The following is a 72,089-nucleotide window of genomic DNA, read 5'->3' on the forward strand; positions in this document are numbered from 1 at the left end:
CATTAGAAGTTATTAAAGGGGATCCTGAGGGAGCGGTTCGGGTCAGAACACATGGCTAAGCTAGCTGGGAATAATAACCCAGCAGCTTTAATAGAGAGCCGTCATCTTCACAGCGGCAGGGAGGAACTTAAGACGAAGCAGCTGGACAGAAGAATGATTTATGACGCGTTAAGACCGGCTAAATGTAGGATTATTACAGAGCTGCAGCCGCATGCGGCTCTCAGCTAAAATTAAAAAATATAGACATAACAAATGCATTTTTTAGTGTCCTTTGTTTCTTTCATGGAATAATTGTATTGAAGTTCTACAGCAGAATGTGACTAAAATTACCAGCAAAATGTGTTTAAATCTATTTTTCCTGTAGCTGCGTTTTCATTCATTATATAATTGAGTAAATTAACATTTCAAAAATTAATTTGCTTAATGGAAAGAAGCCAGTTTCGGAAATGTTCATGTTTTTCGGAAATGTTCATGTTTTTCGGAAATGTTCATGTGGGGTGCAAAACATGTGATCATGTTTTGCACCCCACAGCAAAAAGGTTTTGCTGTGGCGTGAAGTGGGTTTTTGGCCAATAGAAACTGGTTTATTTCACAAAACTGCGATGGAAATGCCTATTTTGCATAACATGGTTAACAACAGGATGTCACTACTGGCAGAAACCATGAAGAAGAAGACAGGAAGTACTTGGAGGCTCATGGTGGGGATTTCTTTTTAATGACTTATCACATGAACAAACTTATGTGATTTTATTTACACTTATTTAAAGGAAACATTGCAATTATGAAAATATGTTTTGTGACATTCGTGGAAAACTGACAAAGTTCTGCGGAGATTTGTAAAAGATACGCAGGTACTGTGTTTACAGATGGACTGTTGTGCTTCCTGGAACAGGTTAGGGTCTGTCTTTGTGCCACGCAAAACACGTTCATTACATTAAAAAAAAAGAACTCATAAAATCTTACATAAAATTAGATTTTAGTCTGTTTGGGGCGTCCAAAGAGAAGCTGCTGTAGGCCACGCCCCCGCAACTCAGTGTTTACATCCACATGTGAAAATGGCGGCAAACAGATGCTCCATTATGCATACAACCATACATCTTTGAAAAGCAGTGGCGCCTCCTGTGCAACCAACAATACAGCAAGTGGTTTCTGGATGGCAAGTCAACAAAAAAACTTTTGTGTTTTCCAGCAGCCATTGTACAGCGCACACAGCGGTAAAACCAGCTGACCAAACATGCTGGAGCTCAGCTTGGGTTGCTAGGTAAAGGGCTGGGCTTCTCTGGAGTTGCTAGGTAACGGAGCAGTGTATGCTGATTTGTGATGTTACATTTTAAAACGGCTCATTTTCCAAAGACCAAAAAAAAATTAAGTTATTGTCAAAAAACGACTGACTGTTTCTTTTAAAGCACTCGGGCGCAAATGGAAGAACAAAAACATGCAAGTGTTTGCAAAACACGTCTCCTAAATTGGTAAAAAAGTAAATAAATGAACCAGCTAAAATTTTCAAACAAATGCAGGTTTTAACAATTGCATTGAATTTCCACAAATTCCACAAACAAAATGTCACAAAATGTCACTTTTTTTTTTTTTTTAGATTGATTTTTCTTAATATTTCCCATAAAAACCAACACCTCACTGAAGAGAATATAATCATCCTGTTGCACTGCAAAAAAAAAAAATCTTACAAAGTATTGACGGTCTAGAAGACAAAACTAACTTTTCAGGAAGATATAACAGCTTGTTGTAAGTCAATAAATCCTTAATACTGATGAAAAAGTTCCACTTGAAGATTGTTTCAAGACTTGAGATTTATCATTTGATGTTTGAATGTGTGAGAAACAGGTAGAAAAAAGAGGAGATATCTATTAACTGAGTCAGTTTGCAGCATGAAGTAAGTTAATGTGTTTAAATCTTGTTTTCTACGTTAGAAGCTGACGGCACACAGACACGCCTGTGATTGGCTTGTTGGGAACAGTCAAAGCATCGGTGCATGCCATGTGACTGAGTGAGTGTGACGGTTTGGCTGTGAGTGCCGACGTGTTGCGGTACGGAGATAGTTCATTACTCATTCTGCTCCAGATGACTTTGTTCTGGTGCAAATTCTGACATTTTGATGTGCCAACTGAGAATCCAGCTCACCGGGATGCTGCGTGTTTGTTTGTTGTTTACTTAGTTCAAAACGTGAGGAGAGATGAAAACATTTCAGCCTCAGGTACATGAAGACCCAGGTGGCAAATAAGTTTAATTTAATTGTTGTTTGAGGATTTAATGCAGATTTTTACTTCACTTCTTTACATTTACAGCCAAGCACTGCAAAAACAGAATCTAACCAAGTATGTTTGGTCTGGTTTCCACTCAAATATCTTAATACATTTTAAATAAAACTAACTTACAAGTAACTTTTCAATGAGATGTAGGAGTTTGTTTTAAGTCAATAATTGCTTAATATTGATTAAAGACAAAATCTTATTGGTCTAGTTTCTACTTAAATATCTTAATACACTTGAAATAAGAGAAACAAGTAACTTTTCAACAAAATACTGGAGTTTGTTTTAGGTCAGTAAATCCTTAATATTCATAACTGGAAGATTATTTAACTCAAGACATTTTTCCTTTAAGTCAAATAATCTGCTAATTAACTTTTCATCAATATTAAGCATTCATTGACTAAACAAGCTACTATGTCTTGCTGAAAAGTTACATATAAGTTAGTTTTGTCTCATTTAAAGTGTCAAGATATTTGCAGGAGAAACCAGACTAAAAATACTTGGTTAGATTTAATGTTTTTGCAGTGTACAGACTGTAGCTTCACTTCCTCTGTCAGCTGATTGTGTTGCTAACTGACTGACTGCAGCGAACTGATTAAAATATAATGTTGTATTGACTAATCTGTGATCTCAGGCTTCCATTTTTCCCAGTAAAACATCGTACTATCAGACAGTCGGCTTCTTTGGGTCAGAAAATCCAAAAAGCTTTTTTGTTTTTGGAATCTTTTACAGTGATTGTCGTTGGATGAACGAAAATGATGGAAAAGCTCACATGAAAAAAAGTTACATTCGTCTTCCGAGCAGAAATTCTGACATGTTTCTATTCCAGCACTCAAAATACACGACATTTACACAGAAACCTACAGACACAATGATGTACATCAGAATAATAACGTCCGTTCGAGCCTGGACGCCCCAGAATTATTAAACAGCGTTGAAAACTATTTCAACAGCCAGCAGCAGGAGAAGCGAGACAGTTTGGATCAGAGAAATGAAACACAATATTAAAGTCTGTAAAATGAGATGTAGTGATAAAATGTCATAATTTGGGGATTTGACTTTGCCAGTTTTCTGTTTACCTTTAAACAGAAAGGTAAACAGGGTTTGTTGCACATTTTTGCAGCAAACCTGGAAAATGTGCCCATCTGAATTCAGACTTTTAAAAGTTACTTCCTTTTCCTCTTGGTTTTACAACATTCAGGTAAACGGAGAGGCACGACTCCCTGGTTATGTCACAATATCATCTTCTCAGTAAAATAACACAAAACTTCAGTCTGAACTGAATCTGGAAAGAAAATGTTTCAGTTTTCTGCTCCATCCTCTTCAGACCTAAAGGAGCTGCTCACACTAAATGTTTTTCAGAAGGAGTAATCTGTAAATGTTTTAATTAAGGAATATTAATTTATGACCGTATTAACTTTTTCTGTTTTGCTGTGAAAGCTTTGTAAACAAGAGATTTTTAATCTCGAAGGGATTTTCCTGCTGAAACAGATTAATTTGAGTGTCTGAAAAACGAAAACGCTCTTCTATGGTCTGAAAGGAAGTTGAACTGCCGTCATTCTGGCAGATCAAACTGCAGCAGGATGAAGCAGCTGATCTGCTGCAGAGCAGAGAAATCAACCAGGACTCACCGACTGCAGAACACTTCAGGTTTCACTCCAACCGCTGGAAATCAGGATCTGATCTGCAGGCCACACAAAGACTTCACATTCACTCCACCTGCTTAGGACCCGGCAGGTTTCACTGACAGACGACGGGCATCGTTACGTCTGATGTGCCTTAAAGATGAAGGTTACTGACCTTTAACCAGAGTCGTCTCTCCCGCTGTGAGCAAATCCACGTCCGTCGCCCTGCAGCCGGTCCGATCCAATCCTCCGTAGTTTGTAATCCTGCAGCACAATGAATCCGTGTGAACGCTGCCTCTTCCTCCTCCTCTTCCTCCTCAGCCTCATGCTCCAGAGCCGAGGGGTTTCCGTCTGCAGCGGGACAACAGGTGAGAGGGAATCAGGAGATGTTCTGCTCCTCTCCTCTCCTCAGCTTGTCTGCTAAGACTACGCTTGTTTTGCTGCTCTTCACAAAAACACACAAACTCACACACATACTGAGGAACACTTTTTTCTTCCTTTTGGTTTTGTTTTGTGTTTTTTTTCTTTTATCTAGTGGTGGAGCTAACCCTGAGCCGGGCCCGGTCTGCCTTTGAGATGCTCTCTAGCCCACAAACACAAGGCGGCTTTCATTATCTTGCCCGTCGCAGCGCAAGGCCTAGCTTCTAAAAGCTACTGATTTCTTTCTTCCTTTAGCCCCCTGCACAAAGGGAGGGCATTTTGTAAATTACTTGCTCGTTTCAGACCAACAAAAGGTACTTTCATTGAACCCTCCTCCCCCCCACTGCTCTCCTTCTTTCCTCCCGCCATTTGATTTTGCTCAAATTTGATTACAAGGCTTGAAAAAGGAGGAGAAGAAAAGAGAAGAGGAAATAAGAAAGCTCCACAGATGGCGTGCTCATTCACTGCTGTGAATGGCTTTATATGGGCTGCCTTTATACGTGTGGCAATCCAAAGACGCTTCAGCCGCTCGGCTAAAAAAAGAACTTGACAAAATTATTGGTTTGGCGGCTTTCTTACACGGCTGACATGGAGAACTCTGAAAGAAGCGCCGGCTTCCTTTCTCTCCTCCGTTCTTGTCTCGATGCCTCACAGCGCTGATCACCTTGATTGAAACAAACCGAAAATGTTCCTGATTCTAAGAGAAACCGTGTTAATGTTCACCTGATCCGCTCCTACAGGGGTCAAATATTTAGCAGCAATAAACACACACACACGCGCACACACGTCTGCGTGGCTATCTTGTGGGGACTTTCCATTGACTTCCATTCATTTCTACAGCCTAAACCTTACCGTTACCCTTTTCCTAACCCTAACCAACCAAAACTCAATTCATACCTTAGCCCTAACTCTGACCCCTGACCCAAAAACAGGGTTTCCCCTCGTGGGGACCAGGCTCAGGTCCCCACGAGGAGCGATTGGTCCCCACAACGTAGTATATGTCAGGAAAATCGTCCCCAAAAGGTATTACAAATAAACGCACACACACATACACACACTCCTCAAATCAGACTGACTGCTACAAGACAGAGTTTACAGGCTGGTACTCTCCATGCAGCACTTATTTTCCTCTGGAGGATTACAGGCTGCTAGAGGAAAATGTACACACACACACACACACACACATACACACACACGCACTCGTGAGCACCCAGAGCAAAGCGAACTATGACTTGTTATCCCATTATCACATCATCCCACCTGACAGAGCGCAGAATTGGAGAAATAGTCTGGGTCCCTGCATGGTCACAGCGGCTAAAAGTCTAATGGGAAAGGGTCAGTTAAATTCTGCTGCTACATCATGTCGAGGTCAGAGGTCGGGCCAATGCATCAGCGAGGTAAAAAGGCCAGCCATAACTCAGGCTGGGCGGAAAGAAAACTATTTTCTTCTCCAAGTGTCACTAATAAACTGCAGTATGAATTTTCTTTTTAAATGTGTTTTTTACATATTTGTTGAAACTGTCACCATGTGTGACAGTTTGTTATGAAACAGATAATCTGTGAATAGACTGACCTCCTCCACTTCTTCTCTGAAGAAATGCATCAAAAACAACCAATCAGAGCCAGGAGGTGGGGCTTAGCGCTGCCAATCATTCACATGTATGTTGCCAACTGTGCTAATGGAGAAGAAATAACATGTAGGAAACAGGATTAATATAAGAATTTAGATTAAAGGGAGGTACTCTGGTCCACCCTCCAGCACAGGAGATGGCGATAATACATCTTACATGTCACCCGCCAGTAAAAATCAGAAAGAAGAAGAAATAACACACAGTTACAGGAAAGCCATTTATCAGCTGTCATTGGAGGCTATGCTAATTAGCTTAGCAATCACAACACAACTGTTGACAGGGAGATGCTTGTGACTGAAGACCCGACTTCTGGCTCCTATTGGTTGTGTCTAGTTAGTACTGGGAGAAAATATGGAAACTCTTTTCTTCAGTCAACACCAAGCTGCAGTACTGATGTCACCTGAGGAAAGAATATATTCATATATAATTAGGCTAATACAATTATTTACAACTCAGTTTGCCACTTGCCCTGATGGCTACATGATCATTTTCCGCTAATTGTGACCAAAATATGTAGAAATGGTCGCATTTCATTTTTCTTTCTTCTGCTAAATGATTTTTGTTTTTTTAATTTAAAAAAAATATACAGTTTATGGGGAAACTGTGTTCTGACGCCGTCGCTCAGCATGGATACGTTTGGATTACAGGGACTCAACGCACCCAGAGCTGATCTTACCGAGCATAAAACTGCTTTATATTTCTAGTAAGAAATGTCCAACATTTGAAGTTTGGCACATTTCTTCAATATGGCCGCTACAACAGTAGTAAGATGTGGTGGAAACATGTTTATTTTACAACACAAACAAGTAAGAGTGAGTCTAAAACTCAACGTCTACTGAACAAATAAAAAGTGGTGTTTTAATATGAAAAGTAAAGCTTAAAATTATGCTTATTAACGGTATTGCAAACATTGTTTATGGGTGCCGCCATTTTGAAATTCTGACTTCTTAACTGTAGCGCTGTTACCTCGGTAATGACGTCAAATCCAGCTCCGACTTTCCACCTCCCAGGTAAATGAAACGCAACATTCAGACGAGTCTTACTGACAAGATGGCGGCTGTTGATTACAAACACAGTGCACCTGGGAGAGACAGGTAGACTGTGTCTTCTTCTTTTCCGTTATGGAGGATCGCAAACAACTTTAAGATGCACACCGCCACCTACTGTCCATAAGAGTGTAGCAACACTAGCTCACATCAATTAAATTATATTTATTTTAATCTGGAATAATCCAAGAGAAAATAAAACACAAATATATTGAAAAATAACACAAACTGAGAAACTATAAACATAAAATAGTGAACATGCAACACCTAATATGGCAAGTTCTTTTGAAAATAAATGCAAAGCCAAAAATACAAAAGAAAACCAAAACGTACAAGGATTATTCATAACAGGACAACGTATATCCACAGATTTTTACTCAAAGAGACTTTGAGGCAATCTGCTTTTAAATAATTTTAAAAGCAGATTTTAGCTCAATATAGCAACAATTTTAAAACAAAGAATTGCCCAAATCATGTTCTTATTGCTAAGAAATGTTCTATTTATTAAAAAATAAAATAACAGTTTTTGTTTAGTTTTGAAAACAGATTTGAACCTCAAGAACCCTCCATTAGCCTAACTTACAAACTTATGATTTTAAAGAAGTCTGTCCTGGAAACTATTAGAAATGTATTTTACATCTTTACAAACCTTGGATAAATTGATTCTAACTGTCCGTTTTTAAAATTAACCAAAGTGGTAAATAAAATAAAACCCCAAGAAGTTCACAAAGCAACCTAACAGCCATTTTATTTTTACTCACATTTCCTCTCACACCTGTTAGACCTAAACTCACCGTCTTTCTACAGATGTTGTATTTTTATGTATGTATGTCTTCTTTAATGAGAATAAAATGATTTGGTTATTACTGATGAGAGCAGAGATTCCCCTCTGTGTGCAGAGAACATTCATAATAAGCAGCCGGTTCCCTCATCCCCAAACCTAAAGTAATTATTGTCTCAAGATAAAAAATGGAAAGCATGGGTTATTTTTGAAGGATAAAATAAACCAGAGATAGAAATGACCTTAATATTATTTCTCTCTCCAGGCATTTCCAGTGCGCCATCGGAGGGTTTGATAAAAGGATTAGGTGGTCAGCTTTACGTGGCTGCAGTCGAATCTGGATGTGGAGGGAGAGCTGATTGAATAATTCTTGTTTCCTTTCTGCCAGCATAGCACTCTTCTTTGGGAAAAGTAAAAATCAGCATTATGCCAGATTTGTAAATGTGCTCTGTATGTCTGTAGATTCACTGCTGCCTGGAAATCTCAGCATGTGGAAAACCCAGCACTTGTGTTTCTTTGTTGTTCTGAAACTTAACATCTTCATTTTCCAGAACTTTAAAATATTAATGGATGTTGCTTTGCAAAGGATTCACCGTCTCATTCCTTCAATTTTGTCATGTTGAAGCTAACATTTTTAAGAGGATTTTAAGTCAATAACAACACAAAGCAAGACAAAATCACAAAAAAGAAACATTTAACATTTTCTACAAATTGAAATTTGACCTTTTGCTTAAGATGCCCCAAAATAAAATGTTTTTGTCAAAGAATCAGAGCTTAGCTGATAAGAGCGACTCAATGTTGACCCCGATGCTTGGAGAGACCATTTCTTCTGGGATTGGTTGAAACAAAGTAATACATTTGTAATACAATTATTCGCTATTGTTTTAAAAATATTAATATTTCCAGAAGTCATGAAAGGTCAACCAGCTGCTCTATTTGATATTAATGTTGATGCTCAGACGTCAGTAATTCGCTGTGATCGTCTGCTTGTATAAAGTCATTTATTTGGAGAAACAACCAACATAAAATGGGAAAGTAAATAAAATGAAACCACCTTTACACCATATTCTCTGCCTAAGACACTATTAGGTAAGTGATGCCCAAAGTGTGGCCCAACGGCCATTTGTGGCCCTTGAAATGTGTTTGTTCGGACCCTGAACACAAGTTAAGAATGGTAAAAGATTTGGCCAACGAAACAGAAAACAATTGATGTCCCCAAAAATTGGAAATAATCTGTTTTCTTTCAATAAAGCAACACTCCAAACCCCTTATTATGTTTTGGATCTTTAATGATATACAGATTTGATTTTAAAAAATGTTAACTGCTGGTAAAACTAAAAACAATTTAAAAAAACAAAGTTGTATTTTTAATTTATTGAATTCTGAGGCTCGTCACTAGACTGAGTTTGCCAGCTTTGGCTCCTGATAGTTGACAGGCTCAGTCCAATTGGGACCAACATTGCAGCATTTGTTACATTTTCAGCTGCTGCTGTTCTCTTTCACACTGCACAGAGTTAAACTAATTGAAAACCAGTTTCCCTACTCGCCTGTGGGGGGCGCTGCACCAAGAACTACAGAAGGAATCAGCACAAAACCTCTGAAGACACTGAATACAAAATGTAAACAAAAACAGAGTAGCATGAGGTTTTAGTGGTTAAAGGATTTCTTAAGTCCGGTTCATTTGTGGAAGAGTGAATCGAACTGATTCTGACCAAAAAAAGCCAAATTCTGGCTCACCTTCAAATTTAAGTCTCGGTTCGGTTGAAGTGAAGTCTTTAGTGTTCTGAATGCATATTTGAACGCTCTAAAAACAGGAAGTGGACTACAGCACAGGGCATTCTGGGTAAATACAACCAAAACAAATGTCCTAGTCTAGTGCTAGCAGGAGAAATGTCTCGTAATTTTTACCAAAGACACCCGCTAAAATAATTTTTTGTTTACATTTTGTGAAGAAGGAAGTTGTGCTCGGTGTCTTCAGAGGTTTTCTTTGTCGGTTCCTTCAGCAGTTCTCGGTGCAGCGCCCCCACAGGCGAGGAGGGGAACAGGTTTTTAGAGGGTTCAGTTGGTTTGACACAGTGAAGCGAGAAAGAGAACCACAGCAGCTGAAAATGTAAGAAATGTTGCAATTTCGGTCTCATATCAAACCGATTCTAACAGACCATCACAACATGGTGACAGTTTGAACAAATATGTAAAAAAACATATTTTACAAAAGCTACATACTGCCGCTTTAAGCTTAAATTAACAGTAAAATAAGATGTGGGAATTCTGAAGATTTATTATAATTACTAAATTAACTAAACAAACAAATCTCTTTAACTGTTATTTCCTTAAAGTCGCCTGACTTTAAGGGTCATCTAGAGTTCAACATCAGGCATAGGCTCCAGAAACCATATTCCATTTTTGAATATTTTTTTCATTCAAGCTGTTAAACTAACAAAACATTATTCATCCTCTCTTATCAGGTATCATCAGCCGTCAGAGCCGCCTGCCGTTTAAGGTCGTGACCTCAGAGTTTACTTATCATAACAGAGCTGTGACCTCCTGACCTGCAGTCATTACCGCCGTCGCCTCCAATCAGGCCGGCGCACAGCGGCGATAAAGCCTCTGGGAGGAAACGCGCTGCTGGGACGGAGCGACAGCAGGTTTATGTATATGTGCAGGAGAGGTGGCAGAACATGCCCCGCCCCGGGGTAATTCTCATGTTCTATCACCCCTCAGGGCCGAGGCATGCTGACGGCTATAAGAGGAAAACTGAAAGCTGTTTGTTCGATGTGGGAATACCTGCCATGCAGTCTCTGTGAATTTCTGTACACATACGTTTTTAAATAATGCCAATAAGAAGATATTAAGAACTAGAGTTGTTCGATTTGTCACTAGTTTGTTTCTTAATTACATGTAGAAAATTATAATGTCAAAGTTTATAACAACAGTGTTTCTTCCTCACCACAACCACTGAAGAAAATGAATTCTGATGTTTTCTTTTCAGAAAAATGTCATAATGCTCAGACTAAAGTCAGAATTCTGAGATTAAAGTAAAAATTTTGAGATTATAGTCAGAATTTGAGAAAAAAAGTCAGAATTCTGAGATTAAAGTAAATATTTTTAGATTATAATCAGAATTTGAGGGGGAAAAAAAGTCAGAATTCTGAGAAATTCAATCAGAATTCTGGGATTAAAGTCAAAATCCAGAGATTATGGTCAAAATTCTGAGGAAAAAAAGTCAAAATTCTGAGAAATTCAATCAGAATTCTGGGGAAAAAATGTAGATCTTACAGTGAGAACTCTGTGCTCCTTTTGTGGCCCATTGGCTGCAGTCTGCCTGGATGTGGTGGGATTGTGACTTCCTTCATACGTTCATAATTACAGTTTTCAGAAATTGTTTACATTCTGATTTACAGCATCAGTTTTTTTTCTGGTGCAGAATTATGATGCATGTCTCACACCAATGACGTAAAAGCCGGATAAAACGCGACTTTACCGTTCTGACTGCAGACGCTTTGAAAACAATCGGACATGTATCTGGTTTTGTACCACATGTGGCACAGATCGGGTTTTTGGGAGGTAAAAAGATCGGGCTGATCAGACTACCATTAAAAAGTTTATATGAGCAACTTTTGAAAAATGCTTTTTAATCTGTACTTCTTTAGAGAGAGCAAATGAGATGGTAAAAAGTTGCTGTCATTCCAGTGATTTTATTTCAAGAGTTAAAAGCAAAGAAAAGCAAAATCTGAAAGAACAAAACGAGAAAAATTAACTGAATTTAACTTACAACTGTTTATGAGGAGTCTTATAAATCATTTTGGACACAGGAAGGAAAACTCAAGCAAATCAGAAACGCTGCTGCCTGTTAAACCTCCATGAAGTTTATTCTAATGCAGTTTGGCTTGCAGTGACTTTATCTGGTAACTGATTTAATTATCGTAAATATCAACGAGCGGCTGCCAACAATCCAGCAGGATCTCATCGCTCTAACTTTTCTCTTTCTGACCTGATTGTTTTTCCAAACTGCTTCAGAAACGTATCAGATGAAAGTGATTATAGATAAATGACATCATCACAGTTTAAAATGATCAGACGTTTTCTCATCTGGATATTTAAAATGATCTGCTGCGAGTCCAAACTTTGAGCATTTATCTGACATGACACAATGTTTGGACTCATTCTAATTACCAAAACTGATTTTGACCAATTTTTGGAAAAATATAAAAAGGAGCAAAGAATTTTATGGATTATCTTTTTGAATGCAGCAGGAAATTAAGGAATTCAAAGATTATGTCTTTCTATTTCTGTCTGCATTTACTTCATCTGATTTTATGCACTGAAAAGTAAATCTATGTTCATGCTCTTAACTAAATACTGTGGGAGTTTTTGGTTTTAATGCATTTAATAAATAGATAATTACAACTTTTTGTTTATGACCTGTAAACACAGACATTATGAAAACAGAAATGACTGAATAAAATCTCTGGATGATTGAAAATCATGTCTTACTTTTAAATGTATTCAAATATAATCTGTTCACAGAAATTCACATCTGTTGTCCTGAGTTTGTAAAACATGAAGAGAAATTTGAAACACAAATAAGATGGTGTGTTAATGAAGTAAATGTATTTCCTTTCTTTGTGTTTTGAGATTTTGGTCAATTTGAAAACCACATAATACAAGTTTACAAGGCCAATTCTGAATTTTTACTTAAACTTAGCACTTTGTCTGCATTTCATGTGATTTCAGAATTAAAATGAGAATTAAAACTCACTTTAGACTTAATGTATGACATTTAGCCCTGAAAGTTTCTCGATGGATGTTGGCTGATAAAAAAACACCTTTTTTAAAACAAATTGTGAAATTTTGACTTAAACTTTACATATTATTAGCATTTTATGCGATTTATGAATTAAAATGCAAATTTAAAACACCTTTCATCCGTTTCTGCTTAACTGGCAACATTTACTGCTGATGGAAGTCCCTTATGGTGGCTAACTCCGACTTTAAACAGAAAAAACAAAGTCCTGATAAAAATCAGAGACACATGAACCATATTCATGCAGTGGGAATGAACACGTCATGTCACAGAGCCAGAGGAGCACCACGCCTCCATAATGGGTCACTCTGGGAAATGATTGGTCAGGAAATGATCCCTGACAGGAGGTCAAAACATGACTTAGCACATTTCACATCACATCTGCAGTCTAATTTTCATTAGTTGGACTTTTGCAGGTAAATGCAAAAGTCCAACTTTGACTCCAAAACACAAAAACTAAAACTTCATTCCTCCCTCTTTATCTCCCACAGTCTGCCTCTTGAGTTCATAATAATAATAATAATAATAATAATAATAATAATAAAAATAAGGAAAAAGAATCCCAGTCTGTCCCTAAAGTATCCCATTGTCATTCCTAATCAGTGCTGAGGATCACAAACTTTTCCTCCTCCATTCAGCTCTGGCTGCTTATGCAGTTCCCAGAAGGCATTGCCTTTCAAACTCTTCCTCTGTCGCGCCCGGCGAAGATACCGGCAAAAAAACAAAACAAAACAAAACAAAAAAACTCAAGCAACCGGCGGGGAAGACAAAAGAAAAAGTGTCCAGAAATACCTGGTGTGTGCCCAGAGGAAGCCTCCAGCCGCCCGCCGGTCGGTGGGTCGGCCGGCTGGCCGGCCAGATGAACAGATATTCCCCTGTCCTCCTCTCTGCCTGCTCCTCTCGCCGTGCGGCGCGGAGTGACTGCTGCAGCCCGCCTGGCATATCTAATTAGAGCCGGGCTGCTGCTGCCACTATCGGCCACAGGATCTACCTCTCCAATCTCTCCTGACTCAATCTTCCCCATCTCTGATTTTCTTTTATATTTATGCTGGAATATTTAATTGTAGACAAAAGGTTACTCTGGGCTCCATTCATCGCGCACAGGCAGAATAATCTCCTTTAAAAGGCTTGACATTTCAGGCTTTTCAAAAGGGGCTGAAAAAAATTATATCCCCGCTTTTGTTAATCAATGAAGTAGAACTCCTCCGAACAAAAGAATTAAATTGCTTGGTTGGGTTAATAAAACACGCAGAAATAGCTGCTTCCTGCGGGCTTTTGTGCTTGCCACTGGCTCCCCCCGCCATCATATGCAACCAGCACTGTAATTCCATATGATTTGAGGGGCAAAACTCTTATTTCTCCTCACAGTTGGCTTTTTAAATCCCACTGGCTGATTGGCTGGCAACGCATTTAGGTCTGACTTCCACCGAGGAGAGCAGAGCGGCGAGTCCACTGCAATTTACAATTTCTATACTGCCTCTGCCTGGAAAAATACATTGTAATTATGCAAATGATAGGGGCAATAATTAGGCCCTTCACTGTCCCATTGTGTCAGCTGCAGCCGCGTGTTCCGGGTTAGACAGTCTGCGCAGGGGATTCTGGGTAAAACAATGCAACAGCAGAGAGTTGAGGTGCAGCTCCTGACAATGATAGAGGCGGCATGGGCAACCGCCCAGGGCGGCATGTTGTGGGGGGCGGCAGAGCCTGACTTTAATCCCAGACTTCTACATTTAATCTCAGAATTGTGACTTCTTTCTGAGAATTTTATAAGATTAAAGTCAGATTTCAAACTTCAATCTCAAAATTCTGACTTTAATCTAAGAATTGTTACTTTTATCTGAGAATTCTGACTTTTTTTCTGGGAATTTTGTGTCCATCTATGTCAAAATTAAAATAAATTACCAAGCATTTTTAGGTAGGTCAATTCAAAATAATTAAAACAGTTTCTTCCTTGTGATAGGATCTGTATTTGGTAGATTTGAGTTTTAAGACTAGATTTTCCTGATGGCAAATAAACAATTTAAACAATTCTGATTCTGAGGAAAAATCAGAATTCTGAACTTCAAGTCTAAGTTCCCAGGAACTTAGACTTGAATTTGACCCTTTAGTGGTCACTGAAAAAAGGTCATTTTGATTTTAATCTCAGAATTTTGACTTTTAATCTCAGAAGACTAAAGTCAAAATCCTGAGAATTAGTGAGCCTATTTGTCTTACTGGAAATCCTTAACCCTGATCTAGCATACAGTATATGTCCATTGTCTACTGTAAGTATATTTTCATGTATTGTTTTGCTTGGAAAAAAAGGAACATAGTTTCTCCTGCCTGGATTTGTTAGTCATGTTATAAAATGAAATGAAAGAAAACCTTTTTTCATTTTAGTCTTAAGAATACCATAATTTGTACATAATTCTACATTTCTGTCTATCTGATTACATAATTGTTAAATATTAAATGAAATGATCTGATCATTTACGAACTTGAGAAGCTTTTGTATGAAATACTTTTTTACTCTGACTAGATTCATTTCTTGTGCGGTTGCTTCTTACCCTTACTTGTGTACAATTTTTGCGTACTCTACCCACCTCTGTTAATGTCTCATTTGATTTAAATGTACGTTGTGAGGTGAGCGGAAACCATAGAAACAAGCAGATGTCTTCAGATGCTTCAGCTGTCGAAGGGGAATGTAAGTTCACGACACTTCTCAACCCTTTGCGGCATAAACACATGGACGCCTGCGGTTAGCTACGAGAACATGAGAGGTCAAAAGTTATGATCCTAATCTGCGATATAAACGGGACATAACACTGAGACATGGTAGGTCCGACCCGATATTTATCACTGAGTGTGACATTAATGTATAAAATGTGTTCCGGGTTCTGAAAATGACCGGAAAACGTTGAATTCAATAGCTAAGCTAACATTAGCTTCCATCTCTGTGACCTAACAGCATATTATCAAACGCAGCTAATAAGTTATTTACTGCTTTAATCAGGTAGTGTTGCGATTTTACTGAGGCAAATGGGTTGCAAATATCTGAATAAAACATAAAGAGACCGCGCTGGCTTCGCTGGTCTTTGTTAATGTGTGGAGCAGCTGATGAGAGGAAGACTCACGGTTTTCCTCTTGATGTCTTCTTCTTGTGTCCCTGCAGGCCAGCTCCATGGTGGCAGTGGGACTGGCTCTGGCAGCTGCTGGGTTTGCAGGTAAAGCATGGAGCCCTGCAACTCTAAACAGTTTTATGTCTCACATTTCATCTGTTTGGACTGCTTCAGCTAAAAGTTAACTTACTACAAAAGAAACTGTTCAATCAATCACCATAAATCACAAGTTAAAGTCTCTAAAGAACCGGAGAAGAGACTAACTATAACATGTAGAAAAATGCTCACTATTTTCCTTAATAAAGTGCATAATGCGGAGTATCAGGATCATTGTAGATAAAATGAAAACTTCCGCTAAAAAACTCATAAAGTTCAAGACTAATTTCACACATTCACAAGAAAAATGCGGATTTTTCCGCTGATCTCAAAACGTCAAAAATATTTCATGATTAAAGGCATAAAACTTATATTAAAACAAAAATATTATCAAAAAGTCATAAATGTGCATGAAAAACTCAATTTTCTGATACAGTAAAGTTTTCAACACATAAAGCCAGAAATCTTAAGGATGAAACAGCAAATTTGTATTTATACATTTTTTGTGATATTTTGAGTATGACTTATTTTTTTCCCGGAGGCAGATTCGCCATGAACGGCAAAAAACATGGCAGCTTAGAGTGTGCACCTGGGAAATGTAGTTCTGATGCAGTAAAGGAACCTGAGGAATGATAATGTTAGGAGTGAACATTGCTTTGCAAATTCACTGATGTAACTTTAAACTTGGTGGTACCAGGTTATATTATAGATCCAACATTTCTTTCAGGTTCTGGACATTAAATTTTCATGATAAATGAAACCTAAATGTATCTGTGTCTACCAGTTTAAGACTGAACTCTTCTGACCCAGTGTTCACTGTTAAATCATTGTAATCTACAACGTTAGCAGCAGAGTTTGGTAGTAACTAGTTACATTTACTTGAGTAACGTTTTTTGGGGGAAAATAACTTTTTAGGAGTATTGTTTTTTTACTATGCTGTACTTTTTACATTTACTTGAGTCATTTTATTTTAAAGTATTTCTACTCTTTCTTGAGTAAAATTAAAAAAAAAAATTTACCCACTGAATAAAAAAACAAACATGTTTTAACTAAAAATCCACCAGACAGACACACACCTGCAGTTTTGGTTAAAGTTTCATAAGGTTTTTATTGACAAAAATTGATTTAGGAAAATTTTCTTTTGCCTGATTTTATGTATTTTTTGTTATTTATCTGAATCATTGTCATTTTGGTCCTTAAAATACCAACATTTCTACTTAACTTTATATTTTAGTCCGCTTGATGATGTAATTTTTAAATATTAAATGATTGATAATTTGATCAGTTATTCAATACCTTTTGCCAAATACTTTTTTACTCTTGAGTAATTTCTTGGATGGTTACTTTTTACTTTTAGTTGAGTAAAAACGTTGCAGTATTTCTACTGTGATTTTTGGGAACTCTGCCCCCTCTGGTCAGCAGTAAGAACTGCATGTTTTCCCGGCAGGTCGCTACGCCATGCAGGCCATGAAACAAATGGAGCCACAGGTGAAACAGGCTCTCCAGAGTTTTCCCAAGACGGTAATAAAAAAATAAAACTAAAAGTTTCTATTTATCATTTTGTGGCAGCCTTTTATCAGTCAGCGTTTTGCTTTCTGCTGCTTCAGGCCTTTGGAGGAGGATACTACAGAGGCGGGTTTGAACCAAAGATGACAAAGAGAGAAGCTGCTCTTATTTTAGGTGTCAGGTATGTGAAATTTGCATAATGCATCTCCTTTATGTCAGTTATTTGCACTGTGTTCTCATCCAGCTGTTATCTTTTTAAACTCCTATTTCTGTCTGTGATCATTTCTTGTGCAACATTTCTCTTTTTCAGTCCCACAGCCAACAAGAATAAGATCCGAGAAGCCCATAGAAAGCTGATGGTCCTGAACCATCCAGACAGAGGTATGTTCTGCCCCCCGCTCTCCACCAAAACCTGAACTTTTACTGCCAGTAAAACTGAATGTGTGTTTTTGTCACAGGTGGTTCTCCGTACATCGCTGCAAAAATAAATGAAGCCAAGGACTTGATGGATGGCCAAGCCAGGAAACAGAGCTGAAGATCAGGACGAAACAAAATAAAATTAATTTCTCGCTGCTTTTATATGGACTGGGTTAAGGAAGCACTTGATTTTTTTTTTCTAATTCTTCCCAAATAAAATAAAACCACAAAACAATAACTGTGTTTAGGAAAGTGTCACATTTTTTTACACTTGACAAACGTCTAAAATATTTCTGGATATCCACAAATATTAGTATCCTGATATTTCTGAATATATATTGAAATAGTTTTTGTCTTTTACGCAAGTAAAAGTTTATACATGTTTTCACAAACTGATGTCACAAAACTTAATGCTTTGTTTGGTTGATGAATGAATTTGAGAACTGTATTTTGTTTTCACTTTTTAATCTAAAATTTGAATTATTTGGGATTAATAAGGCATTTTTTAGCTCAAAAAATTAAAAATATTTAGATGCAACATCAAAACAAAAACAAAACTTCTAAGGGAGGAAATACTTTTTCACAACCTTGTATTTAGGTCAACCTACAACATAACTCCAGTCCAAAAATGAACAATTTCTGCAAAATTGCACTAAAAAAAAGAAAGATATTCACAGATTGATGCATTTCTGCAGTGATATGAGCACAAGGTGAATTACATAAAAGAACCAGACATTTGGGTTCAGATCTACATAGAAGATCAAGTTTATTTAGGAACTACCTGCGTACAAAACATATTGCACATCAACCAACCAGACAATTCTTAAAAAAGAAACAGTTTACTGTAGTTGACCCAACAAAAACTCTTGGGATGTTACAACTGTCAGTAGTCCAAATCGTAGATGGATGTATGAAAACCTCTGGATCACGTTTTAGTGTCAAGAAAAAGAAGAGTGTCTTTATTTTTTTATGTTTTTTAAATACTGTACACTTTTTAAAAAATAAATAATCCAAATAAATCTTCCTCAGAGGAACAGTCGTGACCAGTTTCCAGCCAGCCAGTGTAGAAAAACCATGAAAAGACCGTCGTCGCTCTGCTTCGGTTTTCTGCAACATCTCAACACCGGATTAATCCAGTTGTTATTCCTGACCGTCTTCTGAAGTTCTGTGTCGAACTTGATCAAACAGAAGGTTGGGCAGCGAGATGTTCCCAGAAAACCAGCAACGCTACGGCTTTCAGACTCGACTACAATCAGCTTTAAGAGTAAAAGGTTACGCTTCAGTGCAAACAAAACTCTTCTCGTTTCTTTTCCAGATCTGCAGTAATAACATCTCTCCTATGATCCAAGTGGTTGCATATTAAAGAACAGGAAGCAGCTAAAAGTCAAAAAATCCTCCAGATACACTTAAAGGATCACCGAATCCCCCTCCCAACGACTTTAAGAGCAGAGACACCTGATTTGAAAAGAAGGCTCTGAAACCCCTCAGCATTTCGCACGCTGACTCACCCGGACTGGTTCCACTGGTGGCAGGTGACCCAGACTGGTTCCACTGGTGGCAGGTGAGGGGAGGAGGGACTCCAGATGGAGCGCAGAGCCAGGCAGCAACTTGTTGAGTCTACTCTCAAGGCACGACAGCTGATCACAAGTACGTCACACTTGGGTTTTTCAGCAAACCTTCTACACTCTGCTCATGCAGAACATTTAACTCGATGCACAAAACGTCCCAAAAAGAAATGATTCCGCTACGTTCACCTGATAGAAGGCAGACTACGACATTATGAACCAGGAAAACGGCTGCAGCCACACCACAGTATCTGATTAAAATCCCTGTCTGCATTATGGAAATACTGCATTTAGTCCGAGCTCAGAGACGAAGAGAGGACTAAGAGTGCAGCTCTAAGAGTGTGTGTGTGTGTGTGTGACTATCTTTGGCAAGCTCATACTGGAAGAAGTATTGAAAAGAAAATGAACAGAAGCAGAGATAAACATGTGAAGGTCGGGGTTCAGAGCGCTAAAAGGTTTGCTGCACACCGGGTTTCAAATATGAAGTAAAAAAAAAAAAAACAGTGCTTGTTGTGTTTAGATGTTAACATTTGATGCCTCGACGCCGACATGGAGATCCAATCAAATGTCGTCAATATTTGAAACCATTTCATCTGCTGGGGTCCAACTAGGAGAGTCCGTTCACGACGGGTTGTGGGTTGGAGTCCCTCTGGCAGGAGGAGGCTGTGGGGGCGTCGGACACGTCGTCGTTGGAGCCGTTGGTGGTTGCCGGAGCCGACTGGGGGCTGTGCTCAGCAATGACCTCCGCCTGACCCTGAAGACACAGAAAACACCATGAGGGAGGAACTGGAAAGTTCAATGGAAGGAAAAACTCAGCTGGTCTCACAACTGAATGTAGCTGCGTTTCCATTGACTGAAAACTGCGGAAAATAAACGTCATTCGATAAAATGGTTTTGCATTATGATGATTTTCAGCCGAATTAAAACTGCAACTGGAAACGATGAAGACGACGACAGGAAGTGGTAGGAAGGTTTTTAATGACTTTTCACATTAAACTTATTCACAGGTTTCTTATTTACTAGAAGAACCACAATTGTGAAACTGGGTTTTTTTGACTTTGGCGGAATAACGACAGTTTTACGCACATTTATAATGAAAACGTAGCGATAAGATGCGTTTCCATTGCCCTTAAAATTGCGTGAATTTGAATTATGGCGATAAATTTGCTTAATGGAAACAATTTAAAAGAAAAACATTTTGCGCTAATATCAGGTGCTTTTTCACCTGTATCGACATTAGTGCATTTCGGGATGGAAGAACGTTTTGCGTCGCATCTGTAGTGGAAACGCAGCTGCTGTAGCGTTTACTGACCACTTCCTTGTTTTTCTTGGTATCCTTGGCGATCATCTGTCTGCTCTGAGATTCAGCCCTGGATATGTAGTCAGCCACAGTCACTGCATTAACAACCCAACAAAAACCCTCTCAGGTTATTTAACCAACACAAACTGGCTGCAGGCGTGAAGGAAAGCAGAGCAGCTCCAAACGTTCAGCCTCGTGTTAATTCAGTACCAACCAGGAACAGGCAGCCGGAAAATCACACCAACATCTCATTCAGTTACAGAAACATAAACATATTCATGTTTCCCCATTTTATCACATTAAAACCACAAACTTTAGTGAATTTTAGATTTTTTGTGACAAGTCAACACAAAGTAGAAAATATTTATGAAGCGGAGGGAAGATAATCAGCGACGCACCGATTTGTAAATTTGGGCCAGCATTGGTATCAAATATTAATATTGTTCTGACCGATAACAGATATTTACCAGGTATTTGTATGTTTCCATATCAATTCAATCAATACGACGGATGGAAAAAACGGTTAACTTATAGAACCGATACAAATATGTAAAAAAAAAACATCAGTCGACAGCAGAGGTGGCGCTAATGGGTCTGCTGCAACAAGGAGTCAATTAATCACATGGTAAATTAAAATGAGCTTAGAAATCTCCAATCTGATAATAAAAAGTAAGAGAAAAAGAAATAAAGAGCAAAAAAGAAGAGAAAGAAACAAAGATAAAGACAAAGAAAAAAGAAATAATGAAAGGAAAGAAACAAAAAAAGAAAGAAAAGAATCCTTTCTTTCTGATGCAGAATTTAGATGTGCAGCAGATTTCTGTGTTTTGATTCAGTTAAAAACATTTAAAAAGGCGACTAAAACACCAACTCTGACAGATCATCAGATATTTAAATGAGCTAATCAACCGGCGCTGTTAGCTTAGCTAATAGCAGCGGTAGCTAATCCACCACAGCGATCACTTATTGATGATCACAAACTAAACATGGAGCCTGGAAACATGAAACTAACAGGCTGAATGTTCTGTTTGTGTGGGGATGTTTGAGTGATTTTTGGTTTTGAATCCTGAAACAAATTGTGACAAGGTTGTCAGTTGCTATGGCAACGAGTCTGTGTCGCATAGCTGACAGAGCGAGAAAAACAAGAATAAAAATTGTTTTGGGTTGTTCTTCACTGGTTTTTCTGTGTTATTTCTTCCTTTGCTGCGGCGAACTGAACTGAATTAATAATCATTTGTATTTAGTTAATGTATCGTTCTGCTGCTGCAGCGCAGTTATGGATAACAGGTCAAAGAAATTTCCAGATGTAAACAACAGAAAAGGTAAGATAAGGTAAAGGTAGTTTTATTTATATTGCACATTTTCAGCAACAAGGCGATTCAAAGTGCAGATGGTCCATAAGGACAAGGTGCTGAGTTCGTTAGCAACATGCAACATTCATGCTAGTTAATTTCTGCTTCGTTTAGCTGTGTGTGGAGCGGCGCTGCAGACGCCTGCAGCTGCTGCGTTACCTGGCTGCCTCTCCTCAGGCAGGCGCATGCGGCGGCGGCGGCTGCGATTGCGACGCTGAGGTTTTGCTTCGGACAAATCTGGGAACGTTGAGTCATCACAAAGAATCGGATCGGTTCCTTGGTTTGAGCCTGAATGCCAGCAGCAGCTCTTTTCCCTCGGACTCGGTAAAGGGAATCATGGGAAATTTGTTCTCCAAAGTAAATAAAAGTGAAAAATACCTGTTCCGTTTTCGCTGACGGAGGCGTTGTCGGACTCGCTCATGCCGTCCATCAGGGTGGCGTCCTCGTCCGTTCTGCGTCGCCGGGAGCGACGGCGGCGGTTGGCGGGCAGGTTGGACTCGCTGGCGTCCGTGTCGGCCGTCTGGTCCGTCTCCGTGTTCGCCTCCAGGCTCCCGTAGGACGGGTTGTTCTCGTGATCCCTGGAGGCTGCACAACAACGACTCCTGATCAACGGGACTGAGACGTTTTCCCACAGCTCCAGACTTTTACATCACCAAACTTTGTCTTTTTTAGTTCAGTTTTTATTTCCAATTTCAGTTTCTTTCTACCATCAAAATAATTCTCACCCAGTTTTATGACATTTAGCAAATGTAAATAATTTAGGTAATTTTAATTAATCAAAAAAAAAAAGTTTAGTCTGTTTCAACGTCTGTTTATGAGGTGAATCTGGTTTCAGCTGTAAATAACATTTTCCAAATTGTTTTCATCAAACATAAAATTTATTATAAAACTGAGCAGTTTGAATATCAAGCACTTTCAAGGACCTAATTGAAATCTAAATTCAAGCGTTTTCAAGGATTTCAAGCAGAATCCTGAAGTTCTGGCCTGACAGGCAGTTTCAGTTTTTTCTTATTTAAAAGTGAACTGTACCAGAGTTGTATCCGTATCCTCCTCTTCCTCTGCCTCTTCCTCCTCCTCGGCCCCGGCCGGGCCCGGGCCTGCGGCGGCCGTCTCTCTGGGGCCGGGGGCCTCGCTCCCGCTCCCTGCAAACAGAAAACCAAATGGAAACATGGAGTCCAGAGATCTGAGCGCCGCCTGGAGGCTGAAACGTTTCGCTCGTTTTCGTGATGAGGAACTCGGAGCTCACCCGTCCAGGTCCTCTCCTGCCAGCGACCAATCACTGAGCTCGTCTTTACGCTCTGAATCCGTCTCAGAGGGATTCGAATGCTCCGAGTTGGCGCCTCCTGAATTTAAGACGATGCAGGAAGAAAGAACAAGCAGCAGGGATCAGGAAGGGTCAAACCTTTCCAGAGTCAAATTCCCAGAGTATTCTGTTGTTTCTCCAACTCAAAGCTTTTAAATTACTTCATGATTATTTCAATAATCGATTAAAGGGGCAGTATTAATTCCCTTTAGCTGAACCATTTTATAGCACAATCAAGAAACTATTATAAAAATGCCTCATAAAACTCTGGAAAAAGCCTTTAAAATGACCAGTTTCTCTGATTGTACTGATTATAGGCACATGTTTACGTAAAATGAACATTGTGGTTTTAGTCTTTGAACGACTGACAACATGTCTCTGAAATCCAAAGCAAAAACTCAGCATTTGCAGACAATGAGAAATGACCAAAATAATAAAAAGATGCAGAGCTTACAGGCCTCAAACAATCAAAAAAAAACAATATTTATTTAGAAACAACAACACTGATGTTTTAACTCAGCAAGAGGTCAGAAGTCAGTGGGGTTCAGTGGAGTACAGCTCATTTCTTCCAGAGCTGAACATGAAATATGACTTAAAATGAATTTACTTCCTGATTTAACATCTTGAAAATAGGCCTCTGTCTCTTTAAAACCTCCTGCCCTCAGGACCAGGTAATGAGCTCAGCAGGTGTTTGCTAATTGCAGCTGGCTAGTCTGAAGGAGCTGAGTGGGGGAGGAGCTGCGTCTCAAAGGCGGGGCTCGGTCCATCTGGGTTGCCATGGAGATTCAAGGATTTCTCAAAAATGAATGAAAGATTCAAGGCAACACTCCAGGTTTGTTTTTTGATGATAATGCTGCCCCTTTCATCCCATTTGTTGTTTCCGGCCTCGTTGTTAGGCTTTAAATACCAACAGAATGGATGGATGGACTGAAACTGGGAGATAAATCCAACTTTTACAGAAAAGGACAGTTAAAAACCAGAAATGTTTTTCATTCATATCCAGATATGGAAATAAAATCTAGTTTTCCTGTGCAGGAGCCTGAAGAAGTGAATTATTAAAGACGTGCTGCAGCTGCGCACCGTATCCGGTGTTGTAGTTGTGGCCTCTCCGGCCGCGCCCCCTGCTGTTGTAGGAGCGGCTGCCGCGCAGCGAGGCTGACGACGCGTTGCCGCCACTGTCTGCGTTATATCCCCCGCCGCCTCTCTCTCCTCGCTCGCCCCGCTCCCGATCGACCGGCCGGTGACCTTGGGTGATCTGACGCAACTGCTCATCGATCTGCATCCGCTCCAGACGAAGCTGCTCAACCTCCTTACACAAAAAAAGTCAGAACGAGGACAAAAATGAGAAGATAAAAAGAGAAAGAGGGTGACTGGCTGACGCGCTGATGCTGGTTAAAACAGGTGGAATAATAAGGCAAAGCTGACATTTTGAAGGTCATCACAGGATGTGCATGCAGAGACATCATACACACATCTACACTGCATCCAGAGTGCCTTGTCCTCTTTACACTGAATCTGGCTAGGCTGCTTCCCTGAGCAAAAACCGCAATCTGCCTCAGCTCTTCATCTAGTTGCTGGCTCTCCGCAAGCAGCTCCACCATGGCCTACACACACACACACACACACACACACACACACACACACACACACACACACACACACACACACACACACACACACACACACACACAAAAACACACACCGCAGCAGGAGCGCAGACATGCAGACAGCACAGGACACACACACACAGGACAAAGTGTGTGAGTAAAGCAGAGGACTAGCAGAAACATTCTGAATTATTAGGACAACATAAGGCATGATGTTCACTATAGAGATGCACAACATTACACACATGCAGTTAATAAGAAAAAGATGAATAAGTTTTATTTATGTAGTTCTTCTTCAGTGCAGTTCAAAGAGCTTTACATGAATTGGAAGAACAACAACAAGCACAATAAAAGAAAAGCTACATTTTAAAATGTTCCGGTCGTTCTGGGTTGCTCAGTATTTTCTAAGTTTGTTCCAGATTAGTAAAGTTTAAAACTAAATGTCGGTTCTCCATGTTTGACTCTTGTTATTGCCAAATTCTCCACAATTTATAAACTAACAAGTTTCTCAGGTTATGATGATGTTTATTACTGTTATGATGTTGTTTATTACTATTATGTTGTCTATTACTGTTATGATGTTGTTTATTACTGTTATGTTGTTTATTACTATTATGTTGTTTATTACTATTAAGTTTATTACTGTTATGTTTATTACTGTTATGATGTTTATTACTGTTATGATGTTGTTTATTACTATTATGTTGTTTATTACTGTTATGTTTATTACTGTTATGATGTTGTTTATTACTATTATGATGTTGTTTATTACTATTATGATGTTGTTTATTACTGTTATGATGTCTATTACTATTATGATGTTGTTTATTACTATTATATTGTTTATTACTATTATGTTGTTTATTACTATTATGTTTATTACTATTATGATTATGTTTATTACTGTTATGATGTTGTTTATTACTGTTATGATGTTGTTTATTACTGTTATGATGTTGTTTATTACTGTTATGATGTTGTTTATTACTGTTATGATGTTGTTTATTACTGTTATGATGTTGTTTATTACTGTTATGATGTTGTTTATTACTGTTATGATGTTGTTTATTATTATTATGATGTTGTTTATTACTGTGCTAACAATAGATTATGATTAATATATTATTTGTATCGTTTTGCCTCAAAATACTTGAGATTTGGGCAACTAATGCTAATTTTAGTTAGTGAACTTTCCAAAATATCTAATTTTTTTGTACAATTCTGGTTTAATTTCTGCTCTGAATGTGTTGTTCTCATCAGCTGGCCTTTTCTCCAGTCTGTACATTTCAGTTAATGATTAATCGATTCCTGAATTAGTTTTAATAATCGATCGATCCGTTCAGTACCCGGAGAACCCAGACATGCAGGAGGAGAACATGCAAACACCATCAAGAAAAGCCCCCAGGCTGGGATTTGACCCCACGACCTTCTCGTTGCTAGGCAACTGCATCCAGCTAAGGTTGTAATGATAAACACTCATGCTCTGGTTGATGGCGTTCTGGTGCAGCTCTTCTCCACTAGACCTCAGTTAGCAGAACAAACCGAATGTTAAGCCCGTGCAGATCAGTCGGGTTGCTCACCCAGAAGGAGTGGAAACAAAAGTTGGCTTACATTCAGGTAGGAGATGTGATACTCTAGCAGGACCTGGACGTTGCCGATACTCTCCTTAGTACCGACAAACGTAAAGGGGACCATTCCCTGTGTCAACAAAACACAAACACCAAACACACACGTTAGTACGAACTGAGAGTGTGTGTGTAGTCTGAGTCCATCGGTGTTTTAAATAATCCTGAGGAAGACGCTGGGCTGAAGGAAGTGATGTGGGAGTAGCATTCTTACTTCCTGTCTGGGCTGCTTGTTGTCGTTGTCTCCTTCTATTCGGACCCTGACCACACCAGACTTATCCACGATCTCCTGGATCACCTTCCCGTTCTTACCAATCACTTTGCCTGCAGACAGGAACAGACGGAAAGCTTGGAACTTTAAAAAAAATCAGGGAGGAAATATATTTACAGAGATAAAAATGAACAAATGTCAAAACAAAACAAAAACTGCAGAGTCTGACACTTTGCAGCTTGAGAAAGAAAACTACAATTACAACTTTTACTCAGAGATATTTTGTGCATAATTGGCTTGAAGTTGAAACCAAACTAAACTCTGCATACCAACAAGATTCCTGGGCACCTGGACTGAATCCTCCACAAACTCCAGGAAGCTTCTGGCCTTCTTCACAGCTTCCTCCGTCTAAAGAGCAACACAAACAATCCAGATTAAAAACCACAACTATTTTTTAAAAAGTCTATGAATATCTTAAAAATCAGATGAACTCTATTGGTCAGATCTAAGAGGCAGGTATTTGCATATTTCATTAAAAGCATTAAAAGATTTTTATCTACTGTTTATGAAGAATAAAACCTTAAAACTATTTTAATATAAACAACATAAACAACCACAAACAAAGGCAAGTAAAATACTGGAGAAATGATGGTGATAAACTTTCATGTTGTTGTTTTGAGACCATTTAATAATCAATAAACTTTAAATTCTAAGAAACATTCAACACTGGAAGTGGAAGAGATTTTAAATATCCAAGATAAATAAACAAAACAAATAAACTGAATTCTGAAGTCTGTGGAAATAAAACTGCTGCTCATACAAATGGCTGGTTGAGACCAAAACCCCAGCCTGGATTCATCCAGCTTTTGGTAGAAAGAGAGAAAAGACAAGCAACAAATCCTCCAAATGGAATAACTGAGCTTGACTTATGATTTATTGCTTCCGGCCTGGTTCCACCACCGTACCTCTCCATAAATCCTGAAGGTCCCGGTCTCCTCGTCCAGCTCGATGGCGGTGACCCCTGGCAGCTTCCTGGCCTGCTGGATGTTGCTGCCATGGCTGCCGATGGCCAGACCCATCAGGTCGGGCCTCACGGTGAACTCCTGCTGGAAGGACGACACCAGCTGCCTGGACGTCTTAAACACAAGACCGGGACATTAACTCACAGCTGGGAACAACAGACCACCGGCTCCTTAGTGACCTGCTGACCTCCAGGTGCTTTGTGGCTTCCTGGTTGCGTGACATCAGCAGCAGCTTGGTTCTCAGGCTGCGCAGGTGCATGTCGCTCAGCAGAGACACGCGCTTCACCGTCGACTCGTTGGTGGACTGAACACAGAGACAGGAAACGATGACATCCACAGAGGAGACCAGAGGAGGGCAGACATGACACTCAGCCAAGAGGAAAACTACTTCAACGTTTCTACTCGAGCAAAAAGTAGCCAAAATTACCCAAGGAGGAGTAAAAAGGTATTTGGTAAGAAGTCTACTAAAGAACTGAGCAACTGATCAAATTAATCATTTTATATTTAAAAACGGAACAAATATAAAATTAAGTGGAAATTTCGGTATTTCAAAAACCAAAATGACAATAATTCATATAAGTAACAAAAATGACAAAATGAAAGTTTCTTTCAATAAAAAACTGCAGTAACCTGATTTGTAGCTTAGCATTTTTTAGTTTTTGATCCAATTATCAATCATTTAATATTCAAAAATTACCTGAATTTTACCAAAATATAAAAGTAATGTGGAAATGTTGGTGTTTTAAAGATCAAAATGAATCAAATAAGAAAATAATTACAAAGAAAATATATTAAAATCAGTTTATTTCAGTAATATTATAAACGTTATAATGTTATAATGACATTTTCCTCCAATAAGAGCAGAGACGCTTCAAAATAAATTACTCAAGGAAAAATAAAAATATTCATTTTTCCAAAAGGTTACCCAGGTAAATGTAGCTGAGCAACAGTAACTAGTTCTGTCCATGTCTGCAGTAAGTAGAGGTCAAAGGTTACCACGATCAGCAGCTCGCTGCTCTCTGGGCAGAACGAAACCCGACAGGCTCCCACTGCTTTCTTGAAATCCTTGTGTGCGTTTTCGTTCTGGCACCTGCAGCACAGGAACAAGACAGACAGTAACTAAAGCTGCACCAACCCACCTGCCGGTACCGATATCTGGGGCGTAGAACCGGCTGATAACAGGAACAGCCAGAGTTACCAAAAACACTAGTAGTAAATACTTCTGATGGTCACTTTTAATGTTATCACAGTACAACCACACAGTGACATCATACATGCCAAGAACAGAACCAGACTGAATAGATCAGGAACTTTGTCACCAATAACTTTTTAAATATTCGGGTCGATACAGATGTTAACATGGCGTCTGTGACGTTAACGTGGATAATCTGTGGTACGCACGCTTCCTGTAGATCCTGGGGAACGGAGACAGAGCACTTGTGAAAGGAGTTCTTGGTAACGGCCTTGTTGGGGTTGACCGGCCGCAAACGCTCGAACGTTACGATCTCGTTGTACGTGGCGTCACAAGCGGCGTACTCGATCACGTAGAACTGGGAACGAAGAACGGAAACACAGGCTAATGAAGGCTGTGGTCAATTTAAAACAAATAAATGAAACATTAATGTAAAACAAATAAATGAAACATTAATGTAAAAGAAATAAATGAAACATTAATTTAAAACAAATAAATGAAACATTAATTTAAAACAAATAAATGAAACATTAATGTAAAACAAATAAATGAAACATTAATTTAAAACAAATAAATGAAACATTAATTTAAAACAAATAAATGAAACATTAATGTAAAACAAATAAATGAAACATTAATTTAAAACAAATAAATGAAACATTAATGTAAAACAAATAAATGAAACATTAATTTATAACAAATAAATGAAACAATAATTTAAAACAAATAAATGAAACATTAATTTAAAACAAATAAATGAAACATTAATGTAAAACAAATAAATGAAACATTAATGTAAAAGAAATAAATGAAACATTAATTTAAAACAAATAAATGAAACATTAATTTAAAACAAATAAATGAAACATTAATGTAAAACAAATAAATGAAACATTAATGTAAAAGAAATAAATGAAACATTAATTTAAAACAAATAAATGAAACATTAATTTAAAACAAATAAATGAAACATTAATGTAAAACAAATAAATGAAACATTAATTTAAAACAAATAAATGAAACATTAATGTAAAACAAATAAATGAAACATTAATTTAAAACAAATAAATGAAACATTAATGTAAAACAAATAAATGAAACATTAATTTATAACAAATAAATGAAACAATAATTTAAAACAAATAAATGAAACATTAATTTAAAACAAATAAATGAAACATTAATGTAAAATAAATAAATGAAGGCTGTGGTAAACTTGGAGCAAAGCGAGGAAACTCACATCGCCCTTCATCATGCGGACTTTGGCCATCCACCATCCACAAGGCTCCTGTTCGTTGGCTCTGGAGAGAATCTGACAACAAACCAGGCATGAGAAGAGCAGCTAGGTACATTTACTCAATTTCCAAACTGATTTGGAAATGTTTTTTCTTTTGCCTGATTTTGTTATTTTTTGTTATTTATATGAATTAGTGTCATTTTCATCCTTAAAATACCAAAATTTCCAGTCAACTTGATATTTTGTTCTGTCTGATGATGTAATTTTTAAATAATAAATGATTGATAACTTGATCAGTAACTCAGGACTTGACTAGACTGTTTACCAAATACTTTTTTACTCTTGAGTAATTTTCTACATAGTTTGTAGTTGAGTAAAAACATGTTGATGCTCTTATTTTGGCTGCTCTGCCCACCTCTGCTTATAAGACGTGTTGGGAGATTTTATTGATTAAACAAATATTTGATTCCTTGGGCTTCCGTAGCTCAGACTGACTCTGAAGCCCACGTTCACCGTGGCGTCAAACTTCACTAAAAACACAACGTCAACACGCCCACGGCGGCCATCTTGGTTTTGCAGCTTCTATTTGAATTCAGGTGAACTTTACGACAGAATATTAGCACCAGGTTAAGATTTTATTCTTTAATTATGAGAATACACTGCAAAAGCACAAAATCTTACCAAATACTTTTGATTTAATTTCTAATGCAAATAGTTTTGTTCACTTCAAAAATAAGACAAAACTAACTTACAATAACTTTTCACCAAGATAGAGAAGCTTGTTTTCAGTAAATTCCTTAATAGTGGTACTAACTCTACTTGCACTAGCAGATTAATTCACTTATAGCAACACATTTTTCCCCATAGGTGAAATAATTTGGAACAAATACTTTTTATAAATATTAAGGACTTATTTAGTTAAAACAAGCTCATATCTATTGTTTAAAAGTTACTTGTGAATTAGTTTTCTCTTATTTCAAATGTAGTAAGATATTTGCACCAGAAACCAGACAAAATGACTTGGTAAATGTTGTAGTTTTGCAGTGTAAAGTTGTAATATTAGGAGAATAAAGTCAGGAATCAGGAATGTTGAGAATCTTGTGATGTTATAACAGATGAATATAAATACTTAATTTTTAGCACATTAGCATCAAATTATCATCATCAGCAGGACTTTACATCCTAACCCAACCCTTTACAAAAACAATAGAAACTGGACCAACAGATCCTGATCAATTAGAAGCTTTTTACTCATTAAAGTGACACTTTTTCTAGTAAAATTTTATCTTTATTCTGCTAATATTACGACTGTATTCCTGTAATTAAAGAATTGTCGCAGCCTGTCCCTAATAATCCGTACTACAACTCACAGAAAGGATGACGGAAATGAAAGCCATTTTTTAAAAATATCTTCTGTCATTTGTCATTTCTTTTTTAGAAAAGAAAAAGAAAAGCTGATCAAGAAGCAGACATTTTATTTTTAATCCATGTCGCCCAGCTTTAGTAGTAATTCAGGAGAAAAGGGAGCATGAAGAGGAAAACATGGCCTCACCTCCACCTCTTCTCCTTCTCCGATCTCCTTCTTGACATCAGCAGGTGGCGGCAGCCTGACGTCGCTGAAGGGCACCTGGCGTTCTGGCTGCCAGCTGAGACACAACCGTCACACTTTACTACAAACACAACTAATCTGGTTTCCATGTTTCCTTGTTTTACGTAATAAAGAAGGAGACTTGCTTACTTGTTCTCAAAGGCAATGGTGAGAGAGTCATCGTGGATATCTTTGACAAAGCCCTGCAGGACAAAAACAGGGGAATAAAAGCAGCTTTTATAGCAAATTCCTGAAACCAAATAACTCACGATTATTTTAGTCACCGATTATTCTATCAATAATTAAGGCTTAAGTGGATAAATGAAAAATCTGGAGATTAATTGTACGATTAACAGCCAGATTTTTCATTTAACCACTTAAGTGTTTAATATAGAATATTAGAAATAAATTAAAAGATTCAAATGAACAAAAAATTAAATAAGAAAATATTTAATTCCCTAAAGTGATTCAACCTAAAGAATCCAACAATTTAAAACTTTGAAGAAAATAATAAAATCATTTATTGATATTTTGAATATTTAAGTTTCAAATAGCAGTTTAATTCATTTTGGTGTTCATACGCAGAAAAGCTTAAACTACCTTCAAAGTTTGCTTCAAGGACACACTACAGTAACTTTTATGCAGGTCATGTGACCATTTTCAGCAGAAACCCAACCCAAATCATTACATCAACACAATTTCCTTAATGGTTACATATTCAGATAACTACAAGTTAATGAGTCTGAAACATTTCTAGTTGAGTGGGTTACAGTGGAAAAAGCCTTGAGGAAAGTATGAATCAGACTGATCCAAGGCATGGAAGTGAAAGAAGAAACAAAAGGGAGGAAAAGGAAAGGAGAGCTAAAAAAACATAAGGGTATCACTTTGGGTTGGAGGTCCAGAAATAGCTTGGAAGTGTGCGGTATCAGCGACCCTGTGCTGGCATGCCAGCTGGTCGGGAGTGACAGGGAACAGCTGGCTCACACATGCACATAGTAAAGATAGCTGGGACGTGATCAAGTATCAAATAATAGACGGTGACAGAAGGTGCTAGTCTGTTCAAAAACTACCTGGCAGCTTGATTTTTAATTGAAAACCCAAAAATAAAAAACGTATTCAAGTCCTAACGCTCATATAAACACAGAAAAGGGGGATGAATGTTACCTGGATACCGTGTTTACTCAACATCTTCAGACGTCAACAGTTTGGCAACTAGCAAGTGAGCTAGCTTTTAGCTAAGGAAGCCAACGCTCAGAGTAAAACTAGACTGGGGGACATAGCTTTTATTTGTTTAATAATCAATACATCACGGAACAGACAATATTACTCCCTCATAGTGTTTAACAAATGTCGTCAAAAAGTAATCAGACGTGCTAGCATCGTTAGCTTAGCTTGCTAATTTGTGCTAGCTTTGCGCTTGCTGTCTAATGATGGATCCAGAACCGGTCCGAACATCCACCCGCTGAACCTGATGTTTCAGCAGAACATGCAGTACTTGATAATGACATGCTAAGTTTCCAGACGTGTTGTTTAGCCGGGATTTACCTTGTAATAAGCGCCGTTGGAGCCACGGACCTCCACCGCCAGTTCTTCCATATTGGACACGCAAAGGAAGCCGGGACGACAGGTGTTCCTTAACGCATCGGGGGTGAGGTTAAAAGCGGATGAGTTTCTGTTCTTCTGCTTTTTATGTTTACTTTTTACCCTCGGAGTTCAATAATCACTTCTACATCTCTGTGAAATTATAGTCTGTGCTAAGTAGCAAAAGGAATATATGCGCATGCTCAAATTTAAACCAAAAATAATAAACTGCGCACACGATGAAAACTACAATTACTCTTTCCCTTTTTAACTTAATTTATTTCTCGTTACCAAATAAAAAGATTATGCTTTTTATTTATACACCTCATAAAGTAAAATTAATCAAATGAAGTTTACAGGGGTGCTCAAAGTGTGGCCTGGGGGCCGTTTGCAGCCGCTGAGTGGACTTGTGCAGTCCTCCCACTGCAGTTTAAGATTGATAGAAGTTAGCTCTGCCAACACATGTGGAAATTTTTTCATTTTAATTACATTAAAATTATTACAGTGGAATTTGTGTACCGTTCTTTCCTACCATTTTCAACCAAAAATCAAAAAATGTTGATGAAGCAGATGAATATCCTGCCATTCTTGAAATGAGCATCAGAAAATTTAAACTTATTAATAACAGTACAAGCAAAATTAATATAGATTAGAATGGAAATTTACTTTATTGTCCCAAAACGAGGAAATTATGTAGCAAGTTAAAGGTAGAAAATTCATATTCACAGGTAGCTGGAAAAAAACAAATGTCTCTGCCACATCTTTTTAATAAATACTATTGTGCACACGGTATTGGTTTCAGAATATTTTTACCTGCACTTTACACATGCCAGACCTATAGGGGGCAGTGTAGCACAAAACTGAAACCTGTCAACCAATCAGAAAATTTCAAAACAACCACAACTTCCTGTTAAGAATCAAACATGGCGCCAGGAGGTTCATTTGTTTGGACAAATAGATAGCTTGACCTACTTTTAAATAATATATTAAAATATAAAGTTATTAAAGTAATCGAGCCTTAAAAAGAAAAAAAAATATGAGTAAAGTCATGAAATTACGAGAATAAAGTTATAGTATTAAGAGAAAAAACTTTATTCTCGTACTCTTGTAATTTTGTTATTGTATTCTCATAATTTTATGACTTTAATCACATAATATTAATTTATTCTTGAAATATTATGACTTTATTCTTGCGTGACTTCATTTTCATATGACTTTATTCTAGTAATGTTATATAGTCTTTGTTTATTTTTTCTCAGCGTGTCCCTAATGCTCCGTCTTACAGACAAATGAAGGAATTTGTCTGACATTGTGAAAACCAACCAGCTTTATTCTACAGATCTCACGTTCTCTTAGAGAAAACGTGAATTCAGAGCTCTAAATTGCTTCTCCTGGTGATGCTGCTGTAAGAGCCAGTCAGCTCATGGTCATGCTGAGTCGTGACATTTATCGTACAGTGAAGCATTTCTCTCCTGATGAGAGTTAATTCTTCCAGAATGGAAGGTCACTGATGGGAGTACACATGTAAAAACAGCGACTGTATGAAGCATCCATCCTGAGCAACACAGCAAACCTGGCAACAAATTGATAAATAATATACAGTAATAAAACAATTCAGAGGAATTATAACACTGTTACCTGTCAAGCTATGAGCACTAAAATGTTTCATAATGCTTTTTATGATCAATCAATCAAGTTTATTTGTATTTCACATTTCAGCAACAAGGCAGATCAAAGCACTTTCCATCATAAAAACACAAAAATCAACAACTGAAACTTTATGTTTTACCGTCAATACACATCAAAATGTTGGTCAATGTTTCATTTATTATCTTTCAAAAGCAGCTCTACCCAGTTGGGTTTTAGTCTACATTTAAAGGAACTCAGTGTTTCTGCTGTTTTGCAGTTTTCTGGGAATTTGTTCCAGATTTGTGGAGCATAGAAGCTGAATGCTGATTGGTTCCTGAACCAGAACCTGAGAGATTTGGAAGGTTGCTATGGCAACAGCAGCAGATCTCCAAGCTGTTCAGTGATTTATAAACTACCAACAGTATTTTAAAATCTATTCTCTCAGTGGAAGGACTTTAGAACTGAGTGATGTGCTTCAACTTCCTGGTTTTAGCCAGAACTCCAGCAGCAGCGTTTTGGATCAGCTGGTTGATTTTTTTAGTCAGACCTGTGAAGATGCTGTTGCAGTAATCAATGCGACTAAAGATAAACCCATGGAGGAGTTTCTGTAACGCTGAGACATTAGCCCTTTGATCTGGGAAATGTTCTTCAGGTGACAGAAGCCTGACTTTGTAACCGTTTTTATGTGGCTTTGAAGGTTCATGTCAGAGTTTATCACTACCCCCAGACACGTTGCTCTAAATGAAGCACATTTTCTAAAAGCTACATTTTATAGCAGTATGTGAATCAAACAGTAGTACTTATAGTATGCTACTATGTGCGATACTTCATATTTTGTTATCGATCTGATAAATACAGGGACAGTATCGCTGATACCGATACCAATACTTTTTATTACTTTAATTAGATGCATAATCAAACTTCTTACCTTTAGGTGTTTTTGTGGTTTTTCCTTTTAATTATTTAGCTTAAAAAGTTGGACAAAACTTGCAGGTGTCTACAAAATATGTTAATAACATTAACAAGACAAACAGAAACAGTAGAGCTAATTTCTGCACTTTTTTGTGCAAAAAAAACAACAACAAAAAAACAAAAAAAAACAACTTTAGCAGCTGAGAAAAAATTTAAAACAATTTTTTAGGTAGAATTAAAAACTACAATACAAAAATAAAATTTCAAGAATCTGATACTAAAGTATTGATCTTACCTTGCTGATCGATCAGATATTGATACTGAATTGACATCAATACTTTGGATAGATCCGTTTACTGACTAATTTATTTTTGACATTTTCTTTTTACATTCTTTTAACATCTTTGGCTGAAAGTTACATTTTTATACACAGTTCATGAGCGCCCTCCAGTGGTCAGATGATGATATTGGCATGGACGTTGGCTGAGGAGGAAGCAGGAGTACCCAGAGAAAACCCAGGTATGCACAAGGAGAACATGCAAACTTTTAAAAAATACTTCATATATTTACTTCCACATCTAACAAAAACAAAAAGTAGACACTGAACAGAAAGAAAGGTGTTTTAAATCGGCCGCTTTCACTCACAGGTGCATGAAATCAGAGGTCAAAGGTTGAAAAAACAAAACTTTTAATGACTTTACATTTTCCAGCAACATTTTCTCCCACAAACCCCAAATCAGTTCAGCTTCTTCATAGTTTATTATTTTTGCATTATTTATTTTCATCTTCAGACTGTGCAGCGGTGAGGAGAGGAGATGTTTGATGAATCTGTTAGAAACAGTGACTGTGACACCTAGTGGCCACCGGTTGGCCTTCTGCAGCTCCAATGTGCATCAGCAGATGATGAATGAATGAACAGAAGCATAAATGTTGCCAGAGTCATGAAGTTCCTACAGTATCTAACAAAACCCAAACAAATTTCCACCATTTATTCTCAAATATTTAACTAAAAAGCAATTTGGACCTAAACGAGAATTATAAACTCAAGTTAAACCAAGATTATCAAATAAGAATTATTTTGTAATGCAATTACAACAATAAAAATATTTATTGTCAAACTGAAAGCTTACATAAAGCATTATTTGTCATTTAAAAAGTTCTCGTTAAGCTTCTGCTTACTTAAAGCAATAACAAAAATTAAAAACTGAATATTGTTAAAATCCAGCAAACACCTGCAGGTCGTAATTACAATGTCTGCTGTTTGATTTACAAAAGGAAACATATTGGTTAGACAAACCTGCTGTTTTTAAAATGTGATTATTAATACATTGGATTTAGATTTTGCTTATTATTCAGTTTTTTCAGTAAGAAAACATCTGGCTGTGTTTTACTGTTTTAGCAAAGGCTTTTTTAGTTTAAATAAATTTTGAACTTAGACACACAGAAAATAAATAAAAGCTCTCAATGACAGATTATAAAATAAAATGTAACAGTTTTCTAATTTCAGTGAAATAAGAATAGAAGTTTGTTTAAAGATGAATGGAAAAAGAAACATTTTAATGTGCTGGCACTTGGGAAGGAGAGGTGAAGATGATGTGCTGTGTGTGTGTGTGTGTGTGTGTGTGTGTGTGTGTGTGTGTGTGTGTGTGTGTGTGTGTGCTGTGTGTGTGTGTGTGTGTGTGTGTGTGTGTGTGTGTGTGTGCTGGGTCTGAAGACATTACCACAGTCTGCCTGATAGTCGCTCCTCACGTCCTGATTTAAACCAGTTTACCAATTCCATTATGCTAAGCCCGAACACTGGTTGGGAAATGATGAACGATTATGTGAAACACATAATCTCCCTGCTGCACCATCACTGCAGTATGACAGCCAAATTTCATTCATCCTATCCAATTTCTTCCTTATTTAAGGAAAGAAAATTACTGGTCCCAGTAATCAGATATGTAGCGCGGCTGTGTGCAGGAGTTAAGCCCACTCCCATTAGGCTTTCTGCTTCGCTCCGGCTCCACTCACATTCACGCACACAGACATAAAAACGACAGATACACATGTTCCACATGTCTGACCCTCCTCACTCCTCACATCGCCTTTCAGCCATTTCAAGGACTATTATTTGGCCTTGATACATTCTCCACAACATCATCTGTTAGCGATGCCAGTTTGAAACACAGTGTGGCTTAAGTGGTTTACAGAGCTGCAGGCGGACGCTTCCTCCCCAATATTCCCCCCAAAATAAGGTGAAATCAGGAGGAAATGAAATTTTTTCCCGCTTTTTGCAACGCATGTGATTATAATTTGTCAAAAAATTCAAAGTAATTGCAGGAAATGATTTGATTCTCCATCATATGTGGCGGTCTGTCATTTTAAACACCAGGCCATTTAATGGTAACACACTCCGGCTCCTAGAGAGAGGCAGAGTTGAGAATATGACTGTTTGTTCTCTCTCCAATCAGAAATGCATTATAGGTGTAATTGAAAATTAGCAGTACATCTTTTTCTTCTTTTTAAGGGGTAATTTGTCAAGCCTCATTGTTGCGGGGCGACACCTCCAGCCAGGCCCGCTGCACCGGGGGCTTTTTGCCTGGCCGGGCCCCGCGGCGCTCTCTCTGCTTTGTCGCTAATTGTGGCCTCCTCTCTCCGCTGAATTGTGATTCACCTAAAAGAGCTTGTTGGCTCGATGCAGAGGAGCTGCCGGTGACGCTCTCACCATTATCAAAGATACTCTTGATCTTTTCAAAAGCAGGAAATAGATTTTTTTTCTCCCCAAGCCCCCCTGTTCAATCACACATGGAGGGTGGAAAAAAAAAGTAATTTGCAATGCGTCCATTAGTTCTTCATTAAAGCAAGATTAAATTGCACCTCAAATCACATCTGCCTTTTCTAGAGTAAAGGGTGACAGTTTTAGGGCCAAAACTAATTACTAGTGCCAATGAATGAGAGAGGAAAACAGGGCTGTTTTTACATGAGATAGTGTGGCCTGTCATTATATTCAGACTAATTTCACTCTGCCTGCTCTCTTAATGAGACCAGAACGTCCTCACATCTCTCCCCCTCTCTTTCTCTCTATCTGCCTGCTCTCCAAATGTATAATTTCGATAGCACTTGGAGTTTGCATTAATTAATTTTTCTACGAGACCTGCTACAAGTGCCAAATCTGTGATGTTCTGAATTATCATTAGGAGAGAAAAGAGGCAGACGGAAAGACAGCGAGCGGTGCAGACAGAGCGACAGTTAGCGAACCAGTAGGGGAAAGGAAAACTTAGATAAATATTAACTTTACATCAGCTCTGGCTCTTCCTCATGCTCACTTTTTATCTCCTAAAAGTGATTAAAAACTGTTAAATAGCTAAAAATGAGCCTAAAAGCTCATTTTTAGAGTTTATGGATCTAAAACATCTAAAACTAAATATTGAAGATATTATAAGTTAACTTTGCCAGGAAGGTTTTGGAGTTGGAAGTGAGCTTTGTCTGATGAGGAGATGAAATGTCCCAAGATAAGCTCGGTGTAATGATCTGCTTCATAGAAAAATTATATAAAGAAAACTTAATCTAATATTTAACATGAGCTGCCATTTATCTTCCTTTCTATGCATTGTGAAACCTGAGAACAGATGTCCTCAGAGTCCAGTAGATTCGGTTCGATTAGAGACCAAAGTTGCAGAATTTGTTATATTTTCAGTTTGCTGAGTAAAACCCTTTTATAAACCTGTTCCCCTCCTCGCCTGTGGGGGCGCTGCACCAAGAACCACTGAAGGAAACGACATGAAAACCTCTGAAGACACTGAGCGCATTTTTAAGGACGAAAATGACAATAATTCATATAAATAACAAAATACAACGAAATCAGGCAAAATATTTTTTTCCAAATCAGTTTCTTTCATTAAAAACTTATGAAACTTTAACAGAAACTGCAGGTGCGTTTTTAGTTAAAACGTTTGTTTTTCATTCAGTGGGTGGAAAGTCCAGAAATGTTACTTAAGAGTAGAGATACTTCATAATAAAACTACTCAAGTAAAACTCAACACACCAAGTCAGTCTGCAAACATTTCCTATCTGTTTTTAATGCGCAGACCTTTATTTCCTCGCCTCTCCCGCTCCGTGCTGAGCGCAGTCAGACCCACAAACAGGATTTATCATGTTGGAGCCCCGCAGCCTGACATGCTTACGGCAGATCCTCCGATTTACAGACAGAAGTGCAGAGTACCAACTTAACACGGCGCGTTTGTTAGCAGAGTTGAGATGTTGGCATCTTTAAATGAGTCAACAATGTAGTGAGGCTTTCCCTGTGCTGCCTGTAAATCTCTTAATGCGTGCTTACAGCTGATTAGCCGTCTCAAGAAGGTTTTTTACATACAGAGCATTTTCTTCTTGCGAGGTATCAAACCTCCTTTCCTTGCAGAAAAAAATATGCACTAGCACTAATTTTTAAATATTTTTTTAAGCAGAGGAATCACCCTCTGGTTTCTGCTGAAGTGAGATTTGGATGCAGAAACGGCGCCGGTTCCAGAAATTCAACCCTCAAACCATCCAGGCTGGGCTTATCCTAAGCTTGTTAGCATGTGCGATGCAGGCTCCGATAGGCGCTTCTGCATTAACTCTGATCTCCCTCTGCACCGCACCCAGGGAAAAATTAACCCACGGAACTTTTACTTATTTATTTATATGTATTTTTTGCAATATGCTGGGCAGGACGGTATGATAACACGTAATTATAAATGTTTATAATCTACTTAGGGGGAAACCAGGGTTCAAAATGTTTCTAAATCAGGATTTTCTGTCCCATCATCAACATGCAGCAATGAAATTTGCAGAGTGGATCAGAAATGGGGAGAGCAAATATTAAGACTGGTAATTAAAATACAGCCTGTGTAATGATTTATAACAGCAAAGAAATGCTTAATGTCTTTACTGCTGCACTAAAAATCAACTTCTAAGTTATTAATAGATCCAAATAAAACGTATTTAAATAAAAAGTATAACTATTTCTGACAGAAAAATAAAACTAACCTAAGGGTATTTCCATAAGACATAATTATAATGTTTACTATTATTATTACATGTAACTGCATCATCACTGCCGGTTTCTGTTTTACTCTTATAAATCTACAATATCTTTTTCTCTAAAGTGGTTTTTTTTTCTGGAAACATTTGCAGTAGCAAAAATAATATTTTTGAGTCCTGCTGGTGTTTATTAGTGATTAAAGATTCAAATCAAACATTTAATCAGTTTCACCAGGCGGGTCTGGTTTCCGTATCATGTGGGGAAGATTTTCAGAACCAGGAAATGAGAAGGGAATATTTTTAGATTTAAATCAAACTTTTTGCTTCTGGCAAATTTAATGGGTCACAAGATTCATTACATTAAAACGGCAGGATATGTTTAAAGTGATTTTTTCTGTTTTTCAGTTTAACCTACTTGATAATAAACAATTTTTGATGAAATCTGTAAATCCTTTAAGATCCAAAACATTAAAAATAAGCTTCAGTGTGTTTCATTATTAAAATAAAAACACACAATTTCCAAATTTTTGGGGTCAACAGTTGATTTCCATTTTGATGGCCACATTTTGACTCAACTTGTCGTCATTTCAAGGGCCACAATTGGCCCCCAGACCACATATTGGACACCCCTCAGTAAAATGTGGCTGGTGTAATTCAGATTCATTCATCCTCTTAACATTTGCAGCCAAACTTTGTTGGATAAATTCATATTTACAGCTAATACTTGGTGAGACACCAAACTCTAAGAATCAAACAGGATGAATGTCATTTCCAGGATTTTTTACTGCAAAGACACAAAATCTCACCAAGTATTTTTGGTCTAGTTTGTGGTGCGAATATCTTAATACGCCTGAGATCAGGCAAAACTGACTTATAGGTCACTTTTCTGCAGGATGTCAGAGCTTGTTTTGAGTAAATAATTACTTAATATTGATGGACAGTGAAATAATCTGCCAGTGAACTTGAACTTTATCATCAATATTAAGGCATTATTGACCTAAACAAGCTCCTGCATCTTGTTTACTTGTAAGTTGTTTTTAATTAATTCAGGTGTGCTAAGATATTTGCAGCAGAAAATCAAACTCGGTAAGATTTTGTGTTTTTGCCGAGTTAAAGAGCATCAACCCCAGTTCAGTTTCCAGTGCAGATATCTTAGTACACTTAAAATAAGACAAAACTAGCTTCCAGTACATTTGCACCAAGGTATGGGAGTTTGTTTTCAGTCAGTAATACCTGAAAAGTTTCACTTATTACAGTAGAAAAATATCTTGTCAGTGAAATAATCTGTCATTGGAACTTGAACTTTATCATCAATATTAAGGAAATATTTACTCAAAATAATCAATTATAACCTGTAGAAAAATTACCTGTAAATTAGTTTTCAAGCAACTAGAAACCAGACCAAATGCTCGGCAAGGTTTTGTGTTTTTGCCGTGTAGAAACACATTTTCCAAACAAGAAGAGTTTATTTCCACATAACGCAGATATAAACCAATAATCCTCATTCCTGCAGCTGAAGTTTCCCTTTGACCTGCTCCATGAGCGTCTCAGTGGAAATACTATAAGACTGGCACCAATTAGAGGCGATGCATCGCCAACGTATCCTGATTATTAGACGCAGCTCGTCTTATTTTGATAAACAGTAATTTGGTGTCAGTGAGGACAGGAAGAGGAGAAAGGGACTGTCTGTCTGTCACTTCATCCCTCTGCTGGGTTAAGACTCTTCTTGCTCCCCCTCTCTTTCTCAGTGTTGACACATATACATATCACACAGCAGGATTAGCATGACGGCGACTGTAACAAACCTCTGCTTTTGAGGAAAAAAAAAGAAAGAAAGGGGGGAAAGCACCCTATTCTATAGTGGAGGTGCCCAGCCAGAAAATAGCATACTTAGACAACAATGGCGTGGTAAGTACCTTAGCAAAGGATCAGCGCTGGCAGAGTGAAACACATTAGAAAACAATGGCTGCTGGCTGCTGCCTGGCTGGCTGTCAGGAGCCGCAGAGCTGCCATGCTGCCATTTATCAGGGGGAGAAAAGGAGACACACATCATCATCATCTCGCTCTTCATCGCTGTAAACACTGGTGTGAATGACTGGTCTAATCCCACCTGCACACACACCTACACACACACGAAGCTCCCCTACTGTACAGCCTGACATGTTGATGCAACGCTAAAGCAACATGATGCTGAGGTGATAGGAAGTCACACGTCTTTGATCTTCAGCCTCTTCACTGAAAAACACGACATTTTACCAAGTATTTTCAGTCGAGATTTGAATTAAGACAAAAACTAACGTAGAAGTAACTTTTCAGCTTGTTGCTTTAAGTCAATATTCCTCTAATATTAGTGAAAAAGTTCCAGTTTCATTGGCAAATTATTTCATTTATAACATAATATTTTCTCATGTTGAGTGGAATAATCTGTCAGAGTAACTAGAACTTTATAATCAATATGAAGGAATTATTGGCTTAAATCAAGCTGCTACTGCTTGTTGAAAAGTTACTTCTGAGTTAATTTTGTCTTATTTCAAATGTACTAAGATCCCTGCACTACAAACTAGACCAGAAATAATTAATGAGGTTTCGTGTTTTTGCAGTTTTCAGACGTAACCATGATTTGAGCCACAAAAGACTAAAAACCAACTTTGTATTGAATCATGTGGCACAATGTTGAAGAAAAATATGATTATTTTCTGTTTTAGTTTACTTTATTCACTATTTACCGACACAAACTGGATTGAACCAAACAATAAATTCACAATTTTGACACTTTAAGCGAAACAGAAAAACTAAAATGCATCAACATGATCAAAGTTAGGACTTTAAATTTGTCAGAGCTCCTAAATATGCTGCACAAAAAAGAGATTAAGAATCCAAAACAAAAGAAAGAGCAGAATCCTAATGTTAAATAAATGACAATTAATCCTGGTGTTGAATTATGCTGAAATAACTCAGAGGATACCAAGCAATTATTAAACCTCCGTATCATGTGTGCAAAATGACACATTTACATTCCAATATTTTGATAGGATCTAAATCAGGAAGTCAAATATATTCCAGTTTTATTATTGGGCCAATAATGACTAGAGATTGTTTAATGCCAGTTAAAAGAGGAAAAGGGTTTCTGTAAGAAGACGGAGAGCAGGGGGGGCGTTACTAATGATATAAGAGCCAATGTTGGAGCATCTCTTGGAAATCTGGCAGAAATCCTAATGTCGCCCCTGTCCTCTTTTAATGCAAACCAAATGAGCCTGCACTGTAATAAGAAGCTTCCCAGAATTAGTTTCCGTTTGCAGAAAATTGCAAGAAAAAGAAAAAAAGCCCCAGTACCTTTATCTATGAATTTCACTCCAGCATAAGCAAAAAAAAAAAAAAAAAAGAGGCAGAGACCCTCCTCTGACATTATTTGGATGACGCGCCATCAGTAGCAGCAGCAAGAAATAACATTGTGCAAATTCTATGCATGTTAATGATAAATAGGAATCCACCTGCTCACAGATAAAATGAGTTTAATTTCCCCCGCCCACGCCTGTGTGCCTGCCTGGCCTTTTAGAAATTACTTATGCACAGCTATTATTAAAATAGGGCCAGAGCAAATGAGAAAGAAGCGCTATCTGTGGAGACTGTGGCTGGGTTTAGACTGCCGCCGCCGCTGCTCCTTCCAGGACTCTCCGCTTCACACAGTCAGCGTTTCTTACACACACACACACACACACACACACACACACAAAGCGCACAGTGAGACGGCAGCGTGTGCAGAGACACCTCGCCCTCTCAGCTCCAGTGGCAGCTCTGACCCACTATTTACTAAATTAACCCAAATCCTTTTAGGACTGTAATGGAATTTGCAAGCTTTTTGAAAACATCTATTTCTACGAGTGTCTATCTGTTTGCACATGTACGGCTGAATGTATACAGTGGGAGAACAAACGTGTGTGTTGCTGCATAGGTGTGTGTGTGTGTGTGTGTGAATGGAGGAACATTCTGCTTTGCTTGTACAATGAGCTTCAGAGGGGCTGAGGATGTAACATCTGAATGCTGAGGACTCTGAATTTATCAGGCACAAAAACCACATATTGATGTATGACCAGAAAAACCAGGCAGGATGTGAGGAGGAGGAGGAAGTTGGAGTTTTGTTTCGATTCTCTTAGAAAATCAACACATTCCTCCTTCCCTTCGCTTTGGCCTTGAACTGCAACGTCTCTTTATTTGCCAGAGGTGAAGGATGTTATGTTGGCTTCGAATCTGAACATTTCTTCAACAACATCAAACCCACCAGGAAATCTGACCGGACCAGGCGACGTCTTTGGCAGGTAAAAACAGATTTTATAAAATTAAAAAGTTAAATACCAGCAAACACTCAGTACAGATTAAACACCAGGGATTTAAATGTGAAAATAAATGTCAGGCCAAACAGGATTAAAGCTGCAGAACTTTTATAACGTATTTAAAAAATATATTTGTTGAAACTGTCAGTTTAAAAGACAAATTACCAAATCTAGTTAGCGCCCAGTGCTGACCAGAAACAACCAATGAGAGCGAAGAGGCGGGGCTTAGCGCTGCCAATCACTCCTCCTCTTTTGCTCTCTGCTAGACTCCAGATAGCATAGCCTGTTGTGGATGCTAAACTAGTTAGCATAGCCATCGATGATGGTTGTTCCTCTGCCATTATCACATTGAGCAGCGAGTACAAGATTGATTGACAACACTAAGACCCGCCTCCTGGCTCTGATTGGTTGTTTTTGGTCAGAAGTCTTCAGACAGTAATAATCGCTCATGGAGGAGATCAAACTTTTCACAGATTATCTCTCATAAACTGTCACAAGACAGTTTATGTCACAGTTTGAACAAAGATGGAAAAAAACTTTTATTATTTTTGTTTGGATTCTGTAGGAAAGCCAAAAGTTTTAATTTACTATCTACTGGTGCTGTGTAGACAGGCTTTATATTTTATTTTGGTCACATTTCTCTAATCTGATCAGTTTTCTCTGTTCCCTTTTATGTTGTTTGAACTATTACATAATAGTGTTTGGTACAGAAATGCAAAAAGAGGTAATCGACTTCCAGCTAACCACGGTTTTATTTCTTGCAGTGATTTTGCAGGAATCTATGAATGGAAAAGTTAAAATGTTTGGTTGCATTGACACCATCCCACAACATCAAAACCTCTTCAAAGTGCCTGCTTAAACTTTATCTTTCTAAATGTTCCCACATTTCTCTTCTTTGATTGCTCAGAGCTCTTCAAGGACCATCGCTTAGGGAGCCTCACTAGAATCTAGATGGATTCGCTGAAGGACTTTGTCTGATTGGAGCTTCAGTTTCTTCTATAACTGAAGCAAAAAGGTTTGAGAAACTTGTTTCTTTGGCTGTTTTTGCTCTACATAGCAGCTCATTTCTGTCCACATGACAAACCATTTATCCCACTGAATACTGCAAAAACTCAGAACCTTACCAAGTATTTTTGGTCCAGCATAAATATCTTAGCACTCTTGAAATAAAACAACTTACAAGTTACTTTTCAGTGAGATATAAAAACTTGTTTTAACCCAATAATTCCTGGCAGATTATTTCACTTATAACAAAACATGTTCCCAGATTATACGTTAAATAATCCGCTGAAGGTAAAGGTACTTTTTCATCAAGTGAAATAAGAAAAAATAGGACCAGTTGCAAGATTTTATTTTTATTCTTATCTTGGCCAGAAAGTTCACTTGATTCGAAAATCACATGATAAACACTGCAAAAACACAAAATCTTACCAAGTAATTTTAGTCTATTTAGTGCAAATATCTAAAAACAAAACAAAACTAACTCATAAGTAACTTTTCAGTAAGATTTAGGAGTTTCTTTTAAGTCAATAATTCCTTAATATTGATGAAAAAGTTCCACTTTCTGTGGCAGATTATTTCACTTATAACAAGACATTAATAATCTGCCAATGAAAGTTTTATTTTTTTCACCAATACTGAGGAATTATTGACTCAAAACAAGCTCCCATGTCTTGCTGAAAAATACTTATGAGGTAGTTTTGTCTCATTTCAGGTGGACTGAGATATTTGCAATAGAAACTGGACCAAAAATATTTGTTAAGATTTTGTGTTTTTGCAGTGTAAACATCACATCTCTGTTCACACCGACTCACAGACTGTATTGGCTGCTGCAGTTTCCTGTTTCATGTTACATTACAAAGCTAATAGTAGGAATAAATCCATGTTCAGAGACGCAGTCATGCTGGTGTTTTATTACTCTTGGACACTGACTCAGTTTTACCAAATGTTTCTGCTTCAGTGACTCAATTTGCTATCCAGACCAAAACAAATCTTCAGACAAATTGAAAATGTTAAAGACTGAATCAGTGCAGAGGCAGGACTCTAATGTGTGCAGCGATATTCCACAGACATGCTGCACTCTGTGCTGGGCTCCTGCTGTGTGTGTGCTCCCTAATGACTGCTCCCTGGGAGTGGAAACGGCCCCCGGGGGACGCTAAGACGCTAATAAATGAGCTTCTCTCAACTTCACACACTCTCAGGGCAGCAATTATGTCAAAACAGTGTTTACATTTCTAACAGTGACAAATATTTCCCTGCGCTGAGCGCGGAGCCTCCTGGCCCTGACGGGGTTTTCTGAAGTTGAAATTACTGTGTCGCTTTGTTGCTATGTCACTGAGTAACATTTCTAAATAATGTACCGGAGTTTACAAATACCATGTTCCTTATCATTAAGCAGTAGGAGCACTGGAGGAAGTAAAAAAAGAACAAAAACAAAGATATTGTGTTGGTGCAACTGGAGCTAAGATGGGAATGTTACTGGATTTTTATCGTCTATTTCCTTCAGCAAACATTTCCTCTTGTCTTCACTGTTTGAAACAGAAATCAGCTTCTCTGTTTTAGATAGTGCTAACTGTGGAGTTTACCTGTAACTACAGTTGTTTTGTTCATGTATTTTGGATATTTAAAATGTCTTCCAGTGTTAAATGCTCATTAGATTTTAAAGTGTGTTGATCTTTGAGGACGCGTTCTTGCATCATTAAATGGTGTCAAACAACGATATTATCGTTTATCACAATAACTGCGATTTATCGTCCAGAAAAATCTGTTACCATAACAGACCAATGGATGCCTTTCATTTCATGAGGCAAACATGCAAAACCCTTTAGGTTTAAAACCTGATTACTGCAGTAATATAATTATTTCACTGCTCAGCATGTAAAAAGAATCAAAATGTGTTTTCCGTGATTTTTTTGTGACTCCATCACGTCTGAGTCAGCGATTTTGTCCCACGTGACAGAAACTTTGAGCAGCAGAGGTTTATCTGATGACCATAAATTATTTTTGAACGTGTCGTCTCCTCCTGCGCAGGAAAGTTTGATTTCTGCAGCAGCTCAGGGACGAGGGCCCGTTACATGGACAGGGTGAGAGTCTGATTGAATGGCAGCAGAGAAGCATACATCTTTAAATTCCTCATTATCCACTAACACACAGACACCACGGCTGCTCCTATTCCATTACTTACTCCTCCGTATTGTCATGCTCTGAGAATTCAATGTAGTACCTTTTATTGTAGAAAATGAAAAATGTCATTTTCCCCTACTCCCTGCCTCCCCCTCTCCTAACACTAATTTAAAATGTCTCATCTCCCTCTGCGTGTTCAACAGTCTGATTGCCTCAGTGCCGAAGAAAGAGGCCTAAGAGGAGGAATCCCCTTCTCTGTCAGAAGGAGCCCATGTGGGAGCGGAGCGGCGGCTGGAGGAAAGAGTTGATTCATGAATCTGCAGCTTCATCAGAGTCGGTCAAGCAGGAAAACCTGCTGCTGACCTTCCCAACGAGCACAGAGACCCGAACCTTCAAGGTCTGAAGGTTCCTCACCTTCTCCTCACTTCCTCTGTTCTTTCTTTTCTTCCTCCATCACTTCCTTTTTTCTGAACTCAGCTTATTCTGAACCAAACCTTCCAGATGAGTAAACGTCCTTCTCGGTCTACAGATGGCCTTGGTGTTAAAGTAAAACCTGGGCGTTCTTCGGTAAAGGTACAGAAAACAGAAATTACTCGTGATTATTTTAGTTATCGATTAATCGAGGTTATTTGTATTGCATATTTCAGCAACTTGGCAGCTCAAACATGTCATAAACATATCATGTAGTTGTGAAAATTGAAAACAGACAGTACCATCGTTAAAATCATTAATACACATCAAATATGTTGGTCAATGTTTAATTTATTATGGCTCAACATCAACTTTAAACAGGTGAGTTATTAGTCTGGACTTAAAGGAACTCAGTGTTTCAGCAGTTTTTCTGTTTTCTGGACGTTTGTGGTGCAAAGAAGCTGATTAATCGATTCATTCTGGTGATTAATATACTCCAGTTAATCAATTCCTAAATTAGATGATGATTATTTCAGTAACTGATTAATCACGATTAATCGTTTCAGCCTTGGTTGCAACACAACCTTTACGCTCCTGCTTTAGTGAATTATTGTGGCACCATTCTGGAGCAGCTTCAGGCACCTCAACGTTTCATTTCAAGCATTTTACAACTTAACTGCTGGCATAACGGAGCAACTAACTGTAATTTTTAATTTTAGCATTTTGTAATTACACTGATAAAAGACCCGGAAGCATAAAATGGTCTAAAGCAAATTAGGCCATTTTTTCACATTCATATTAATCCACACACATCAGATCAGATGTTTTTATTGACTGGTAGAGTGAAGAAACTCCAATAATGACAATAATGACATATTCCATTTCATTTTCATTTGGTTTATTAATAAGCAACAAGCTGAACACAGAAACCACTTTGCACCAAGCAGGTGAATACATATCTGTTCTTTGGGGACAAAAGCCTCTAATTGTGGCTCCAGTAACTACATATAAATATAATCAATAAAAGTAAATGATTATATTAAATGATCAGAGATTAATGGCCTGAATCTTCCTCCTGGACCTGAACTGTTCAATCAGGAGGATGAATCCACGTTCTGCTGCCACGCTGGACACTGGGATTACAAGCACCCCTTCAGCCAAACTTTTGAAATCAGGGAACATTTCTCCCATTTAAGTGCTCAATACTCAACAGAATAAGGGATTTTCTGATCAATTAGCTCACAGGCATCTAGTCGAGATCAGAGATGATTTTTTTTGTCACCAGTAAGAAAAATCGGACAAAGACAAAAAATATTTGGCTAACACGGCATATACATATAAATCAACTAAATATAGATAATGATATGTGAGATAATAAACTCAAATGATACTGGCTGAACTTAAGATGGACTTTTAACGAGTAAAGAACCTGGTTAAAATTTTTATGTACGGTGGACCCCATGGAGGGACGACAGCTAAAGTCCAAATACATGAAAACATCCTGAAAAGCTCTTAGAACTGACTATCTTATTATTTCAAAACACCAAATAAAACATAATATACTTTCATACACAGAGTGGAAACCATCTTTGCTGTACCACAGAAGCTAACATCCACCATCTTCCTTCCGCTGGATTCAGCCAATCAGTGCCAAAGACAATAATTGGTGCTTCTGGATTGGCTGATTTGCAAATGGCAGCCAATAGCATGTCAAGTATCATTGCACAAAGGTATTTCAGTTTTCCAAACTGCATTATTTTAGAAATGCTCTACAGAGAAATTTGTGAATTTTCCATGAATAATTTGGAGTTATGCTTTACAGAAAAATACACACACATCTACACACATATATATATTTTTTCTTTTTTAATGTTTTTCCATAATATTGCTTTCTCCTGTGTGTGTTGTTGCTTTTGCAGAATTTTCTGTGGAAGCTACGGATAACCTAGAATAACATTTTAATTTTAATAACTTTCATAATGCATTTATATGACTGAATACTTTGAAATATTATTTCCTCTGTCGACAATGTTTTGTTTATCCAAAACAGTTATGAGCATCGGAGGTTATTTATTGGATCTGAATTGGGCCCTAAAACCTCCTACATCTTGAATATATGAAATGATTTTCAAATCAAATATTATTTGCAGGATTTAAATATGGCTGAATTTGCAGTGAAAGACACATCAAATATGTCATTGGATTTACGTTCTGACGCATAAAACACATAGAGCGTTTTCATTATAATTATAATATGGATCAAAAGACATACAAACACAAGATAAGTGGATCCGTCTTTGATGCGCACCGGCCTTCAAAGCGGTCCTGTTTTGAAACCTGGGACTGCGGTGTTCCACTGCCCTCCAGTGGACACCTGCGGAACTGCAGCGCTGAACACCGAGACGGGAGATGTAGAAAATATTTCCACCAAGTTTAAAACAAGAAATATCACAATAAATAAATGAAAATAAATTTGATAAATTTTAAAATCACAATAGCAAACCTTAATTTTGATTAATTATTCCTTGTAGAAGTTAGTCTCTTCACCACACCAGGACGCAGTAGACTGATAGATTATCAATTAAACAATGTAATCATTCCAGTAATCTAATATGAAAATATATCCAAATAATTACAAAGGCTAGCTACACATTTTTTATATTATGTATATTTAAGGAATTTATTTTTTGTTAATTTTGATGATTTTATCAGGTCATTAGAAAGATTGAATATTACATTATTATACCTGGGATTCTGCAACTTTTTCAATCCAAAGAGTAATTTTTGGTTATTAAACGGTTTCTGAAGCAGGTATTAGTACTTTTAATAGTGTGATCAGGTGCCATGTTCTGCTGGAAAATGAAATCAGACTGCAGCTGCAGTTCAGGTGAATAATTGTTTTTTTTTTTATTCCTTTATTTAACCAGGTAAACCCCATTGAGATCTAGATCTCATTTTCAAGGGGGACCTGGGCAGAAGTCTGCAGTACATAGCAACCTGGTTACAAAACAAAATTGATTAATACATATACACAATTATAAAACAGAATAAAACAATTTAAAAACAGTGACACTGTTTAAAAGATTCTCGTTGCCTGTTTTTAAGAATCGCTCGAAATAAATTCAGTGAAATCAATTCTGACATCTTGATTTCAGACTGAAGCTGATTCCAGGCTGAAGGAGCCATCACATGAAAGCTTGCTTTCCTTTTTCAGTTCTGCAGTGTGGAACATGCAAAAGAAAAATGTTGTTGGAACGTAAAGAATGGGAACTAACAGATCTATGTAAAAGAGAGTTTAAATATGCTGGAGCCAATCCGAGTAGAGATTTATAGATCAGGATCATCAAGTGATTGTTTCTCCGTACGCTTAAAGGAGGCCATTCAGCTTCTGCATACAGCTTACAATGATGTATGAAACGTCTGCTACCAGTTACAAACCTCAAAGCACAATGATAAACAGTATTTAATGACTGAAGGCATTTAGTCGAAGCATTCGTATATAAAACATCACCAAAATCCAGGAGTGGCAGGAATGTTGCAGCTACCAATTTACTTCTAGCTTTAAGTGAAAAACAAGAACCATTTCGGTAATAAAACCCAATCTTCATTTTCAGTGTTCGTAGCAAATTTGCTATGTGATTTTTAAAAGAAAGTTCTTTATCTAAAATGAAGCCCAAATATTTATAAGTACTGACAAACTCAATTTGTGTCCCTACAGCAGTGGTAAGCAGTAGAGGGATGTCTGGTAGTTTTCTAGAGTTTGAAAAAGCCATTGCCTTCGTCTTATCCACATTTAGAACTAATTTCAGAGTTTGTAAGCGGGTTTGAACTACATTAAAAGCTGCAGATACTGAATTGCCTGTACAAGTGATGAAGAATAGCAGTAAATCACTAAATCATCTGCATAGAAATGATAAAAAGCATTTGACAGATTTTCACACAAGTTATTTATATAAATAGAAAATAAAAGTGGTCCAAGAACTGAGCCCTGTGGGACACCATTTAAAATTGTACGAATAGAGGAAGTGAAGCCAGCCAGTTGAACTCTCTGGGTTCTGTTTGACAGGTAATCGGCTATCCACAGGGTAGCTCGATGTGAGAGCCCAATCCTGTGTAAAATATCAATTAAGCGAGTGTGATTTACTGTGTCAAATGCCTTTGATAAATCAATAAACAGAGCAACACAATGCTTTTTGTTATCAAGGGCCTGAATAAGATCATTAATAACCTTTAAAGTGGCAGTAACAGTACTATGTTTTTTCCTAAAACCAGACTGTACATTTTGTAAGACACAATTAGAATCTAAAAAATTTTTCAATTGATCTGCCACTAATTTTTCAAAAATTTTTGCTAGGATACATAGTTTAGAAATTGGTCTGTAATTGTTTACCTGTGATGCTTCTCCACTTTTAAATAGAGGTAAAACAAATGCTGATTTCCAGACACTAGGAATTTTATTAGAACTTAAACTTAGATTAAAAATATGAGACAATGGCTCATATGAGACAAACACATAATGACAGAATGTGTTGAATTTCCAGCCTATGGTTTCTGCACATTTTCTGACATGTTTTCCTTCCACTCAACTTCCCATATTATAAAACGCTTGAATGCAGCAACCTTTTGAGGCTTGACGTCCTTGTGGGGGGTATTAATGTGCCGCTGTCTTCTTTATGATTGTGTAGGCCATAACAGGACCATAACATTTAATATTTCTGTGGTACAAATATAATATTTTCATTTTCTGAGACATAATTTTGGGTTTTCATTGGCTACAAGTGATGATCTTTAAAAAGCTTGAAATATGCAAAACTTTCTTTAAAATGAGTGAACATTTCAGCTGAATTAACAATTTTCAGTGGCATTTAAAATCACTGAGCTGAACCTTTATGTTTCATTTCTATTTTTATTTAATGTCAGGATCTTGTAACACGTTTAGTACAGAAGCAGTGAACTGAGCTGGGGAGTAACTGGTTACATTTACTAAAGTAACTTTTTTTAAAAATGTACTTTTATCAGTATTTTTACCACACTGCATTTATTACTTTTACTTTGAGTAATATTATTATTAAGTATTTTCTGCTCTTACTTGAGTAAAATGTCTGGATTTTCTTCCCACTGAATGAAAAACAAACATGTTTTAACCAAAGACTCACCACTCAGACACACAGCTGCAGGTTCTGTTAAAGTTTCATCAGTTTTTATTGAAACTGATTTAGAAAAACTTTCTTTTGCCTGATTATTTTTTGCTACTTATATGAATTTTTGTCATTTTGTTCTTTAAAATACCAACATTTTGAAATATTAAATGAACGATAATTTGACCAGTCAGTACCTTAGTAAACTTTTTACCAAATATTTTTTACTTGAGTAATTTCTTGGTCGGCTGCTTATTTTTACTTGAGTAAAACTCAAGTAAAAATCTTCCTGCTCATCTCTGGCAGGGAAGATGTTGAAGTTTATTGCATCACACCAGGCTGAGAGCATTTTCGCTTCTGTTCAGACTTTTCCATTTTAACATAAAAAGATAAAAGCAAGACCGACTTCTACAGTTTTTAATGGACAAAATAACAATTTAACCTGTTATTTTTGCACAAACGACAGTAGGATATTTAGCACACAATAATCCCTGTTTCTGTTCGTTTTACTGAGCACCAAAACGTAAATCCAGTGACTCTTTACTGGTCTAATGAGTCAGACATGAGGAGCACTTAAGCAAGGCCTGCAGGAAGTATTTCATACCAACAGATTAAGACGTCAGGCGTCAGAGACGGGAAGTAACGGATCAGGAATCTGTGTGTGCAATATTAAATGAAGAGGCTTCTCGGACCGTATATTAGTGCTTAATCTGCCGCCTAACAAGATAGAGCAAGACACGTGGCGCCTGCAGAGCATCACTGATGATGGGACCGGTAATGATGGAGGAGGAGAGCCTGAGGCTGGCAGCTAAGCCCAAAGTAGCTTACTGTGGCAACGCATGGCTGGTTGCACCGCACTGATGTGTGTGTCCAGTTATTAAATCAAATACGTGACACCAAGTAGCTTAAAGCTCCAATAAGCCAAGCGGATGGTCGCCCACGTCCAGGTCCGAGCAGAGAGGGCAGAAAAACTGAACTAAAGCAGAGGAAGCACTACAACTTATTTTTACTCAAGTAGAAGTAAAAACTAGCAAGAAATTATTCATATGAGAGTAAAAAAGTATTTGGTAAAAAGTTTACTGAAGTACTGAGTGACTGATCAAATAATCAATCATTTAATATTTAAAAAGTACAAAATCAGACGGACCAAAATATGAAGTTAAGAGGAAATTTTGGTATTGTAAGAACCAAAATGACAATAATTCATACAAGTAACAAAAAAATAACAAAACCAGGCAAAAGAAAATGTTTCCACATCAGCTTTGTTCAATAAAAATCTTTAACAGAAACATGAGGTGTGAGTCTGAGTCTGGTGAATTTCTGGCTAAAACATGTTTGTTTGTCATTCAGTGGGTAGAAAATCCAGAAATGTTACTGAAGAGCAGATACTTCATAATAAAATTACTCAGGTGAAAGTAAAGTGGATGTCATCTGCTAAAACTTTCTTTATTTCTCATTTTTCTGTTTGTAATCCCTCATCCCGTATGAAGCTTATTTATCTAATGTCTGAATTATTTGTTTTTGGAACACATAAATTTGTTTGTAGGATGTAGATGTGATGCTAGCTGCTGGCACAGACATAAGTTAGCATTCCCATGCTAGCACGCAGCGGGCATCAGAAACAGCTTTATAATAGATATTATGCCTGGTTTTCCCCCCTATATTTGTGCATAACGTTATAAAATATTGTAGACATGCCTACATTGACCAGTGTATCAATATGATACACTATAATGTCTGAATCGACATCGTCGTTCACAGCTTCTCCTTCTGTTCGCTGATTGGCCCATCGCAGGAATCAACTTCAATCGGAGGAATTAGAATCGAGCAGAATTACAAACTGATTAAAACGGAAGAAAGAAAAATGGCGACGTTTACTAACCCAAGTTTTCTTCTGTTCTCTTTGAATATGGGAAAATATGTTCAGCAACTTCTACTATTTTCCTTTCAATATGTTGACTTTTTACCAGTTGCTTGAAGCAAGTCCTTTGATGATTCCCAATTTCCACTGAAGTTTGGACGGAGCGGCCCGCCTCGGCGGTCCGAGCCCCTGATTGGACTTCAAACAGGACCGAACGGCGCGGCATAATCCCATGGTCAGGATCAATGCCAGGCTGGAAAATGAATCCTTTTCCACTCATTTTCCTGGTCCTGTGTGCCTCTGCTAAGCAGCCGCGTTTCACTCGGGAAGGTTTCTGTGACTGAACTTCAAACAGCTGAATATTTGACCGGAGGTTTCCCGCAATGTTGCTTCAACATGAAAACATGTCGTGTTGCTCTGCACAGAGGAGCTAAAACTGCTGCAGAACTGTGGAAATTACGGTAATCTTACATGTTTTCAATCGTGATACTTTATAATTTATTAACTAGCATAAGGGTTGTATTCGATTGAAAGTTTTTAAGTAGATATGCATCTTAATAAACATGAATATTTGTCCAAAAGTGTTTTTATTACAGTAATTTCAATCTAAAAGGGATTAATATTTAGATTTATTGGGTATGGGTATCTTACAGATAACACCCAAATTCAGTTGCTAAGAAAACAAAAAAATATTTTTAAACCTTAAATTTAATGACCTACAAAGGTAAGAAAAAAAATGTTGACTTAGCTGCTTTTCCATCAGCCTTAAAATTTCCAAAATAAATTTGATTAATGGAAACCACTCAAAAAGCTTCGGTACCATGATGAGGTAGTTTTTTGTAATTTATTTTGCAAATCTGCAATGGAAACACTTTTCGGGTCACAGGAGTCACGTGATCAACAACCGGATGTTGCCACTGGTGCAAACAGGAAGTGGTAGGAAGATGGCGGCTCTGTGTTTTTTAATGACTTATTGTGTGAATAAACTTATTTAGGTTTGATTCTCACTGCATTTCTTTTTTTAAAATAGCAACAGGAATAACAGCAGCCTCCAGACTCACGATTGTATTATATAAGTTTCATAGTTATAATTATTATTAAACAGATATGGTATCATTTCTTTGCATATCTGAAGAGAATAGGTGAAAATATATTTACTTTCTAAAACTGGTTTAAGGAAAATAAAATATAAAATTCAGACTGGTGGTAAGGTTTAACATCATGAAGCAGGAATAAGCAAACTGTTAATGTTCCACAGGTTAAATGCTTTTATTGGTTTGAATTAGATGATTTTATGACTCTGATTACAGCGGAAACGTCTGCATCATGTTAAGGCAAAAACAGAAAGAATAAAAGCATAACCGTCTGCTTTTCTGAAGGGGAAGCCGCAGCATGGCACAGCAGAACAAAAGGCAACTTGTTTCATTAAAAAACAAACAGTAAAATAAAACATTTCATTTGTCAAAATGATCAACGGTTCTCCTGTAAACAGGGAAATCACAGAGATGGGTCACAACGGGAGAACGTCCAGGTCACGAGTCGTCAACAGAATCATTCTGACGAAATAAAGACTGGATTTGATCAGAACAGGTAAGACGAGTCGGCGTAAACTATTCATTCATTCAACACTGAAAGTAACAAGATCAACAAGCAGGAGGTTTGGCCCTGGAGGATTCCATGAAGATTAAACTCAAATATCATTTTATCTTTCGTTTAGTTTCTTCTACATGACGGCCATTTGGGGCCGTTGAGTATTTATGTAAAAAAGGAGAAAATTTCCACCCAAAAATAATCTGAGATTAAGCTCAGAAGTTTTCAAGAATAAAACAAATTTCTGAGCTCAAAGTTCAAAATTTGCAATAAAAACTCAAACATTTTGAGACGAATCTCAGAAATTTTCTAAAAACAAAAGTGAATGAGATAAAAAGTCAAATTTGAGGAGAAAAAAACTGAAATTTTTTAATGAATCCCAGAAATTTTCTGAAAAACATAAAATAGAAATGTGTTACTCAAAAAGATGAAAATGTTTCACTTTTGAAACAGAAAACTCCCAAAAGTGAAAATCGTAAGCGTAATTTCCATGTTTCTTCTAGAAAATATGTGAAATTACTCAAATTTTCTTTTTTTTGATGCAGATTCTTACCTGCTGAAGCTCAGAAATTTCTCATTTATTCTAGTAAATTTCTGAAATTAACCACTAAACTTCTGTTTTTGGATATTAATTTTTCTCGCTCATAAATGTCCATATTTATTGGGAGAAATTTGCTCCTTTTTCATGCATATATATCTACGATGGCCCTGATTCGCCGTCGTGGTTCTGGGTTTCGCGGCAGACTCTCATTTTTTTGCTTTGCCCCCCTTTTCTTTCTCGAACTGAGCAATCTGGTTGAAGATGTCCAGCAGGCTGGACGGCAGGTTCTTCTTGCTCCTGCCGTCTCCCTGGCCGTTCTGATCTCCAGAACTCTCCGGTTTTTTACTCTGTTCTGGATCCGACGGTCTCCCTCTCTCCGGCTCCTCGTACCTACCGCCATCACAGGAGCTCCTGGTGGACGAGTCGTGTCTAATCCTGTTCCTTCCGGAATATTCCGGTTTCCGGGAATACTCCAGCTCAGCTGAAGAGCTGGACAGTTTCCTGGCGTGATTCTCCTCCACGCTGCTTCTTTCTCTCCTTCCTGCTCTGCTCTCCTCCCTCCATCTTTCCCTGCTCTCGGTCCTGTTGTCTCTGGTTTTCCGTTTATTCGCCCCGCTCTCCGCTCTGTCCCTCCTCTTGCCCTGTCTGTGGGAAGAATCCGACTCTTCCTCCTCTGAAGCTGCTGCCAGAGAATACAGCCGGCTGGTTTTCCCGTCGCCCCCCACCCCGTCCTCCTCCGCCCCTCCAAACACCAAGCTGCCCTTTTGGTTGAGAAAAGTGGCGGAGGTGTTGGGAGGCGCGGGAAACCACTCCAACTCCTCCTCCTCCTCCTCCTCTTTCTCCATCCTGCCTTTCCCGCTCTTACCCTCCTCACTCTTCCTCCGGCGGTGCTTGCTTCTTCCTCGCCTGGACTTTTTCCGCTTTTTCTTTTTCTTCTTAGACCTCCTGCGGGACGAGGAAGACGACGACGAGGAAGAAGAACTACTGCTGCTGGAGGAGGATGAAGAGGAGGAAGAGGATCGCTTACGTTTCTTCTTTGCCCTAAAAACGAGAGACATCCGCTAAAAATCCTCCAGCTGGAAAAGCATTTTTGTTTGAAGAAGATTAATCGGACTCGTCTCAGGCTCTCGTGAGGTTCAACCTACCTTTTCTCCTCTTTTAAGATCTTACGTAATTTCTCAGCGCTGGTCTGGCTGCTCGTCGCTTTGACTTCCTCCTTAGCAAGCGCTTCTTCTCGCAAGCGAATCGATTTCTTTACAGACAAGTAGCATGCAGGCAAAGAGCCCCGAGCGGCAGATCAAAACATTCACAGCGTTCAGAAAGCCCCAAATCACATCATCCATCCAGTCGCAGGATTATGTTTAAAGTTTAAGATTAACAAACAACAGTGTTGCAGAATGATGGAGAAATGAACAGAGTCACATATTTACCATGAATGTTGGCGGCCGCAGACGATTCCGACAGCGTTTGTTTTCGGGTGAAATAAAACGTTACCGTGTTTGGCAGCATGTTTACGCGCCGCGCACCGGTTCCCACGGGACGAAGAGTCGTTGGCACAGAGCAGTTTATGCGTTTCCAGCCCCCCACAAGGCAGGCGGCGGAGAGTCGGGCAGTCAGGAGGTCAAAGGTCAGAGTATAAGGTGGAGCAGAAACACAAACATACCAAACACCTCATCAGTATTACAAACCAGACGCCCAGAGACCCGATTAAACAGAAAAATAAACAGCTTAACGATTCATTGTCACAATAAATTAAACTACAGATGAATTAACATCACAATACAAACAGCAAACCAACAGTTTCTCCTATCAGCTGATCGTAATAACAGATTTTTCTTTATTTTATTTTTTATTGTGAAACAACAAAGGAATTTCTTTTCTATTCTATTTTTTTACTTTATTTATAGAACAGATTCTTTTAATATGAAAACCCCAAACATGCAGAACAGAACGAGTTTACTGAAAAATGTCAAGTTAAACATAAAAACGTTCCCATCAGATGAAAAGCTCATTTTGTTGAATCTCTACGAAATACAAAAAACCCTAAACTTATGAAAAGTTGGAATAATTACTTGCTTTCATAAGAAAAATATAACTATTTAGTAACAAAGTTCTGCTTTTTAAAACACATTGAAGATGTTCAGATTTGTAGCTGCTGCTGTATTTTGACTTGTGGAGGCATCCTGTGCAGGTGTGCTGCCCGCTCACCTGGATGGTGTCATTGATGTTGCGCAGCGCGTCTCTGGCCTCAGGATTGGAGTCATCGAGAGACAGCGCTCTCCGGTACAGGCCCTCCGCCGTCACCAGTTTCTCCTGCTCCTCCAGTCTGTCAGACACAGAGCCCTCATTGTGATTCTGAGGCCTTCACGGCCCAGTTACAGCTGCCTGCATGGCAGTGACCTTTAACCTACATGGGAAACTAGAACAAGAATTCAGACTTCAAGTTTCACTTTCGGAAATAACATAAACATCAGATGAGTTTTATTCCCAGATACACAGATTACAAAGGATGTCACGAAACAAATCTGATGGGTTTTTTTTAAATATTTTAATGGATTTTCATAATTTAACAACCAAATTCTGCAGATCTAATCAATTGGTGCTCATAAGCTGCTGTGATTGGACCGGCCCAGCAGGTTTCATGTTACTTCTGAATACAAACAGGTTTTTCTGCATCCTGACAGTGAAACTTGTTACATAAAATTTAGATTCTGCAAAACTTGCTGAAATAATCAGGATTGTGTTTCTAAGCTTTGCTAATATTAAAGAACTTCATGCACTTGATTTTTTTTATTTCTGAGATTACGCTCAAACTTTGATTTATTTTTTTGTTTGAGTTTTTCTACAATGACGTTAATACGCCGCCGCAGGTTTTATGTGTTTGCTGAAAAACGTCTAGTTTTCAGTTTCTTTGGGCTCAGTTAAATACATTTATTTTCAGTAGTAAGAACAGGATTTGGGTCACTTTGTTTCAAAATGTTTGCTGTATTTGACCATGTTTCAGACAAAATAACAGCTGATTTGGCTGCAGCAAAGTCAGATTTTCAGTAAAAGTCTCTGGTCTTGGTTTTACTTTTTGTTAAAAATTGGTTTTGTGTTGTTCTTCACATTTGTCTGTGTGAGAAAATGATGTTGGTAACAATCTTTAAGTCTCCTCCTGCATCTACAGGACAAATTTGTATAATTTCTGAATTGCTGAACAAACAGCAGCAGGATGAAAAATCACAGATTTTCTGTTCAAAACTGCAGATGAAGATCAGGAGCCTTGAATGTTTTAAAGCCTCGTTAGTCTTAATTAACCATCAGAGTCAGGCTTCTAATTCTTAAAACCTTATCTTAAGAGAAACAGATTTTAACCACTTTACCTTTTTTATCATATTCAGAAATAAGTACCAAAGAAAAACTTGGGATGGGGAAACCCTGTAATTCATTTATTTGAAAAGCAAAAGGCACTGCTCACTGTTTTCCTCGCTCCACCAGAGTCTGGCAGAGATACTTCTTAGCATTGCGGTGATCCGGACAGTTTTCCAGAGCCAGCTCAAAGTCCGAGATGGCCTTCACGATGCTGCCTTTGTTAGCATATCTGGGGAGAAAAACAAGAAAATGTGAGAGACAACGTCTGAGATTTTAGTCAAATGGCTCCAACTTGATCTTTGCAGTACGAAGATCGATCAATCAATCAATCAATCAATCAATCAAGTTACTTAATTAATTTTATAACATGAAAACAAAGAATCATCACACAGTCACCAATTTGAAACCAGTAACTAACATCACATTTTGTCAAGCGCCATCGTTAAAATCATCGATACACATCAAATATGTTGGTCAATGTTTCATTATTATGGTTCAAAATTAATCAGGTGTGTTTTGAGACTTGATTTAAAGGAACTCAGTGTTTCGGCTGTTTTGCAGTTTTCTGGAAGTTTATTCCAGATTTGTGGTGTGTAGAAGCTGAATGCTGTTTGGTTCTGGTTTCTCTAGAAACTGACGCATCAGTCGTTTAATCCTGGAAATGTTCTTCAGGTGATAAAAGGCCGACTTTGCAACTGTGTTTATGTGTTTCTGAAGGTTCAGATCTGAGTCCATTACTACACCCAGACCAATAAAAGGCAGCGAGCCAAAGACGCCTCACACTTTGTACTCAACAGGAAGAGGTGTTGGACTGAAAGTATTCTTCCTCATACTTCATATCGGCATGAGGAACAAATCAAAGAACAAATGCGAACAGCTGCTTTTATCTGTAAATCTGAGGGACAAGTGAATCTGCACAAGATAAGCAAACAGAGACGCGTTAAACCAGGAAGTACACCCACAGAGCTCCTCGCGCCACCAGCGCTTCCACGTTGTTGGTGTCGATTTCCAGAGCTTTGTTGTATTCATTCATGGCCTCCACGTGGCGGCCATGTTTGAAGTGGTCCACACCTGCGCGAACGCTGCAGAGAACAGGTTGGTATCGAGGTAAATCAACAAACGACCACAGATGAGAATGTATCTGTATTAGCTGCACCAGGTGCACCGAATTTTTTTTTGTCTGAAATGTCACTAAATATAGCAAGAAAGTCGCTGAGTTAACTGAAAACATGCAGACATGACCTAGTGGGGCTGTCTGTCAGTCAAACCTGTCTAACAGGAGAGGGCAGTGACAAAATCCCATTTTCACATCCTACTCCGGTTGTCCAAACTTTTTGCCATGTGGGACAAAATTTTAAACTCAAAGCAGGACAAAAACCAACCTAAAATCAAGAAAATAAATAGATATTTATTGTAGATTTTTACAACGGTGTTTAAGGGCCATTGTAAGATAGAAAAAAGGACAAAATTTCTGCCAAAATTTCTGAAATTTTGTGATTCTTTTTAAATTTTTCTAGAAAAAAATTCTAACGAAAAATGATCTCATTTGAAATTTAGAAATTTCCAACTTCGGTGGAAAATTTCTATCAATTTTATATCAAATTTTATTGTTTTCTCTAGTAAATTTCAGAGGTTACACTCATAGTTTTTTGCAGACATTTAATACTTACTACTTTCATTTTGCATGTTTGTTGAGATAAAATAAAGACGTCAACCTTTCAGTTTCTTTTGGGGTCGGTTAAATACATTGATTTTCAGTAATAACAGGATTTGGGTCACTTTGTTTCAAAATGCTTGCTAATTTTAGCAAAGTTTAAAAAAGAATAGAAGCTGATTTGGCTTTTCAGTAAAGGTCTCTGGATAAACTTAGTTTTAGCTATTGTTAAAAGTTGGTTATAAAAAAACACAAACCTTTGTGATATTTACATTTTTCTGTGTAAGAAAATCATGTTTGTAATTTTTAATTGTCCTGCTGCAGCTACTGGTCAAGTTTGTATCATTTTTGAATTGTAGTTTGGGGCACAAAGTCAGACCAAGGCCACAAACAGCCCCGGGCCGCGCTTTGGACATCTCTGCCCTAAATCTTAATAATTTTTTTTAAGATTGGTGCTTTAATTTCTTTCCACTGTTGGTTCCATGACAGCAGAAATAAATATGACAATCGGAGCTCCATGCAGTCAGTATTTGGGGGTTTTTCTCATCACTTCCATGTTTTTGACATTCATTCTGTGCAAATAAAATGAACTTACTTCATTTTAAATAAACCTCAGCCGAGCTTAAAACACCGCGTTTGGGTTTTTGTTTCTGAATCATTCGATGAAAACAAATTACTTTTATTTTATTTAACAAAAATGGCTGATTTCTAGACCATTGCTGAGGTAGATAAGATTGATGGATAAAATCAGTTTCACATATCAGTCGATCACTGATATCACAAATTAAGGAACTCGATAAACGGGCTGGTGGGTAAATCGGTGCACCCCTGATATTGACTATAAAGTTAGAGTAACGTTACCACTTCAGGGCCCAGGATGCAGACTGCTTCTTTCTGATTGCAGAAGCAAAATCCTCCTCCTGGAAAAGTTTACTGTGAAGAATAAAAACAAAACCAGAAACTTTGTACAGTTTATCTGAGGTTGTGAGTCTGCAGGCCACAGTAATGAGAGAAATGCTGTTTGACTCGTTTGTTGCTTCTTTACTTTTGGATCCATGTGAGTATCAGGAAACAGAAGAACAAAGAATCAGAACGAGACGTGTTTCACTCCACACCTTCATTTTAAAGCCACACATGAAGCAGTTTTCACGCAGCTCACCACTGTAACCCTCTCATCATCGACGGCGGGTTGGTGTCGCTGATTCCCACCTTCTGAAGCAGATACTCCACCACAGACGGGTTTTCGTAGCCGTGGCACCTGGTCAGGATTCGTTCGTACGTCTCGCTGGAGTCGGCGGCGGCGCGAACGCTACGACTGAGCAGCAAACACAAACAGGCCGGTCACTGTAGCAAAGCCTGCTGGGAGATAACTAGTCCCACACGTTACTGGAATAAACGATAATATTGTTTGGAGAATATTTTCAAGTAGTATGAAACATTATCAAAAGCCAATGAACTTTAAATTATAATGAACATTTCATAAAAAAAATTGGAAGACATTTTGAATATCCAAAATAAATAATAGAAACAACTAAATAAAATAAATAATGAACAAAATTATTCTTCAAAGAAATGTCTAGCTGAGACCAAAGCAGCAGACTGAAAACTTAAGCAGTTTCTGGCAGAAAGTGAGAAAAAAGAAAAACGGATAAATCAAACAAATGAAAATTATTGAGCTTGTTTTAATTTATCATCCAATTAATTGATTTACTGCTTATTTCAACAAGTTTTAACACAAATAATGAACCTTAATGAGAACTGGATGATTATTCAAGTTTTAGGATTTTATCACTCAGCATTTTGAGCTAAACTTTCACATCTAATAATCTGCTTTAAACAAAAATATCTCCACTTTTAACACTTAAACTTCCACAGGCAACAAAGGAATCAGTGTTTCATTACGGAGCAGCATGGCTGACTGGATTATTAGCTGCGAAGGTACTTGTAGCTAAACCTGATGGTGAGTTTTTACCTGTAGTGTGTGGGCAGATCTTCTCTGGTTATGACTCCCAGCTTGATGTGAAGCAGGTTAGGAGAAAGCGAGGCCTGGTGGAGGGACACTGTGATCTTCTCCTGGAACCGATCGATGTCTTTCACTCCGGCTGCAGAGCAAAATAAACAAACTGCTTCAGGAAAGATCAGCGAAATATCAGCAGGGATGCACCGATCTGAAAATATCGGCCAGTATTGATATTATTTGTAGGGATGCACAACATCGGTATTTGTCACTTTTAGATTCTGGTATTTTCTGCCAATTTTATAATAGTCTTGTTATTTTTACAGAACATAATTTTATTTTTTGTTTTATCATTTATCTGCATGTGATGTTGTGTTTGTTGTGAAACACTTTGGTCAGCTGAGGCTGTTGAATATCCACTACATAAATAAACTTTGACTTTGATTTTTTAACCTATTGGTATCGGCCCAATAAATAAAAATGGGGAAAAAAAACAACCAATATTTACTCATTTTTAACTTGTTCTCCAAAGGTGTCAAAACGGTAGTGAAATGCAAGGAATATCGATAAATATCGGTTATCAGCCTTAACATTGGACATCGATAAGATGGAAAACATCTTATCGGCCCAACTCTTCTTATCGGTGCATCCTTAATTATTTGTAAACCACATTTAAGCAACAAGGCAGTTCAAAGTCATTTATGTAACAAAAAAAACTGTTACCAATAGTGAAAAAAGTGATAAGCATTATACTTGTCCAAATGCAATCATTAAGCAAATACACATCAAATATGTTAATAAATATTCCACTTTCTACTAATCAAAGAAAACTTTAAATAACAGGTTTTAATCCTTAATTTATGGCTGTTTTCTGGAAGTTTGATCCAGATGTATAGTGCATAGAAGCTGAATGCTCTTCTCCATGTCTGGTTCTGGTTCCTGCTGACAGTCTTCAGTCTGTGCTGATCAGACTAACTTTACAGTATTAAAGCAGCCTTAGCATTACGTCTGAAGGTGCTTCTACTTAGTGGCTTACAGACTGCAGCCTGACCTGTTCTACTGGATGAACCTTATATTGTTTCTGTGTTTATATTTCATGTTGCCGTTTCGTTCAACACACCTTTAATCAAGTCTCCGATCTGATAGTAGGACAGAGGATCATCATGGCTGCTGGTGGAGGGAATTTCCTTGACATGGCAGAGAGCCTGAGAGCACAAGCAACAGAAAATAGACAAAACAAAAACTGGACATCATAAACATGGCTGAGCATCATGTATTTATTTTAAATAGTGTTTTTAATACACCAGTAGCAGTGAAATGTGCATTCCAACTTCCAGTTAAAATAGTCTAGTTGTTAGGTTTCCTCGTAAAGCAGCTTTGCTTCATGTGATTCCTCTATGAAGGCCGTTTTATAGAGAATATTGTAAAAACATTGGAATTAAAACTAAAGGCTAAATTAATGTTGTGATTTTAGAGGTTCACATTGAGCCTGCAGTGAGCGCATACATCTGTGTGAACAAAGAATAACGCATGTTATCTTTGTGCGCTGCAGTCCGGTTACGTTACATTGCAGAGGTCACATTCATGGAACAACAGTCATCTGACTTTCTGAACTGCTTGACTTCACAAACTGCACATGACAGAAACAGGATCTTTGGCAACAAATCAATTCCTCTTGTGGGCTGGAATAAAGTATCATTCATACCTGCTGGCAGCCATTCAACAATTCAAGAGCTTCTGCACACATGAAAGCCGGGAAACTGACAAATCAGGATTTTCCATAAGTTTACTGCGCCGACTCACAGAAAGTTCCAGGTCCTCTATGTCTCTCTTCAGGCCTCCTGCCATGCACAGCAGCGTGAGAAAGAAGCCGTATTCCCGAATGTTGTTGATGCGTCCCACCACGATGTCTCCTCTCTCCAAGTCCCTGTACATCATGGATCTTCTCTCCTCATACGGCAGCTCCATGAATAACTCCACGGGCGGCATGATGGCATAAGGCTCTGCAGCAGAACACACACATTTACAGAATTACTAAATGAACTCATAAACTAAGCTTTGCTTTCTATTTGTTTCATATTCATTCATTTTGTTCTGAATCTTGGTTTGTAATCTTTTTGTAGATAAAACTCAATAATAAAGTTAATTATTCACGTCTGGTTTTCTAACCGTAAAACCAGACACAGATTTAAAAAGAAGCAGGTTTAGTTTGGTGAGGTTTGGTTTCAAAAAAACTAAAACTTACCAAGTAATTTTGGTCTAGTTTCTAGTGCAAATATCTTAGTAATCTTCAAATAAGGCAAAACTAATTCAAAAGTAACTTTTCAGCAAGAAATGCAGCCTTGTTTTAAGTAAATAATTCCTTAATTTTGATAAAAAAGTTATATTTCCACTGGCAGAGCATTTCATTTTTAACATTTTCCCATAACTGAATTCATCTGCCAATGGAACTAAAACTTTTTCATCAACATTAGCATAAAAACAAAGTTTTGCACACATCTGCATTGGAAATGCAGCAACAGTCTTTAGTCAGAGGCCTCTTCAGACTGACTGCAAGACTGACTGCTACTGCAGATCCTTCCTGCCCACAACATGAGAAACCACAACGACTCCTTGAAGATACTTAGATGATCTGAGTTACAACATTTAATTTCTCTTTGGACTGAACAAAGTATTATTGAACTGAATTTCTAAAACCTGGTCTGTGCTTTAAAAGAAGCTTCTAATTTGAGTGGATCTACACACACCTCCGTCCTCCTCCTCTTCGTCGTCCTGCGGTGGCGGGTTGGCGGTCTTCCACGCCGGGCAGAAGAGAATGTCAGCCTTCCTGGCGATGAACTGCTCCACCAGTGGACTGGCATGTTCATCACCTCTGCTTCACACACAACAATTAAACATCTAATTAGCAGCTTTCCCACAAAACCCAGTAAGTTGAGTTTGGCACACAGAACAGTTTGAAAACTTTACTATGCTGCTCTGTATAATGACAGAGATAAAGTTAAGAATGAAGAATGAGAGAAAGTTAAAGGACCAATTTGTACATTTGAAAAAAAATCTCATTTAACAAAAAAAAATGCTTTTCAAAAGCAAAACTTTATATTAATATCTCATGTCAGGCAGCTGCGTTGATGTTTGCAGGAAGGCATAGATTGACACTACGACCTTGTGACCCTGCATTGGCAAAGACACAAACCATGAAACCAGAATATGCAAACTAACTTTGTAGCTCCTAACAGGAAATAAATTAAATAAACATGTAGTTGGGATGTGTTAAGCACGTTTGTTCAATATTTAAGATTATCAAACACTTTTAAATGAACTATGTGTAAATTGTTCTGTTTCACGGCCTCATTTCCATATTATTTCACAAACAATTAGTATTTTATTGTTTGTAATGGAAAAATAGATATTTGGATCCATCCAAGACCACTGTGGGTGGGTAGTTTATCACATTGTTTATTATTTATAGTGAAAAGTTAAAGAATTTTGATTTATCTGAAAAACAGTATTAGGGAAAAAAGTTATTTTGACTCACTTTTTGCTCCATGAGAACATCAATAAATTTGACAGTATGATTAAATGCATCTACTGTGCAGAGGTTAGTGATACAAATCAAGCTTTCTTAAGTAAGTAGTGTTCTGAAGAAACCTATTTCAAATGGGAATGTTTTTTATAATAAATGTATTTGAGTTTGTGATGAATGACTGCTGTGCAATGCAATCACAGCCACAGTTACCTAAAAAAGAACTGAGTTTCTGTAATCATGTTTATCGATATCAGAATACTATAACAAAATATCGCGATAAAATTCTAACTCCTTATCGCCCACCGCTAGCAACAACATGTTTTTAAAAATGGCCAGAAGGCTTTGAAATAGCCGTTCCTGGAAAGACAATTAAGACTGTGAATCCCGTGAGGCATGTGACTAAAATGTGATAAATTACGTGCACGAATAATTTTAAATTCAGGTGTAAAGTCGAAGAAAAACACGAGTCCGACATGCTGCCATACCTTCCGTCATACGTGGCTTTGCACAGGTCAGTCACCACCGCCTGGAAGTCTGGGTTTTCAGTTTGCTCACATTTCAGTTTGTTGAACAGCGTCTCTCCGTGATGGACCAGACACTGCCGCAACAAGTCCCTGTCCATGCTCTGTTCCTCTCACCACACGCCGTCACATTTTTCACAAAACAAACACTCCAGACGACGGTTATCACTAACCGTATGAGCTTAAAAACGTCTAAGAGAGGTAATCGTTCATAAACATAAGTAACAGTAAGTCGAAAACAGACAGGGGATTGTTTGTAATTTAAGCTTTAGCGTTGTTTTGAGCAGTTGAGGCTAACAACCAAAAATGCTAATGACACGCAATAAGCAGACAGTGTTATTTAAAACCCTTGAAACGACACACAATGCTTCCAAATATAGATAAAATGTATATAATATTCATTTAACCCAAACAATCCAGACCATTTGCTACATTTAGAAATAAAAGTAAGCTCAAATACTGTAAATTGAAACCGTAGCTGTTAGCTCCGGATCATCGCGCATGCTCACATTGTGTTACACTGAAATGAGCAGACAGAAACAAGTTGTGGCTAGGAACCATAGTGACGGTCAAATTTTGACTTCTGATCGTCTTTTTTGAAGTTTAGTCTACTCAGCTATATCTTGTAAAGTTTAAAAACATATTCCAACATTTGAAACATTTTTGAATCCCTCAAAGTGTTACTTTAACTTTGGTAATAAATACAAAGTATACAGAAGTTCTAAACACTTCAGATGTATGTTTTTAAATATTTTTTTCTTAATTAAATTGTTAGTCATCTCCAATCCTGGAGATGACATTTGTTGTATAATCTAATATGTAACATAGATAAAATATGTAAAATGCTAATAAAAACAACAGATTATTGTTATTAGATCACATGCATATTTTGGTATTTGGTGTGATAGATAAGAAAAGAACTTAAAAGAACTGACATTAACAGCGTACATACAAAACCTGTTTGACAGCCTCACTACAGATTTCCTGTAAAAGCAAACAAAAAGTAATGGTACCTTCAAAGGGAAAAACTTTTGAAGGTTTCAACATCTGATGGAATCAGATGATCAACAGCCTGACATTTAGAAAACTTGAATAAAGAATGAATATATTTAAAAAAAATAAATGACAGTGGCTATATGCAACCACGCTTCTTCTATTCATCACAAAATGTTAGTTTTTATTATCTTTTAAAACAATTACCAGGTGAGTATTGATGTTTATTTATATGTGGCTGCCCTTTCACTAGTAAATATTTTTTCTAAACCTGTTATTAACTTTTAATAACATTTTCACGATCTTAATGAAATAAAACTTTTATGGCTGAACTTTTTTTTTTATATTTATTTTATTTTACACATCCTAAATATATACTGTGGTTATTCAGTTGTTGAGGTTATGGAAACTAAAAGTATTGTATTGGGCTGACAATCAATTTATAAGTTTTCATAGACAAAACAATACTTTGTCTATTGTTTTGTCTATAAACAAAATAGACAAAACAATACTCAGAATGTTTAGGTAGCTGAAGTCGTACACCATCGTTCTTTACTATGCAGTAAAAGGTTATTCATTTCGGATTAAGTTGTTAATTTACAGATCTGATCTACTGAGTTGGTCAACGAATAATTCAAACAATAGAATATATCATTTAAAAAAGCATCAGTTTTGTTTTTTTGGTTTTTTTTAGAAAACTATCCAGATTTACTGGAATAATTTCAGTTTATCCTGCATATTTTTTGGTGAATTTCTGTTTTTGGTTTATTTTGTCTTTATCTACAATATAAACAACACTTAGCTGTGTTACTCATAATAATACAACACTCAGTAATGACATGTCACTCCCTCTTTATTGCTGTGGGAGGAGCATTACACAACCTTAACCACATGCACCAACAGAGATTATCTGTCTGTGCAGAACAGTGTAAAGGACAACACTCTACACCATGGATCATAAAATCATCATCTTCTTATGTTTTCTTGGATACATTCATGTGTCTTCAGGACAGGGTAAATATTCACAATAAATTCTATAATTGTTCTTGATTTTTCTAAGTAAGGATCATGTGAGATATTATTATAAGAGAAGGTAATGTGACAAATAAATGCAATAAATGAAATGCTAGGAAATATATTTAGTTGTGTCTGTATTCGAGGTTTCACTGCCAGGGCCGGCCACAGCCATTTAGACACCCTAAGCACAAATTCTTTGTGGCCCCCTTTACACCTCACATTGGCAATCATTCTGAATTTCTGACCACTTTTTCCATAATTAAATGGTGGGAAGTTACAGGTTTACAAAGAAATAAGATTTTAAGTGGGATTAAAATGAGGAAACAAAATACAATGAATGAAATGTAACAATGCGGAGAGCAAAACAGAACTAGAACTCATCCTATATACAGTGTTATTTCAAATATGTTTAATTACTCAAAGACAACACAAGTAAACACAAAATTCAAATTGTAAACGTAGGTGTCTAGTGTCAAGCTAGAAAAAAATCCAAACCTGTGTGGCCCTGTGTGAAAAGTGATTTCCTCCAGACTCCAACTGGTTGGACCAGCTTTAATGGCAGCAACTTCCGTCAAGCGTGTGCGATAAGTAGTACAGTTTCTTTTCCAGACAAAATAAACAAAGGATATTATACCCAGTTTTATTTAGTTTTATGAATGCTAAATATAGTTCGTTAGTTAGACGTTTCCCCCATTATTTACCATTTTTATTGATTTCAGTTAACAAAAATGGTTTCTCAATTTCAGTTTCTGTTATTTTGTTTTAATTAATTATAGTAACCTTAGTCAGTCCACAGTTTTCCCAGAAGTCACTGGGATCATTAAGATGTGTTCTGGAAAACTGAGATGAGCACTGATGCTCTTTTTGTTCAGCAGTGGTTTTCAGCTTAGAGCTTTGTTATGGCGGAGGCAGAAACTCTGACCTTAACTGACGTTGTTGTGGGGTGTTTGGTGACCTCTTGGACCAATCGTTGGTCAGCCACTCCTGCAAAGGTTCACCACTGTGCCATGTTTCCTCCAAGTGTGGCTTTAGAAATGGTTTGGCAACGCGGTACCAAACCAGATGGATTGCTCTCAATTACTTTTTGCCACTTTTATTCCTGATTTTTTTGGATCTTGTCAAAATGTCTAGCTTTTGAGAATCTAAAAGCTAGAGATGGAGGTCTGAAGTGAAGTCAGACCTCCTTGACTTCACTTCGTCAGGGAGGTCTTATTGTTGTTATATGTTTTAATTGAGAACAGGTGTGGCAGGAATCAGGT

At 37.6% G+C, this 72,089-nt stretch overlaps 3 protein-coding genes across 7 annotated transcripts; 1 reads left to right on the forward strand and 2 right to left on the reverse strand.

Moving 5' to 3' along the window:
- Nucleotides 1-15,244: 15,244 nt before the first annotated feature.
- Nucleotides 15,245-17,929, forward strand: dnajc19 (DnaJ (Hsp40) homolog, subfamily C, member 19). Its single transcript, XM_014968328.2, has 6 exons — nt 15,245-15,388; nt 15,726-15,777; nt 17,216-17,289; nt 17,376-17,455; nt 17,585-17,655; nt 17,733-17,929. Exons 1-6 carry the CDS (start codon nt 15,386-15,388, stop codon nt 17,807-17,809), a joined length of 357 nt encoding a protein of 118 aa, XP_014823814.1. The 5' UTR covers nt 15,245-15,385; the 3' UTR covers nt 17,810-17,929.
- Nucleotides 17,930-18,432: 503 nt separating this feature from the next.
- On the reverse strand, nt 18,433-33,448 carry fxr1 (FMR1 autosomal homolog 1). 4 transcript variants are annotated; one of them, XM_088004692.1, is made up of 19 exons: nt 33,236-33,383; nt 31,841-31,893; nt 31,655-31,748; nt 30,106-30,177; nt 29,075-29,223; nt 28,670-28,763; nt 27,861-27,977; nt 27,617-27,787; nt 26,981-27,059; nt 26,655-26,764; nt 26,427-26,513; nt 24,681-24,812; nt 24,289-24,514; nt 23,152-23,248; nt 22,935-23,047; nt 22,284-22,490; nt 22,065-22,142; nt 20,569-20,651; nt 18,433-20,010 (listed from the first exon to the last, which is right to left on the reverse strand). In XM_088004692.1, the coding sequence occupies exons 1-19, from the start codon at nt 33,284-33,286 to the stop codon at nt 19,864-19,866; spliced, it is 2,160 nt and encodes a 719-aa protein (XP_087860818.1). In that variant the 5' UTR covers nt 33,287-33,383; the 3' UTR covers nt 18,433-19,863. The 4 variants fall into 4 exon arrangements, with proteins under 4 accessions (XP_087860818.1, XP_087860817.1, XP_087860816.1 ...); XM_088004691.1 differs by lacking the exon at nt 24,681-24,812 and having other exon boundaries at nt 33,236-33,448; XM_088004690.1 differs by lacking the exon at nt 24,681-24,812 and having other exon boundaries at nt 24,289-24,517; nt 33,236-33,445.
- A 23,473-nt stretch (nt 33,449-56,921) lies between these two features.
- Nucleotides 56,922-69,336, reverse strand: ttc14 (tetratricopeptide repeat domain 14). Of its 2 annotated transcripts, none has more exons than XM_014968331.2 (12): nt 68,785-69,336; nt 67,521-67,645; nt 66,577-66,776; nt 65,894-65,978; nt 64,789-64,918; nt 63,976-64,131; nt 63,678-63,749; nt 62,125-62,244; nt 61,269-61,391; nt 60,017-60,134; nt 58,954-59,060; nt 56,922-58,849 (listed from the first exon to the last, which is right to left on the reverse strand). In XM_014968331.2, the coding sequence occupies exons 1-12, from the start codon at nt 68,919-68,921 to the stop codon at nt 58,015-58,017; spliced, it is 2,208 nt and encodes a 735-aa protein (XP_014823817.2). In that variant the 5' UTR covers nt 68,922-69,336; the 3' UTR covers nt 56,922-58,014. The 2 variants fall into 2 exon arrangements, with proteins under 2 accessions (XP_014823817.2, XP_014823816.2); XM_014968330.2 differs by having other exon boundaries at nt 67,521-67,648.
- Between the last annotated feature and the right edge of the window lie 2,753 nt (nt 69,337-72,089).

The sequence above is a fragment of the Poecilia mexicana genome, unplaced genomic scaffold, assembly GCF_051168715.1.
Source record: "Poecilia mexicana isolate PSO_F unplaced genomic scaffold, ASM5116871v1 scaffold_4, whole genome shotgun sequence".
Lineage (NCBI taxonomy): Eukaryota > Metazoa > Chordata > Actinopteri > Cyprinodontiformes > Poeciliidae > Poecilia > Poecilia mexicana.

Coding starts and splice junctions, on each gene's coding strand:
- ttc14 (XM_014968330.2), bottom strand. CDS start 68,921: ATGGACAGGGACTTGTTGCGGCAGTGTCTGGTCCATCACGGAGAGACG. Junction 65,979..66,576: donor TAGAGGACCTGGAACTTTCT/GTGAGTCGGCGC, acceptor TTGTGCTCTCAG/GCTCTCTGCCATGTCAAGGA. Junction 62,245..63,677: donor GCATCCTGGGCCCTGAAGTG/GTAACGTTACTC, acceptor TGTTCTCTGCAG/CGTTCGCGCAGGTGTGGACC.
- dnajc19 (XM_014968328.2), top strand. Junction 17,290..17,375: donor TCCAGAGTTTTCCCAAGACG/GTAATAAAAAAA, acceptor CTGCTGCTTCAG/GCCTTTGGAGGAGGATACTA. Junction 17,656..17,732: donor CCTGAACCATCCAGACAGAG/GTATGTTCTGCC, acceptor TTTTTGTCACAG/GTGGTTCTCCGTACATCGCT.
- fxr1 (XM_088004692.1), bottom strand. CDS start 33,286: ATGGAAGAACTGGCGGTGGAGGTCCGTGGCTCCAACGGCGCTTATTAC. Junction 31,894..33,235: donor CCAACGGCGCTTATTACAAG/GTAAATCCCGGC, acceptor TTTGTCCTGCAG/GGCTTTGTCAAAGATATCCA. Junction 27,060..27,616: donor CCTTCAGGATTTATGGAGAG/GTACGGTGGTGG, acceptor GTTGCTCTTTAG/ACGGAGGAAGCTGTGAAGAA.